Source organism: Aphelocoma coerulescens, chromosome 2 (genome assembly GCF_041296385.1).
Source record: "Aphelocoma coerulescens isolate FSJ_1873_10779 chromosome 2, UR_Acoe_1.0, whole genome shotgun sequence".
Classification (NCBI taxonomy): Eukaryota; Metazoa; Chordata; class Aves; order Passeriformes; family Corvidae; genus Aphelocoma; species Aphelocoma coerulescens.
Genome location: NC_091015.1, coordinates 123,442,338 through 123,495,507, shown reverse-complemented (window position 1 = coordinate 123,495,507; position 53,170 = coordinate 123,442,338). Strand labels below are relative to the sequence as shown.

General features: G+C 38.3%; 1 long non-coding RNA gene across 3 annotated transcripts; it reads right to left on the bottom strand.

Moving 5' to 3' along the window:
• Positions 1-17,786: 17,786 nt before the first annotated feature.
• Positions 17,787-31,613, bottom strand: LOC138105903 (uncharacterized). Of its 3 annotated transcripts, none has more exons than XR_011148782.1 (5): positions 31,343-31,613; positions 26,129-26,256; positions 24,132-24,285; positions 20,508-20,745; positions 17,787-18,296 (listed from the first exon to the last, which is right to left on the bottom strand). It is a non-coding gene; the product is annotated as an uncharacterized lncRNA (long non-coding RNA). The 3 variants fall into 3 exon arrangements; XR_011148781.1 differs by lacking the exon at positions 17,787-18,296 and having other exon boundaries at positions 18,449-20,745; positions 31,343-31,394; positions 31,522-31,610; XR_011148780.1 differs by lacking the exon at positions 17,787-18,296 and having other exon boundaries at positions 18,449-20,745.
• Positions 31,614-53,170: the final 21,557 nt, after the last annotated feature.

Here is a 53,170-nt window from a genome sequence, read left to right as displayed (position 1 = left end):
CTTAAATGTGACAACAAGCTGAATTCACCCTGTCTTACTCAACACACACACCAATAAATGTCTGTTTTGAAGCAGCTGAATCAGCTTGTGCCCAACAGCCAGGGTTTGTTCCAGTCTGCATGAGAGAACTGACATAAACCAGCTGAAGATCCAACTATAAAGGTGACTTAATGCTGCAAGTGTAGAACATGTATTTTCTTTTCTATTTACCTGTAATGTAAAAATATCCTCTGTAGCGTGTTTTCTGTTGTGAAGTTTTTTTATAAACCACAAGGTTTTCCCCAAGTTCCAGCTCAATCATAATTCCCCAAGAGAGATTTTTGCCTGTAAATTTCTGAGCAGGGTCATCTACCATTATATTTGGTATGTGAACTGTATCTTGATCTTGGTTTACAAACACAAAGAATTTTTTTTCCCTTGCAATTGTGTTTGCTTCTCCATGAGATATTTTTAATAAGGTTTTTGTATAGAAGATTTGCCTACATGCAAAGGAAAAGTTTAAAAGTTTTTTGAAAACTCCTCTCAGCCAAATCATATTGCTCACAAGCTATGATAGAGTTCTGCCTAGGCTAAGAGGCAAGGCGAGGGTGACTCACTTCTTGCCTCACCTTGGGAAATTGTTACATGGCTATATGCCTACATTTGTATGACTTTCTAGATTTTATATAATGATTTTTTCTTGGAAAATTCTGTAAGTCATGTCAAACTTCCCGGTCCAAACAGGTACTGGGTACATAGGGTCGGCTATGCGTACTGTGATAGAATTTCTTATATCCCTGTATGACAAACAGCACAGCAGGGATTCTTCTGATCAGTGAGATCTATGAGTGGAAATACAAATAATTAAAATAAAAACCTGGCTGGCTTGCAAGATATGGGAAGAAGGTATTGCTTTTTATTCATACTGCAGAACCACAGCAGAATGCTTGATGGCCCCTTTGTTAAGAAATGATGTTAGAAATTTCCACGGTTATGTCTAATTATGAAAAGATAACTCACAGAGCTGAAGATGTTTTTCTCTCTTTCTATGATAAAGGCATTACAGAGAGTCCATTACAGTTAATTTAAAACATCTTATTACTAACACTACGGGATTTTGGGTTCTAAACTGTTGCAGTGCTAGGTTTACCTTAGCAAGCTGCAGCTTTCCCTGAGAGCTCAGTAGGGCTGCTTAGGGCAGTGCGATCACTGTCGCCCTCCCGTAGTCCTTTTTGGGCAGCTCCGTGGTTTTGCTCCAGCAGCTATCAGCTTTACAACACAGTGATGGTGAAGGAGGCAAGAAGGGTCTCTCCATAAGGGCTTCAGAGGGCCTTTAATGGTTACATCCTGTTCTGCCGATCCCCAGAGGCAGAGACCTCACGATCCGGGCGCAGGGGGCTTTTGTCAGATCGCAGGGGAGGTACATGGGTGGAGTTGGGGTACAGGGACCAACAGGGAGAGCCCAAGGGAGTGGCCAGGACTAAGGGGAATGTGCGGGAGGAACAGATGGGATGAGAAAAGGAGTGGGTAAACAGATCGCCACACCAAACCTTTGTACCTGCTACAAATTGTACTGTGTTAGTGTCTTTTCTAATAGTTGCCATAAAAACTAAATTCTTTAATGCATTTATATGAGTCCTACACATATTTTTCTAAGCCACATCCTCACATTGTCCCTTTACCAGCCACCCAATCTTATGCCAGATTTCCTTGTGTTCTGTAAAGTCTCAGTTTACTGTTTCTGAAGTCGTAGCACCTGTGTATTATAGGTTGAGCCTAAAATTAGGCAATATGTCTCTTCTTTACTGCAATGAGAGGTTAAGCCTAGGGCAAAATTATGAGAAGATTTGGGTGTAGTCCAGCATGCCTGTTATCCTCCCATGTCTCATTGTGTAGTGATGCACAGGGAAGTGCTGCCTCAGGTGGTATCACCTCCATAGAAGAAAATCAAAGGCTAGAACTGACACCTGTCCATCAGGTGTAGCATAAATTTTGCACCACTTTTTAAGTGGACAGATAGTGATAGGACAATGCTTATAAACAGAAAGAGGAGAGATTTAGGTGTTAGAAAGAAACTATTTACTCAGAAGGTAGTAAGACACTACAAGTGTGGAAGTTGTGGATGTCCTGTCCCTGGAAGAACTCAAGACCAGGTTGGATGGTGATCTAGGTAATCTGACCTAGTGGATGCCATGGTGGGAAGTTTAAACTAGATAATCTTTTGGGTCCATTCCACCCCCAGCCATTCTCTGATTCAATGATTCTCTGATAATTGAACCAATCACAGGCTGATGATGCAATGAAATGGGGTAGTTGACCTATCTCACAGTGATAGGTCACATTCTCTCACTCGTAAGTCACATTCACTTATGAACAGTTCTCCTTGGTGTACATAGTTGATATGTGGCTTTTGTGAGTTAATGAAATGAAATAAAAAGACAAATGTACAGATCAGCTGTTCTCAAGAATGGCTTCTGGGGTAAAATGAACTCAGCATTGGAAACAACCTACCTGAGAGAGAAGTTTTTTCCTGATATAGTCACAGAATTCTAGTTGGTTATTGGGGCTCGAATTACAGAATTTTTGAATAGTTCAGGTTATACAAGATTAACCCCCTCCTTGCTCTAGAAACTGCATTGATGCCGTTCAAGAAGTTGACTGACTGACAGCTCCTTGAAAATATGTGGGCCAAGTGTCTTTTCATGGGAAGAATGTAAAGGCTGTGTCAGTCCCAAGGACTAATTGCAAACATAAATAAGCCATCTGCGAAATGCAACAATTTATTCCAATGTCAATTTCTTCTTAATGTGCTTCTAAAGGGCCGCAGTCTGGTTTAAATTTCACTCTTGAACACTGGCCACAGACACTGGAGGATTAAAAAATCCATGCATATGCATATCCAGAGATGGAGCCAGATCTTTGGCTGACACAAAGAAATTGAACTCTATGTAAATGAAGACAAATATTAAGTTCACTCCATCTTGTGGATTTGCTTCTTCATAATTTCTTAACTAGTCTAATTCTGTAAAAATTCCCCATTTCTCAATTCCAGGTCAAATGAGTTTTACTTTGGATTTCATGTGAAATCTAACAAGTTAGAGCTCTAAATTGTTATCACCTGTAAATAGGAAATTTCTCCTCTGACACTATTATTATAGTGGATGGTTTCCTAGACACATCCACAAATTCATAAACAGGTTCGAGCCTCATAAAAAAATCAGTTAAAAGCCACAATTCTCTTAAAACTTGTGGCATATATTACTTGGCAATCAACATATATTTCTTCTTGCAAAATAAAATTTGTGAGACTATTAAACTAAGGGAGAAAATAATACCATTTGGAGGAGCTCTGTATGCCTTACAAGAGTGCAATGCAAGTTTCTCCATTGCTCGTGCTCAGGGCCTCTTTCATCTCGCCGAACAAAGCAATGTCATCTCCCTTAATTAAAAGCCCACAATTTTTGCAACTTTGAATCTACAGCCAGGGCCTCACTAAGAAAAGTGGTGGATTTGCAGTTACCTGAGATAGTACCTCAGCTCTGTGCTCCCAGCTGCAGAGGGCAGCTCAGGCAGGTGGCACAATTAGCAACCGAAAAGTTCCTTCCTTATGTTTTTTTCTCCTGGCACGGAACTGAATACCACTCAAAATGGAATGGATTCTCTCCTGTCTCCCTTAGTTGAATATCATGCTTCTGTCAAGAATAAACTTGTGAAGCTTCCTCAAGAGCATGACTATTCTTGCTTCTGTCTTTAAAATATAGGTGCACTTCATAAACAGTGTTTAAAATTGTGTTTTAATGTTTGTGTAATAACTGTGTTTAAAAACACTTATAAACAGTGCTTGAAATTATGCCCAGCAGGTTAGTCTTCCTAAACATACTGATTCTTGCAATTTACTTTAGATTTTGCAAGGTTTATACTTATTGCATATCTGATACTTATTCTTGCATTTTACATATCTCAGTGATAATTTATAACAAAAAAAAAAAGGGTTGTTTGTTTGGTTTGGGTTTTTTTTCTTCTTTTTATAAAGGCCCATTGAAACTTTCTTCATAGAGTTTATTAGGACAAAAATTTGTGCATTATGAGTGTGCTTAAATTAATTAATTTGATTCGTCCTCAGAACTAATCCAATTTGCAGCTGTCTGATGAATGTGTGTGGCTACATTCGATCACCAACAGGAAAATTATGGAAGACAGTCTGCATCCAGGAAAAAAAGCAGTATTAGTCATGAATAACCCTTTGTCCTTGGTGATGTTTGGTAGCTGAGAGTGCCTGGGAGGGTGGCAGGGGGTGCCATGTGGCTGCCCCACCATCCAGAGGCCAACAGCCTGTACCACATCTGGGGCCAGGGTGTGGGGTGAGGCTGGAAGGCTTAAAACTGAGCTGTCTGCTGCACAACCCCTCCTCCACAGGGCACCTCAGAGAGCCTGAGAGCAGAGTTAGCCATAACCCTCACCAGTGAGCTGAGGAATACCCTGGTAAGGACCTTTGGTAAGACCCATGGAGATCACTGGACCTCTGGAGATGTAGAGGAGATGCCTCTCTGCTGAGGAGCTGCTACTCTGCCCACATGGCAGCCTTGAGGAGAAGCAGGAAGCTGCCCAAGCCAGCAAAGTGGAAGAGCCAGCTGGTGACCTGGACTTCTCCCTGTCCATGGTCTCAGTGCAAGTGATGTATTTTGTTACAGGTGTAAAATATCTGGGCCCAATCCCATCCTTCTTGCTCTGTGGTGATTGCATCATTATTGCCAATTACACTTTGCAGTTACTCATGGATTTTCATCTTATTGTTTTATGAACTGCAACTAATTAATCCTCTCATTCCTCTCAGCTCAACAGACGCTATTGAGAATCATCTGCATTTTTGTTTCAGTTGAAGAACCACAGCAGAGTTTTCAGGAGGCTTGTCAGTGTAATTAGAGGAGTCAAGGTGGTGGAAATTGGTCTCCCATCACTTGGAATCTGAGCACAGCTCTGGCTATGCATCTGTTATTTGGAGGAGTCACACCGTAAAATTAATAGCTGTGAGATGAAATGAGGATGAGTCTTGTTGTCTTTTGTTTGATGTGTCTCACTTTCTGAAGAGGGTCAGGGCCAACCTATTCCATTGACAGAGAGACACTGGCAGATACTGTCTGGCAGTCAGTTGTTGAGATTTAGTTCAGAGAGACTGGCAGAAGTCGTCCTGAGTGCTGAAACATTTTCCTTTTCAATTATCTTATTTCTCTGCTTCCTATCAGGCTTCATGCTGAGACAAAGCTGTTGCTGAATGCTAAATACCTGCTGCTAGAGGAAAACGGTATTTTTTTCTGCAAGCAGTTTTTCCAGTTCTACATGCATGAACACAGACAGCTATGGGCTGTGGTCATAGTCAGTGTACTCTCTGATGTACAGAGGTGTACAACAGAAATGACGATGCTGTTTAAAAATACTGCGTAAATCCACACCTTAAAAATACTTTGCTTTACATTCACTCTCCAATCCACGGTTCCCCCGTTGCAAATAACCACATTTGTCTTCTAAACATCTTTCTGTGTCAGGCCAACCCTAAACAGTCTCAATACCTGGGGACAAGGTTCCTGCAGTGTGTCCTGGCTGCACCTCCAAAGAGAGGCAGGGCCAAAGAGCTGAAGGAGCAGAGTGCTGCCTGCTCAGCAGATCAAATAAACAGCATTCCCAGCTAACCCAAATTTGACCAGGCCAAGGAAACCAACCTGTTAAACAAACCTTAAGGCAGAGTGATTTCCCAGAAGGTACACTTTTAGGGCCTTCTTATTTTTCACTCTGGTCCCTGCCCAGTTGAGCTGAAAGGGAGCTGATTTTGTTTTGCTTAACTGTCAGCTCCTTACTTAGACCATGTCCAGAGAAGGTCAGCAAAGCTGATGAAGGGTCTGGAGCAGAAGTCTTATGAGAAGTTGAGGGAGCTGGGGTTGTTTAGCCTGGGAAAAAGAAAGCTTAGGGGAGACCTTATCACTCTCCCTATAATTACCTGAAAGGAGGCTGTAGTGAGGTAGGGGTCGATCTATTTGCTCAGATAACAAGTTACAGGATGAGAGAAAATGGCCTCAAGTTGCACAGGAGAGGTTTAGATTTGGTATTAGGAAAAATTTCTTCTCTGAAAGGGTGATCAAGCACTGGAACAGGCTGCCCAAAGGAGTGGTGGAGTCACCATCCCTGGAGGCATTGAAAAGGCATGCAGATGTGGCACTTGGGGACATGGTTTAGTGGTGGACTTGGCAGTGCTGAGTTAACAGTTGGACTCAGTGATCTTAAAGCTCTTTTCTAACCTGATTCCATGATTGTCTCCATGGTCTTGCTTTTGCAACACACATTGTGCTGGCAGATTGGTCCAAATGCATTCACTGGTGCCAGCTTTCTGGTGTCAGTATTCATTGGATTCAGCTGAAAAAGTTAAAACCAGAACTGAAATAAAGGAAAGATGTTCTTACTGTACAGACTGTACTGTCTGACACAGGATAGACTCATTATGGCATATGTTATGAAACTGCTGTTTCCTTTTTTTGTAACATTGTGTATCTTTTAAATGTTTCCATAGTGAACAAAATTACCACCTCATTTTAAAAGATGTGTAGGCTATGATGTATGAGGGTGGTGACAGCTGTCTGGAAAGGTGATGCAAAATGCAGACCTGCTGAGTGATCTAAACTGCACTGACACAAAAAACTTCAACAAGACTGAAAAAAAGAAAACCATTTTCGTTATGGAGTCACAATTTACCTAGTCTTAAAAGGAAGAAAAACATGCTTTCCCCCAGGGAATCCTTTTGGAAATACAACTCACTTTTCAGGGTTAGATATGTGAAGACAATGTCCTTTTTTTCAGCATGGATAGAGGATTTAAAACCTCCATTCTGTTAGGTGGGCTGTCGTGTAAAAAGAAGGAATACATGACGTCTGCAAGGAGATCAACGGGAATTCTGTCTTGGCAAGGACAGCAGACTCTGCCCTAGCTGAGAACAAAACCCCTCTGCCCTCATGATCTGCTGCAAAAGCTAGATTCAACCCTTCTGTTTGTTGCATGACCAGTTCCCTTCCCCTGTAAGAAGAAATACTAACAGCGTGGAAAAGGAAAAAGAAATCAGTAATCAAATCCTTAAGTATTTTCTTAAAAGACAATTTCATAAAAAGCTGCGTACATATCGTTGTCAAAAGAAGAAAACCTAATTTTTAAAATTTTAAGGTTTTTCAGAAGTTAGAAAATTTTTCCTGTGATGTTTTTTGCAGTTTTACAAAGGAATGTTACATAAATAAACTCTGGAGATGTTTGCTTCTGTGTTCAGCAAGCACAACCCATGAGCCTGACGCCAGAGAGGAACTACAGTAATTCCATACACAGTATGGCTTGACCAATGCAGGGATGAAAACTCTCCAGTTATTTCTGCAGCGTGGGAGTGTATTTGCACCAGGGGGGCTCTTATTCTAAGTGGGGCAGCTGAAACCCAGCTGCTCTGAAAAGCCATTTTTTGCATACATCACTCTTGGGGAAACCTGGCAGGCTCCCTCTGCTGCAGTGTCCCCTGGGCCTTATTAAAAAGAAAAGAACAGGTAAGAGGGGAATCAAAGATTGTTAAAGGATTCAATTTTTTTTCCTTGCTTCAATCTTCACAAAAATTTAAGACAATAGGATAATTTAAATTAAGTAGTTGCAGAAGGGAGAGAAGTTCACAAGAGGCTAAAGAGCAGACTCAAGTGTATTTAGCTAATGGAGGTGTGCTACAATTCCTTGGCAAAGCAATATTAAAAAGCATTTTATAAGGGAATTTAAAGAAGCAGCCAAGGTAGTTTGTGAAACACTAGCACTTATCTGGAGACTTAATGAAGGACAGGGAAGGTCTTGGAAGACTGGAAAAGAATCAATGCTGTGCATTTTTAAAAGGCAGAAGGTCCATAACTTTTTGTTTTCTTTTTTTTTTCCTGAACTTTGATAACTGCAAAGGTTCTGCTCAAGTTACTCATTTTGATTTGCAAGATGATAAAATGGATTTATTAAGAACAGAGCATAATAAAATAGTCTAATTTCCTGACAGGTTGTCTGGCCTGGTGAATTAGAAAAATGTGAACCATGACCTAAGTTAGTAGAGTTTTTGGCAGTGTCTCCCAGGATATTCTCAAAAGAGGCATTCTTAAAAGCAGGCAACACATATAAAAAGATGGCCACCAAAACTTACCATCCTTGTATGAAAGAATACAGCTTTCAGAGAGAAATGGTAAATTTTTAGTCAGTCTGGGAAAGTATTTCAGATGTGGAAAGACCTGTCAGAATATTTTGACCTTTTGAGTGTATCAAGGTTGTATAAGCATTACAGGTGACAAGGTGTTGGGAAAGCTATTGGCCCTGCACTGAGTTTGTGATTACACTGAACAAAAAGTAAATTGGTATCATGCCATCTGCAGAAGATGTTCTTCCCCAGTCAAACTGCCTCAGTATCTTTAAAAAATATGTGCATTACAGTTTTAAAATATCACAGTTGAATCTAGAGGCCACTGATTAATTTCTGTGGTAAAACTTGTACTTCCCCCCCATCCTGCCCATGAAAGAAACACAGGTTCTTTCATATCCTCTAAAACTTAATGTGCCAAAGGGTCAGTGGCCATGAATATAATCTCCAGTCCAGGACATTTGTATAACAATCAGTCTGAACTGAGTTTTGACCTAATTGCTTTTGGCTAATTATGCTTTTTCTTTATGGTCAATGACCCCTTATAGCATGGTTTTAATGGACTGCTCTTCAAATGAAGATCTATTTTCTTATGGGTTTTCTGCTGTTTTTTTTTTTTTTTAAATCCAATCACTTTACTTTTAAATATATTTTTGACTTCATTGAAACAGTCTTTGTACCTCTTCAGCTTTCTGTTGGGTAGTTTGAAGCAGCTCATAGCTTGATACTTAACACTAAAATATAAGAGGATGTGGCAAGTTAGCCCTGGTTGGATGCCAGGTGCCCACCAAAGCCATTCTATCCCTCCCCTCCTCAGCTGGATAGGGGAGAGAAAACATAATGAAAGGCTCATGGGTGGAGATAAGGACAGGGAGAGATAACGCAGCAGTTACTGCCACAGAACACGGGCTCATCTTGGGAAAACTGACTGAATTTATCAGAGTACGATAATGAGACATAAAACCAAATCTTAAAGCACCTTCTCACCATCCCTCCCTCCTTCCCAGGCTTAACTTTACTCTTGATTTTTCTACCTACTCCAATGGCACAGGGGGACAGGGAACAGGGGCTGCAGTCAGTTCATCACATCTCTGCCACTCCTTCCTCCTCAGGGGGAGGACTCCTCACACTCTTCTGCTACAGCTTCTTGTCGGTTTTCCAGAATGCATTCCCAAAACCTGTAATTCTCAGTGAAATAAAATTGCTCATTTTTCCTGGAGTTGGGGACTAAAAAATTATGATGGCTTCACCTCCAAGGCAGTTCACTGGTTGGTTTACCTGGAAATAAAAGATCAGAAAGCTTCCAGCCTCAGCAGTTCATTACCCTGCCAAGTATATTGGCAGCAAAGAGGGTGAAGTACGAAAGGTGTCTGGAAAGCACTTTTTTGCTGGTAACCTGCCTGACTTTTAACCTTGAAGTTAATCAAAGTTGACAGCATTCCATAAGGTACTTTGACTTAAGAAATATACAGCTGTAGAATATCTAATTGGAATTTTTCAAAACAGTGGTAACTGCCAAGAAACATAGAAAATCTTCTCTTCTCCATTTGGTTTGTTGCACAATGCCTTTATCTGAGACTTCTGATGTACAAGCTGAAGTGAATAATCAGTTCATCTTAAAGCCCCATTGCACTTTTCCAGGAGTGAGAAATTGTAGGAGTCAGACTCTACTGGAAGCATAGTAAGCAGACAGAGTACACAGATGCTTCTCAAAGTTCCGAAAATGAGGTGTACAAGTGAGACTTTCATGGGCAAGAGAGTTATCAAACTAAATATAGGTGCATTTTTTTCCTTTAGCACGTCCCATGTGAATTTTAGAGAATTTGTAAAAGATGGGTGGCTAGGTCCTGCTTCTATACCAGAATTTTTAATGTGAGAAGAGCATGACCTACCATAGTACCACAGTGCCTGGTGTAAGGAAATAGGAGAGAATAAATTCTGTGGGGCAAGGCAGACTTTCTTTTATATGTATTGACCACAGATTAACAAAGTCAAAACATCTGAGTGCTGAAGAGAAAAGGTGTTGTCCAGATTAAATTAAGGCTGTTTATTTTATGAGAAAAGAAATTGTACTAAGCTGTCCTGAAACTCTCCTACAGTGAGGTTGAGTGACTTAGCAGAAACACATTTGAGGAAAAAAGGCAGCTCTTTTCCTGAATCTTTCTTAACTAATCAGAGTGCTTGCAAGTGAGCTGGAAGATTCCAGCAGGAGCTGGAAGCTTGGCTATAAAGGATTTTATTCAACTGTAGAAAGCTGAAAAAGACAAGAAAAGTGCAACAGACTCTCTTTCCCTTCCCTTTAATCTCACATTTTTTATGAGGCTGAGGGGTCAGAGCAAGGCCAGTTTGGCACAGTAAAATTTTCCAGACTCCATTTTTTCTGGTTTAGATAATAGATTAAAAAGGATGGTGGTGTTTTGTGCGAGAGCTTATTTTTCTCCTGTTTTTTCCTTTGTCTTTTTTTTTTTCATCAGATTCCCGAAGAGATTAAAAAAACCCCATTAAACCACTCCTCAAGATCTATTCTGCATAACAGACTCTGCATGTTAGCTCAGGTATAAAATAAAACCTTGAGCATACATGTGGAGTATTTGTCAAGCTTGCACAAACTCACTTTTGCTTTAATGAATGGCACTTTCCAGTTTTGACACGTGGTTATTCCGTTATGTGACTAAACTGTGCATGACCAGAGGCACACAATGATTTCAGTCTTTACCATTTCCTCACAAACTTTCTTCCCTTTTTAAATTAGATTTAAGGTAGCAACTTCCCAGACTGTCTTTCCCATGATTCTTTGATGACTGGGCTGCTAGTTTTTGCCCCAGAATAAATATATTCCTGATTTGAAATAACAGACCCCTTTCCTTAATATCAGCATGTGCCTGGGAGTAAGGGACATACTCTGATTTTACTGCTGTAGCATTTATCATGCTGTGTATCATGTAGAGGGGCACTGAGTTCTCAGAGTTAGAGCAAAACACTGCTCTCCCTTCACTACTTGTCAGTGTTGTCTGTCATTTACACCAAAGACAATCAAGGTCTTTTTATAATTCTCTTTAAAACTTGAAATTACTCAAAAATATTCAAAATAATTTTTAGGACAGAGCCCGCTGGGGAACTGCCTGGGAGACATCAGCCTCTAATCAAGTACAAGGCCTCACAGAGGCTCTGGAATATGATTCTGTAGTAATATAAAATAAGCTGTTCATATTTGCAAAATGGAGCAATTACGACTGATTTCCCCAGTGTCTTGTAGCCTGTAAACACAGTAACACATTTTGAGCTGATGAACAAATTCATAAAGATTTAAGTCTGAGAGTTGCTTCTGGAGGCAGGGACATCAACTATTATAACACCAATCTCTCTGAGGGTCTTGGAGGCTTCTCTAGCCTGCAGGAAATGAGCAGGGAGAGGAAGGGCTGCTGCCATGTAAGTGAGGTGTTGGTGTCTGAAACAGGGTGGGGGTGTCCTTTCACAACACAGGAATCCAACATCCCAGTTTTTGGATATTTAATGCATCACAAAACGTGGGGCAATAAGGTTTTTCCTTGTAGTACTAGTAGCAGAACCTGTAGTACACGTTCTGATGCAATGAATGCTCAGGTTTCACTGAGATGTCACTGCTCCTACCTGGAGGAAATTCTGGTAAAGTTGTGGGGAAGGTGCACTGAAATCTGTTCCAGGAGGAAAGAAGTCAGTGATTATGGTGGATACTCTTTCTGTCTCAGCAGAAGAAATACATAATATCCTTTTGTCTTAAATGTCTGTCTGCATTTCTTAGTAATTACTAAAAATTTGGCCCAATCTGCCTACTTTGCCTGGGGAATATTTAGTCAACTGCAGTTGTTTAATCTCCCAAGTGTTTCTTTCCTTCTAGTTTTACATTCAAATGATGCTACTCTTGCAGACAACATTGTCAGGAAGAGAAGAGCACCATTTAAGAGTGGCACTCCTGACTGCTATTTTGGGGCAGTGAACATGAGAAAATTGCATCTCTGCAGGCCTGGTTCATCTGCCTGAAGCTTGAGGTGTGAGCAGTCAGCAGTGAACTCCAGCTGACTACTGCATGGGCTGTTCTGCTGAGGATGGAAAGAGGATGGAAACCTGCGTGCCAACTTTAAAAAGTGATGTTTTCTCAAAGAAATCTGAGCAGTGGAACCCTGAGCCCAGCCCAGGTGCAATACTGTAGTACTAATACAATAAATAGGAAAATAATATAGAAACCCTAGGGCTGGGAAAGATAAGATTTTTTGCCTGTGTACAAAGATATATTTCTGAGAAAGAAAATGCATATGGGTGTTCAGATACCTGAAAGGATGATGGAAATGCTTTTCTGTCTCTTGGACTTGTGTTCACTCTTGCCTCAATGCATTTACATTTGAAATATCAAGTCAGAAGATTTTAATTTCAGCATTTTTAACGGGAAATTAATTTACTGATTCAGAACACCAGGGAGGAGAAAGGAAAAGATGAGTGAGAGAAGGTACACAGGATGGAGGTGTTGTTTGGTCCAGAACATCATGTGAAGTACCTTTCATGTGATGCTGATTTTGGTGCTGTGTGTTTGAAGAGTGGATGAAGTGTTTTAGATCTGTGTGTAACCACTATGTGTGACACAGCTGCTTCATGGTTTTGTCACTGTATTATACTAGGAAGCCAATTCTTAAGATGTGTTGGTGTTAATAATCATGCCTGCCAGAATTAACACACTGTGACTAAGCCTCCAACCAAACTCCTAGAGCAAGCACCCATGCATGTAATGACTTCCTACGCTACCACTCATCCTGAAATACAGAGTCTATCCCACCATCAATCAAGTGGAAGCTGGCAGAGATGATAGGCTGAGATGCTCTCTTTAAACTTGCAGAGACAAAACTGCAGTCTTTGTTTCAGATAAAGGAGACAGGATGACCCAATAGCACTTTGCTGCCAACCAAAAGTATTAATCTGTGCAAAAGCACACTTCAGGCAAGTCAAGTTAATCCTGTCAGAATGCCCCAGTGTTGCTACGGTCGTTACACAGAGCTCCTCATGGCCTATACTTTGACCAGTGGAAAATCTTGTAAGATTTTCCTTTGAGAGATGCTGTGCTGTCTTAGGCAGTGAACTTCCTGGCACATTCATCAAATATATACGTAATGACTGATGCAGAAAGACGGCAGGTGAAGAAAATGTGCTGCCTTACTTCATTTTACTACATGAAATTCAGATCAGAAAAAATAGTGGGTGTTTTTCCACACCAGTGAATGCTCTCTTGCACAGTTTCATGGAAAATGTTAGCTACAAAAGGTAACAGTCTAGTATTCCACCTTGAATACAATGAAAGTTTTAGAAAACTAGCAAGTCTCAAGTGCCAGAAACTCTATCAAGAATACCAGAGCACAGTAGGGGAGTATTTCCACTGAACTAAGTAATTGGAAATAAAATGTGTGTTTAGAATCATACCTAACACCTCTGATAATACCAAGAAAATTGTCCACTAGAGATATGATTAGAGATATGACAGAAAAATCAAGAGCCGCAATTTTTTGCTACCGAAGTTTTGAAATTAGATGGAATTTAATTACTCTGTCATGAAATAAAAGGTGATGAATTACGTATTCTGCTTAATTGTTGTGTTAAAAACGATTACAAGTCAGGAGAGATGCTTTCAGCTTTGTCCTGCAACAGTGATAACCTTTCTCATAAGCAATAACAAAACCTAGCTAGTCTCCTTGGTAATCATAACCTGTTTAGCAATGTTGTCAAGGTACTCTTGGCACACCTGTTTCAATATTTTGTGTTCAAATATTTTCAATCTTTTGTTTCAATATTTTGTTCAATATTTATGTGTTGACCTTTTTCTTCAAGGAATTTGAAATCTTATTTTTTGTTCTCAGTTACAGCAATATCTTTTAGAATATACAGTACTCACAAGGTGTTTGACAGGGGATGAACCTTTTGTTCTGTCCTTGCTTGGTCTTCACGTAAGATGTGGGAGATCCAACTGCTACAGGAATAGAGATCTGTAATAATAATGGATTCTTTGTTCTCTCCAGCATTATGAAGATTCATGGTAGATCCTTTTAAACTGAAGCTGTGTTACTGGAGTTGAGTGTCTGGGCTCAGTTCCAGCAGCTTAGACTCTAACTCCCTGCTAATGCTGCTCAGCAGATAAAGCTGGTTATTACTGTGCTCTGTTCTAGTGAGTGCCACCAGATTAAATACTCGGGAGAAACTCAGTAGCATCCCTGCAGCTTTGCTGACCTGAGAGGCTGCAGGCTGGTGTAAACCTGCTCTGCCTGCAGACTGCACCACGAGGGTGTCAGCCAGCTCTAAGCTGTAATGCCAGTGCTTGTGTCCCCTGGTGTTGAGCCTAAGCTGCCACCTCCCAGGCAAGGTCTATAATCTCAAGGTGCGCTGTGTTATCACCATGGGGTTGTTCATCCTAGAAAAAAGAAGGTTAAGGAGGGCAACTGCCACTGATCTAAGGAGGGATTATAGTGAAGACAGGCTCTTCTTGGAGTATACAATGAAAGGACAAGGATCAATGAGCACACATTGCAGCAAGGAACAAGGGTAACTCCTAGTGGATGTAAGGAAGAAAATTACTCACTGTGAAAGAGGCTCAGCACTGCAAGAGGTTGAGCAGAAGGTCCCTGGAATCTCTGTCCTTGGAAACATTCAAAGCTGGACTGGATGAGGTGTGAGCAACCTGATATAACTTAGAAACTGGTCCTTTTTGAAAGAGGAGGTTGAGCTCTAGGACCTCAGATGTCCCTTCCAATCTCAAGAGTTCAGTGGGAAGGGGGCACATCCTACACATCTCTTCCTCTGTCTCCCTCTGACACACTGATTCTTATGTAAAAATACATTTTCCAGCATAGCAGGATTTAATTTAGAGGTTGTTTTGTAATGGTAACTTCTTGTGGGTTGTTACAGTATGAATGCAAAACACCACCCTAATCCTCAGGAAAACAAATGTGCGAGGAAAAATGTTCTTGACCCTCCTGTCATGCCACAGAATATTCAAGGAACCACAAAATAGTCTGTCTTTGGTTGCCACCTGTAACCTGAGCTGACAGAAGCATGTCCAGTGCTCTGGTTCCTCAACCTCAAACTAATGTTGTAGCACAGACAGTTTATTGCAGAGCTCAGCCCACTCTTCCAGTGTCCCAATGTAGACATCCTTGCCTCCTGCTCTGGCTTGGGAGCAGAGGGAGTATCCACACACAGGAAGAAGACTGTCATTCCTGCATTTATAATATGGACTTCTCAATTCCCTCTTCACACTCAAGATGCACATTGACATCAAGTCAGAGCAGGAAGACACTTCTAACTTCACTTCAGCCATCACCCCAACTCTTGTCTGCTGGTGCATCCCCACTCCCTGCCTCCCCTTTTCAGTCTGCACTGTGATCTGAGAATTAGCTAGAGAAAAACCTAGAGAAATTAATTGAAGCAAAAAGCACTGGGACTGCAGGGAGACACTCTACTCCCTTGCCTAAGGATAAGTTCTTTAATGCAACTCAGATGCAACTCCTGACCCAAGCACCGTGTTCAGGAGAAGACACTTTGGAAGAAAACATGGCAAGGCATATCTACATCTATATCTATATCTATATCTATATCTATATCTATATCTATATCTATATCTATATCTATATCTATATCTATATCTATATCTAATCTATATCTATATCTAATCTATATCTATATATCTCTATGTATATCCACATGTATAAATATATATATATACATATACAGTTATTTCTGCTTTTCCAGTCTGTTTCTGTTTCTCCATCTCTAAGGCACTTCCTAAGACAGAGGATTAGAACATAGTTTTATATCAAACTTTCACAGCTCTTAATGGACTCTTCTTCCGTGCATTTGTCCAGTCCCTCTGGGACACTGCATCTGCAGAAGCAACATATTGTAGTAGGGAATCCTATAGGAAAAAAAAAATTTCCTTTGGTTTGTTTTAAACCCATTACCCAATAAAATGAGCTTCTGTGATAAACTTATATTTCAAAGAATTAGCTTGGTTGCAAAAACAGGTTCTGTGTCTCCTGTGCAGGGAGAGGTTTTGGTTTTCCTAAATGAGTTGCTGGACTTATTTAAGAAGGACAACCCTAAGTTTCTTATAAAAATGACAAAACCACTAAACATTTTCAGGACTCTTTCATATCAGCAGTTCCATGGCAGAGTTTTATGCAATGCATTTTCTTAACTTGCTGAGATTTTCACTGTTTCTTGTTACTCCCAGTGGTTTTTGGGATGAATAGAACAATTATGCCAGTCTCAAAACACTTAGACACATGAAAAATATTTGAATTCAGCAGTACTTGACTGAATAACTGAAAGTCTTAATTGAATTTCCATTGACAGAAGGTGGTATGAACTCTTTACTCTTTCCATTCCTTCAACAAATGAGGCACTAAAATGGAGATTATTTTTGTTCTTTTCATTTTGACCCTGTGTAGCTCAAGAATGACCATCTTCTAGGAAAAGTCCCAGAGAAATAATTTCTTTTTTTTTTTCTGCTTTCATGTCACAGTAGGAAAAAATGAATGGGGAAAAGATCTTTGTATATATCCTCTTACCCATGAAGTGCAGTTCTTGGTTCTCCAGAGCTGAATGCCTACTCTAACAGACTGAAATTACTACCATAACTCTTTAAAAATTCCACTGAGCTTTTCAGGACATGGGATCATGAAACAAATACTCATTTTCTTGTCTCTGTCTCCTTGTAGGGCTGCAATTCCTTCATGAATGAAGAACCAATGTGGGTACAATTTATGGCTGGCTATTAGGAGAACAATGCTTGTACACACTGTTTTCCTCCTGACTTTCAAACTTAATAAGAATGCTCATGTTATAACTCATCTCAGTGAAGTAATTATGTGTAATTGCATAATTACCCATTACAGCTTTTTGACTTACTGCGACTTAAATTAATTAAACTAATGTGATGCACAACCACAAGTTAATTTAAAGCAAGGAAACCCTAGAAGGATCCCCCTTGAGGGTATCTACACAAGCAGTAATACTGTGGCTGAACAAAAAGGGAAACGTGGATCCTGTATCTTTTCCTGTACCTAGAGCTTCTACACAGTTTACTTTTAACTGATGATGAGACACAGAATTAAATAATAAACTCTGTCATAATCCTAAACAAAACAAAATACAAGGCTCGGAAATGAAAATAATCTCTTGCTCAAGAACACCTGCCACACTCCACGTAGTAGGAAATAAAATTTCTTGCAGGCAAATAATCATACATTCGTTTATTATAAATATTTCTCAGTGGTGGCCAAAAGGAAACTTGGATTTAGGTCAGTGCCTGCTGGTATATTTTATTTTCCCCTAGTTTAAAATTCAGTATTTGAGTCTTGTGCTCAGTCAACTATTCTGATATGCAAATGACCTTAATGGATTGACTTTTTCCTCCTACAGTGAACTCCCAAATAATACGAAAAGGAATAAGATTCAGAATATGAACATCAATAAAGAAAACTGAAGGATTAACATAATGAATAACAAGCAGAATTCTGTCTTTAAATCTATAGTTTTGGAGACATTCATAATCCTACAATTATTTTACTGAAAAGAATATGCTATGTAGTTTTGACTCAGAAAAGCACTATTTATGTACTTACCATCTTCATTTGAAATTGGGTCTATGGATTTCTTCAAAGAAAAATATCAAAATCTACTCTTGCTGCAACAGATGAACAAAGCCTTCATTCTGTTTCCTCCCCCCCAGTCTTTGCATGCTGTTAAACTTTATTGCTATAAATAGAGGGTCTGGTTACTGTGATGCATTTTACTTGTAATAGGGATAAGCAGAGAAGTTCATGTCTGCTCTGTGCTCTGAAAATCTGAAAGAATTTCCTGTAGTAAACAGTGTTGCAAGCCTAAATACTTCTCTGTGAAGGAGAAAGTTTTCTAAGTTCCTGCAGACTTCTGGCCTCTGGAGCTGAGTCTGGTGTAGGTTGTCAGTTCATACATTGAGGAAACAGCCTGCCTGGGTAGAGGATTCTCCTTCTGAGAAAAGTGTGCAAGGAAACAGAAGGACTTGACTTCCTCAGGGGAGAAACTCCATGACCTCTAGCAATGTCTCCCACTCTTTACAAGCAGCAGCTCAAACAGTTCACTGAGAAAGTAAGAAAAGACAGAGATATCCTTGAGACTGAAGCTGCTTATGCAAACTGAGAGTTGCTTGGAGAAGATGCCAGCCACAAGATGGAGGAATCATCTACTCTTTTATTATTATTATTATGTATTATTTCATATTAATTTATGCTTTTTAATATCTTAAGACATCATTTTGTGGCATTAACTAATAACCACAGGAGGGTCTATTAGTCTAATAAAGTATTACAGTGTGTAATACTGCATGCAGCGCTTTTCTCCCAAGGTTTTACCCATTCTCCAAATTTTCTTTCACTCTCCTGAGGGCTAATTTGAGGCATTCTGCTACACTTGTGTGCCTCAGATGATATGGGGGTTTTAATGCTTCTTTTGGTGACACAAACCAACTGTTTTAATAGACTGCTTCAATCTGCTGTTTGACACTGAGAAGTTGTAAGGTGCATGTCAATGTCTTTTGTCAGTTCCCTAGCTAATGCTCTATAAATGAGATTTTTTATTAGCTAGGTGCTGATAGTGAAACCTGTGGGTTTTTTCAGCGTGTTTGAAAAATTAACAGAAATAGTTCTGAAAGCATCACAATTTAAGGCTGCTAAGATAGCAAAAAGAGGCAGCGCTCCTGACCTCTGAAAAAGACACCATCAGCAAATGAGAATAGCAAAATCATTCCACTTTGTGCAGCAAAAGAAACTGGTGGAACAAGAATCAAAGTGTTTCAATGAATTTGGATGAGGCAAATTTTTTTTATGATGAAGCATTTAGATATTACATGTGCTCTATAAGAGTTGCCCTTTGTAGATTATGAACAGAGAGATGATAATTTATATATATATATTTGTTACTTTGAGCTTCTACCAATGTCACACTTTGATAAGTTAACCAGAAATTTAATTTTTACTTGCCAGTAAAAATAGAGGCTCCTGTTGCACTGAGCAGAAAAGGTTGTTCTAGTTTAGTGCATGAGAATACAAAAAAATCACCTAGAGATCAGTGTTTTTCGTCTCAGATACAGGTTTTCCATTGTCAAAACAATTGAATTGTGTAGATATCTCAGTAAAATTCTAAAATTTATAAAATGCTATTTTATAAACTGCTATACATGCCTGGATTCAAATATCTTGAAGTGGATTTCAGACAACATCATAAAGGTTTTTTTTTTAAAAAATTATAGCTGGGCCTCAGTGAGATGTTTATCAATGGCATCTCCTACTTGAAAAGCTGTATTTCTGCAGAAATAAAAAAAATCTAAACCAAAGCTGCAGGTATGATGCATCAAATACTGCAATTTATCTTTTATCTTTTTTTTTTTTAATAACAGTGCTGACTTTTTCAGCTCAGGAAAGCTAGGTGTGAGGCCTTTAAATAGAAGGCTAGTTAAGTGATACACTGAGAAAATGTGATTATCAGCTTTAAAAAAATAGACACAATTTTGACTATGTTACAACTTTTTGGTTGTTAATTTGGTCTTTATAAATTAGCCAGTTTTTGTTAGACCCCTCATATTGAACAGATAGCTGAGATATTGTTAATATGCTTTTAAAGTCAAATATATGAGTCTCCAGATACAGATCCTAAACTGTTTTTTGACTTCTTTGCACTGAATGATTGCTGCCATGCAAACTGGGTTCACCCCAGTTTATGGTATGTGTGGGCCACTAGAGATACTTGAATGCCTTCTGTCCTAGCTTTTAAAATGAAGAATTCATATCAATCCTTCATGGTCTGCTGGGGCAGGGCTCAGGGACTAGTTATGTGATTGCTGGAAGATCTAACCACAGCCAGAGTACCTTGCAGTTACTGACTGCAGAGATCCACTCTGGTCTGCACTGCACTGTGTTTTCTCACAGCTGAAGGCTGGATCTGTGAATCAACTGACAAAGACTATCTTAAAAAGCTCCCCAAGAGCAAGATTTTGGCTGCTTCCGTGCTGGGAGCTTGTCTCTAACTAGAGGTTGAAAAGCCTGCTTCTATTGTGCAGATGAGCTCTTCATCGTGATACTGAGCAGACAGCTCAGAGAGTTCACAAAGGGAATCATGGTCTTTTTCTTCTCATCTGTGATAGAACAGAGGAAAGAACTACTTTAAACCCAGAAACTGCTTGAGGATAAAAAGAAGAGCTGCACGCAAAGGATGAGAGGGTTTCTCTGGTCAAAGCATTTCTTTTTCTGCAAAGCTTCTCATAGCTTGGGAGTAAAACACCATACAGGGTGCCAACCTGCTCTGGTACTGGTGTACAGTCATGCACATTATTGTTTGAATAGGTGACCATTGTAAGTTTGGAATAACAGTTTCCATCAACTTTGAGAAATTAGCTCTTCTGAAACAGCCCAGTGCTTCACACCATGTTACCAGCATGGATTCACTCAGCTTGGCCACACAGAACGCAATTACTGCTCCCTTCGCCAGCCTCCAGTCCAACCACTAATTCAGGGCAATTTACCTGTGTACACGTCCTGTGTTAGGAAAAGACAAGCAAATGTCAAAAGATAGAACACATTGAAGAGCTGTCCCAATGGCATATGTTTGTCCAAAATTATCACCCTCTTGCTGAGTGGTTGTTGTAAGCAAATTAATGCAGCCCAGAGAACAATTAATGTTCTCCTGAGAAAATACTGACACCCTAAACCACTGTATCACACCCAAACCTGAAATCAGAGCAACAAAATATGAGATTTTTTTGCAAAGCTCTCACACCAGGTTTTGCATCAGGAAGTTCTAGAGCTGGCACACCTACTTTTTATAGCTCCTCTTTTAACATTTTCTTGATAAAGCAGCCGTTTTGTTGGAGACATGAGAGACTTAGCTGGCTGTTACAGTACTCCAGTGCTGCTCAAGAACATAAATAGAAGCTGGATCACCTCTATTTGAAACCCATAAAGGTAACAAGCAGTCAAATATGTTGAAATTGAACTTGCCAACATCTTAAGCCAAGACCAAATATGTTAACATCATTAACAATATTTTCTTGCATAAATGCTATTGGCAGAGCATCTGCAAATCTAATGCAAACTTCTGCATAAAGTATTCAGGGCTGGATTTTTAAAACTTGAGCTTGCTATAAATTTTTGTGGGTTGTAGGGATAGCAACGGCAAAGCACTACAAAAATTATATCAAGCCCCGCCACTAACACTGGTTTTAATAGCAATCATGCAGTTCAACCCTTGATATGATAATAAAATATTTTGCACAGTTGTCTCATGATTTTGGTTATGCAGTGCATTTTCCAGACCACTGGGCAAAGGCCAGTATATTTTAAGTTATAGTTGCTCCTTTACATGCAGTTAAGTTTTAGCAATGCCCACTGAAATTAATTACCATTAAAGCATCAATTTATTCACATTAAAGCCCTTATTAGCAATGCATTCGCATATAAACAAGGAATCTCCTTCTTGTCATTAAATTTCATGTTACTGGTATCCTTTGATATTTTTCCTCAAACGATGTGGAACACATAGTCTTAATGGGACTATAATTAGCCATTGAATTTAGTTGTACAGACTGAGAATGAATATTTTCTACCAGTCTGGAACCCTCCATAGTTTGACCAACACAGAAATCTTTTTTGCTTGAGAAAACACAAACTACCAGCTTTTTAAAGGCACCTTATATATCTTTCTGTAAGGGACAGATTTACATCTCAAAGCACTTCATTATTCATGTGATGTTTAAGCATGAGAATCATTCTATTAAAGTCATTACCTAAATTAGCACTTGCTCAAGTGTTTGCCTGAATGTCATTTTAATTAGGAGAACATTACACGCAGGAGATAGGTGACAGACGTGGTTTGCCTTCCCACTAGCCTCTCATTTCTTCCTCATCTCTGCACTTAAGGACAGGGCTTTGAGTTGGCCCACGGATTTTTAAAAAATCTGACATTGCCTGTGTGAAATGAGGTTACTCTCCTGGCTGGCATCAGCTCTATTAGATAGGGAGATGATGTGAATAAACCTACTTCTTCTTTTTCACTTGTGGAACTCCTGAAATTTACAAATTTCTTGAAAACTAAATACTGGTAGGGGTTCCGGAGTAAATTCCTTTTAGAATTATCAGCTTTAAGTTTTACATGTACCTGAATATTCAGAATAATATTCTGGTCTCCTTAGAAATCGTAGGCTACTGGCTTCAAAAGGGCTAAGATCTCACCTGTACTACTAACAATCCTGTTCAAATAGAACTACTTCTGTGCTTCAATATTTAATATATTGAAAATAGGTTTCAGTAATAGCATATTAAAATTAAAATTAGTCTAACTTAGTTCTCTCTGTATAAGAAATTAATTTAAAGAATAAGAAAAGTGGGAGTATCCATTTTTTTATACATAATTTTATATCAGTGGGAATATTAAAAATAGCTTTTCTCATATTTGCAGATGCTCTGTGAGCACATGCTCCTTGTGAGAATCTATAGCAGGTATGGATATTTGTGGATACATTTTTCTCTGAGGTCCTACTCCTTAAGTTTTAATGTATTACCAAAAATACTTTTCCCCTTAAATTTGCCTTCAAGCTCCAGATGTCATGTGTGCCTATTGGCAAGCATTTCTTTTGTTATGCCCACCAACTGTAACAGGCTTATTTGTGGATTAGCTGTGTCTCAGCTGTAAAATTAATTCAGGAGCACAGCCTGCTGTTCCAAATGAAACTGTAACAGAAGGAAATGTTGTTTCCATGAGTTTATCTTTTAAAGATTTGTATAATTGGTTAATGCTGTTTTGTCTTTTTGTTTTTTGGAGACAATTAATCAATAATTTGTCATGTGTAACTTTTATTTTCTATTTTCAGTACATTGCAATATACAAACAGCAAAGTCAGATGATCGTGTCCTCTAGTATGCAAGGAACCAGAGAGCCCTAATTAACTGATCTTATTGTATAGCAGATTTAGCAATTAATTTTGAGTCACAGACCCATGAACCAGAGACTTCAGTTTTCAGCTTTCTGGATTTTTAAAAATTTAAATCAGTTTTTGCAGAATAAATGTATATTTTCACTTTTTTGCCACTCCCAGTAAAATAGAAGGCAGATGGCTCAGGGCCTAAAGCCCTGCTTTTGCACTCGGGTGCTGCTGGCTCGGTTCTTTGGCCAGTCTTTCTGCCTGAATGTGTGAAGACCCCACAAGATGTGGGGAGACAATTGAGACTTCCTTTAGGGTCGTTTTCTTAATGCACCAGATATAATTTTTTGGACACACCGAGCCTGTCCTCAGTTTTGTCAGGTATTGCTCTTAGCTGGAAAAAAATAACTCCCTGCCAAAAGCTGTGAGGAGCCTTTTGGCTGTAACTGGCTGTGTAGGCACCCAGAGCAAATTTTAGTGCAAAACCCAAGAGATGTGTTTAAAGCACTTTGGACTTAGGTATTTGAACAATTTGGTGCTCTGTGGGCACCGCCAAGCTGAAGCAATGTGCTGCAGCTGCAGTGTTGGTGGCCTGACCTGTCTGGGAGGAGATGCTGCAAGTCAGCCTGTATGCACGCAGGGTTTGCCTTCAGCCTGCTCAGCTGCACAGCACTACCTGGTGACAGAGAGCAAATGCTTTCCTCCAGCTGGAGCAGTGGAAAGCTAAGCTTTGAATGCAAACAGGACTGACTGTTGCCTGAGCCAATTTAGTGCCGAATTATAGCAGCTCGAGGCTTTAAATGGCTAAAGATTTCCACTGGGTAAATTACTTCCCACCTTTTCCTTCTGCCAGTGCTCAAGCCAGTTTCTTATGCAAGTTTCTAGGTCAATAGAAGACAAGTGCTTTGCAAAGGAAAGTAGGTGCCCTGTGAAGGTTCTTGCTATCTCTTTGTTACGACAGAGATCATTTTTACATACACAAAAAGCAAAATGTATGATACTTGCCTTTAGAGGCTGTCCAGGTGATAATTTAGTGGAAGTTAGCAACTTCATGGTAAAGCCAAAGCATGAGTTAAACTTCCTCCCTGTCCATCTTGCAACTTCCTCTTAGATGGCATTTTTTTCAATATCCTCGTGTTCAACCAGGGTATATTTAACACTGTGAGTTAATAAAATGAAGACATACTCTTATTCTAGTTCAGATTCCTCAAGTGAACCCCAGTCCCCTGGGCTGCAACAATTGTATAATAATCATTGACAACAGGGCTCAAGGTGATTTAACAACAGCACAGGGTACTCCAAGGTGAATTATTAGAACCAGACATCTTTTCAGGTGCTCATTAAGTATAAGTAAGAATAATTTTGGCAATTATACATGTAGCTCAAGAGAACTGGGTCTCACTTGCACAGGAGGAAGATGAAAAGTCCTAAAGCTTTCACACAAATGCATTCACACAAAATTTATGTAAAATAAACCAGTGAAAACTGATTTATACTCTACAGTCTCCCTCAAGCCCTGACCCAAGTCTTTAAACCACCTTTCACAAAAACAAACGCTTCCCTTTATCTGAGTGGCATTGACAAAATGGGAAATGGGAAACTCTTGCCTACAATAAAGGCCAATTTCTGTTCTCAGTATGAGGACTCTGGTGACACAGCTGTGTCTGCCAGGAGTAGAGAGAAATGCTACTTCTGTCTACAGCCCAGAATGGGTGGTGTTGGACTAAACACCAGACTTCAGTCAGCTGGCCAGTAAAATAATGCCATTGCCTTTGCCCATTGCACAATGCAAGGCATAGCTGCTTGCAGATCTTCAAGAGGTAGAAGAGCTAAATGGGTGAAAAATCTTCATTTCTCAGTAAATATTGCATCGTCCCAACACAACTGTGTGGTACAGCTAAACCACAGGCATCTCTGTAACAGGGGTGTAAAACAGCTCTAACCAGAGAAATCTGAACATGTTGGAGGATCTCATGTGTATGTCAGAATTTAATTTATGGCCTTAGTTTTGACTATATGTAGGTGGAAAGAAAAATACATTTTGTAGGCTTCTACAGTTATTAGATCAAGCCTTGAATTACACTAACAGAGTTCCTCTTCCACAAAAGAATGAAGCTTTTTTTCTGACAATCTGTCATGTATTTTTCTTGAAATAATTATAGTCTCCATAGTGATGAGTTTTGTAAGTTCAGCATGCAATATTTCTGACATACATTCTATAAATTGCTGAGATTGAAGTGTCCAGAGCCTAATGATTTTGCTGCCAACATTAAATTGACAAAGGGAGACAAATAAAAATGTAAAACTCTGCAACAATTCTGCAGTCTTTCATTGTAAAAATATGCAATCCATCTCTTTTATTCCTGTTTAGCTTCTGATAACTGCTGCTAGGAGGATAATTTAACTCCAGGATTTTTTTTCAGTAGGATTATGAAAGGTATGTAAAAGAGAAGCTATGACTTTAAAAAGTGATTTAAGACTTGTTGGATGACTTCAAACTGCATTAGGATGAGCCATTTGGGTTAGGACAAAAGCTGTGTGTTTCCTTACTGAAAGGCTGGGAGACAAAAGCATTTCACTGTATCTGAAGGGCTCGTTTTACTTTGCAGTTCTTGCATTCAGACTTTCTGTTCTGCCCTCTTTGCAAACAGCACAAGAAATACTTTTATGTAATGGAACCTCACTTGTGTAACACTTCCACTTACAACCCTTAAATATTTCAGTGGATCAACTACGACAATTTCATGCAGAACTGGGCATGGTCTATTCCTGGCCAGTCTGTTTTCTAGCATATGCAACAAAAATTGTAATGTGGGTTTTAAGATCAACCCCAGACCCACGTTTGACCTGCTCAAAGAACTCTTCCCGAAGGTATGGAGGCACCTCCTTCCAGAAGGGCTGAGTCCCACACCAAGAAGGAAAAGTTAAGAATGAATCTTCCAGAGGTGCAGCAGGATTATTATACATTACTGTCATGCTGTTTTAGAAACTGCAGCGCTTACCCCACATCTGCCAGAGGAAATCCACAGAAGCGGAAATAAAAGGAAACATCATACTCCATTTTTCGATCACTAGAATCAACTTCTAACACTGTGCAGGTAGTCTGGGAGAACTCTGTGTCCAACAATATCTTAAATAGAAATTATTGAAATCAAGAATTAGGTGCATGCATGAATTGCATTGCACCTCTCTGGTTTGAGACAAATCTACCAGTGATATCTACTAGTTAGGTGCTCTCAAAGGTATATTTGTACTAATTTCTATTATAAGTATAATGATTAAACCACAGGTTTTTAGTTTCCACATAAAATATGATTAGACTAGGAATTTGCCTTTCCTTCCTGCAAAAGTACTTGCCCCTTCCCTCTCCTTTATCTTGTATCAACAATACCCTGCCCACAACATAATTCTCATGGGAAAGGATTGGTTGCACAAATTAGGAACTGGATAGAAATGCAAAGCTTTTAGTTTGCTGACAGGTTTTTCACTAAAGAAAATGGTAAGTAACTTTCAGTGTAAACATTGTTCTGCAGCAAACTAATTTAATGGACCTTCTAGGTAGCTGTAAATCATCAGATGTCACACTGTAGGTTTGCAATGTGCTATAAAACATGTCTGCATATAGATACGATCTACCTAAATTGTCAATTAAAAAATTGCACTGATTCAAAGGTTCCATATAAACTTAATAAAACTTAATAATAAACTAAATAAAACTTAATGAAGCAGAAGCTTCTTTACCTTTATTATATATTATTTATTATATATATTAAAAATTAATTGCTTTGGTCTTCAATAGGCAAAAAATTATGTTCACTTGCGGCTCAATATGCAATATAATACCTTACAAATTAGTTGTATAGGCACAATTTTTCATGAGAATCTACCCATATCTTAACATTTTTGACACTCTTTTTGCCACAGTAGTCCATGAATTATCAGAAGGAAGATTTAATCTGTCATAAGATTGACCAGGAACAAAATATGAAGAGAGAAACAAGCTCTCAATGAGTGACTTTCTCACTGTGTTTAATTCAGTTCACCTTTGGTGCATGTAGCAAGCTGGATTTTTCTAAATTAAATTGAATTCTACAAATATTTTTTTATATTAAAGTTTTCTCTCACAGTATTTTCTTTTTAACTCCATGTTTTCTGGGGTGGATGTTCCCTTCTTTATCCGTATCAGATGGAGCCTTTACTACCCTCAGCTGTTCTTTGCTTTCCTGTGCAACTCCCTACCTCTTTACTGAAAGGCTTCTAAGAGCCCAGCCTAGGTTACCTCAATCAAAACCAGCTGGGTTTATAGAAACTTCTTTCATTGATTAGTTGATTTAAAGTAACTGACTTTGGTCATCATGAGATGGGAATTCACACACTTTCTTTTACTGGATGGGGGAGTAAGGGGTAATCTCCAGTAAAGGGCACTGAACAACCAAAGGTGGAAATTTCTTTAGCAAATACATCAACTCCTGATCTGTAAATCAGGGTATCCAGACACATGCAGGATCTTACAGTAATGTTTCAACATTGAATCAACATTCAGAATTGATCTAGCTGGAAAATAGCCATCTTATACCACTGGGACTTCAAAGGGAAGTGAAGGAGGATTGATAGGAAGAGAAAGAACATAAGAAAATAAAGGCAAAAGATTAGAGCAGGCTGACCTTGTCCCTGTCTTCATTCTCTTCAGTCTTGGATCTGGGTACACACTGAGCTCCTTCAGTAAGGTTCATGTTTTAGCCATCACACCCACATGAAAATACCAACAATCAGGGGGATCAAGAGATGAAAGGAAGCAGTGGAGGACAGTGAGTTAAAACTCCGGAATGCCTTGCTATTATCCCCCTGGCAGTGGCCAGTCTTCCTCTACTGCAGAATGGTGGCACAAAGGATCTTTAAGTCCTCAGACAGGCATATTTTGAAAAGAGATTGATTATAGGTTTCACCAAAAAATATTGTGTCAGAACATTGTTTCCTTGACTACTCATTCAAACAGCAAAGTGGTCACCAAAGCTGCATAATATTGCTCTTTCCTGGGTCAGCTGATATAATGAAATGAAAATGAATAATACATTTTCAGTATGAATTTTGGACAACATTCAAACATACTAGAATTAATGAAATCTTTGACATTTTTTGAACTCAGCAGTGGCTGATTATTTAATGAGTCTCAGATGACAAATTCAGTGTAATGCAAGAATTGCTGATGATGTTAATCATTTAGCTTCAACAATTTCTTAAATTTTTTTTGTGGTCAGAACATTTAAACAATTAATTAGTTGCAGCTGCAATGAATAGGAATTGCAATAAAGTAAGCATTCACCTTTAAATGGAAATTCAAGACACAGGTAGCATTTGTGGTAGAACACTGCCTAACTGCAAAGAAATTATTTGGTGTGTTAGAATGACATCTAGTGACTAGTTCAGGTCCTAATGCTGAGTTATAAAAATAGAAACAAAAAATTAATTTAATCTTCTGATTCTTTCTTTACTGCCCCCTAATGAAACACATAAATATAATGAACAGTAAATCTATCCAGAGACAGTAAAACTTGAAAGAAAATCAAGTTAAATTAGGGTTAAAGGCAAACAGTGCATTAGTGTAAGTGGGAAAAGCAATAAAAAGACTTCATGTTTCTTGGATTCTGGGAATTCAAAATTATGATTGCATCCCACTCTTCAATATGAATTTATTCTTCAGGAAATAATAATTTCCTTTTTGTATGGAACAAACCCAGTGAAAAATCAGTTAAAAGCCCTTTAAAATAGGTTCCTGATCAGAAATGTAAATTCACCTGCATTGTGAAAACAGTTGGACAGAAGCCCAAAACATCCCTTTGGAATGATAATCAGCAGCCCTCTTCCATTGAACATAGTCCAGCTACTGACTCACAGAGCATGGCACAACAGGGAAAGAGTTCAAAAGCTATCTTATGCTCATTTAATATTCACATATTTGATCAATCCTAACAAGATGCAAACATCTTTTTTTCCATGTCTAGTGCTACAACTACAACCTCTTCAGAATGGAAATTTGAGAGACAAATGAAATGGTAGTGAGATAAAAAAGTAATTTCTACTTTTTTTTTTTCTGCAAGTGGAGACTAAAAGTAATTTTTAACCTTATTGTTGGTTTATATTATTTTCATTAAGTATATAATTTCATATATACCTGAAAAAGATTGAACCGTGCTTTTCTCCCTGAAACCTGTGAGTATATTCATTAGATTAAGATTGTTTTCTAATCATTTTTCTTCCTCTGAATACACATCAGACCAGGGTTCCTAAATAAGGAGAATGCTTCCTTTATAGGATAGGACAGCTGTCAGAGCCAGAGTTCTCCTCTGACAGTAAGCTTCATTTTGAAAGGAAAGTTGACTCTCTAATTGCAGTGCTCAAAATAAACCGTGAGAATACAATGGACAACCCAACCATTACACATGTATCTGTCTCAGTCTGAAACAATAGTGGTGAGGTACAAATATCAGTCACACTATTCTAAAGGTTACTGTTAAATATTTTAGTGCTCGTGACACTAGAAAGGAAAGAATATGCGAGAGAGGTGGTGTTTTCTGATTCATAGAGTACTTGTACTCTGATTCATAGTGAAAATGTCTCGGGGTAAGTTTATAATGCATAGGAAAATATACTGAAGTTATAGAACACAATGAGGACTGGTTTTGTGTTCCCCAGATAGTTTATCATAATTTCAGCTAATATTATACTAACCTTCCAGCTTGGAAGCATTCAACCATACCACTCCACCTGATGTTGATGAATCAACAAAACTAAAGTTTAGTACTTTGCCCTGAAATTGGTAAACTCTACAGCATCTAGATTTTACATGGGATCTTTCTTAGTGGGTGAAATCTGTGTTCTTCTCTGGATCTCCCCAGCCTTTTGATAACGCATCATTGGTCTTGTCCTGTGATAAATTTCAACCTCTCTTTATTTGTTTAACATGTGGAGATATTAGCAGTTGCTGCTGTGGTTTTGGTACTGGCATTCCTGCAGCTTTGCCTCTGATGTAGGTCAGTGATCAAGACTATCCTTACTGTTCCCAGTACTTTCTAGTTAGGTTTACCTGGGAACACCTTGAGGAACCCAACCATATAAAAACCTCGGAGAAACATTCAGTTTTTGAACCCCATTTTGTGTCAAGATCCTACCTACTTGGCACTGGAAAGGTTTGGATAATTTAGGGCAGTCTCAGGAAAACTTGGCTGGACATCTAGTAACCTTCATAGTGCAAAATTAGTTATTTAGGGACTTTACATATTCTAGGGGTAGGCAGTAGGTAAATTGAGATTCTAAATTCTCATCATGTTTACACGCTGCAAGGGCTGCTGAAGCAATATAATGTTAAGTTCATTTGGCAGATCCAACCTCTATTGTTTCTATACCTCAAATTCCCATCTATAGAGGAGAGAGTTGTAAAATGTAAGGCTACCAAGGATAAATATATTGAATAACAGGATACACTTATATACAGCAAGGCTGGAGAGCCAATATGTGCTTCAGAGAGAGGGCATTCTGCACAGTCAGTGCACACAAAACTTTTCTTCACCCTTATTAATTTCCTAATTGACAGCATTGAACACTGCAGTATATGAGAGACAAAGAATTTACAAATGAATAGGCAGGAACAGAGAAAATGAGATGTGAACTGGAAGCCTGAAAAGAATATACTGTTATTGTCTGTATTTTAATGTTTGGTTTTATGCACTTTATGTGAGCATTTCTTACAAGGGAACCAGTCAGAGAAAAGGTCAGAAAATGTCAGATAGTAAGGGTCTGATCTGACAGGCTTTCAGAGGAAAAATAGTGTTCTGTGTTAAAGGTGTGGGCAGAAAACCCCTTAAAATTTCAGTGAAAACATCCTGTGTAAGTTTCTGTTCTGCAAACTTAAAGCTGAACTTAATGGAAACTGTTTCCCATGGGACATTAAAACCTGGTGATAAGAACACTGACGAAATCAAGAGTTTTTGTAAAGCTTTTTAAAATACCTACTACACACTGCTTACCAAACATTTTGTTCTACAAAAGCCCAACACGTCTACACAAATTCTAAAATGCATTTTCAGCTGGGTATTTGCATGCACTGGTTGGCTTCTGCAGGGGTTTTATTTGGATAATAAACACGAAGAAATTACTAGAGTAAGGTTATGAAAACACAGAGGCAAAAGAACACCACAACATTTTGCTCATTTACCCACCTAATTGCATGACAGGCTGGTCCTTCAGCTCACTGCAGTGCCCAGTACTGTGCTGATAACCAACCCAACAATATATCACACTCCATTTTACAGTAAGAAATGTTTTAAATAAAAATTGCACTTGGATATATGTGCAATTGGTATAATGTCTTTTGAGGAATTAATCTCTGGCTAGTTACCATGTATGGAAACTGCACTGGCAAAAAGTGGCCTGTGTTGTTACTGTGTCTGGAAGAATTCCATGAAGTTTTCTGGTTCCTCAGCTAATCCGTTTCTGCAACGTAAGCAGGAGCATAGAAAGAAGCCCGACTTTTACCCAATTTAAATCACATGAGAATGGCATCAAAATGAGATGAGGAAACACCTGTGACACAGAACACACGTGGGAATGAGCCAAGGCCCCTTCGAGTGCAAACCTTTCCTACAATACATCGGCTGCATGTACTCCTGCCCTTAACTCAGAGCACGGACCTGTCTGTCCCCAGAGGCAGGATTGCTCAGGGAGATCACCCACCTGCTGCGCCCTGCGAGGTGAGAGCAGCAGGAGGGCTGCAGCCCTGTGCAGCGCTGCAGCAACACGGGATGAGGTGCAGGCGTGGGCAGGGAGGAATCTAGGAATACAGACAGCACCAAAGCTTTCTTGAAGCTTGTGAAGCCTGACAAGCCTTCAGCAGCCAGAGAGAACTGATTCTTTATTTCAGCCATGATCCCTTCTTTAGAAAGAATGCTGAAGTTAATCACAGAATTATAGGATTATTTAGGTTGGAAAAGACCTCTAGGATGATTGAGTCCAACCATTAATCCAGCACTGCCAAGTGCACCCCTAAACCATGTCTCCAAGTGCCACGTCCACATGTCTTCTAAATACCTACTCCAACATTTCCCTGTTCCAATGCTTGACCACACTTTCAGTGAAGAAATATCTAGTTCTAAACCTTCCTTGGTGCAACTTGAGGCCATTCCCTCTCACTCTATTGCTTGCTACTTGGGACAAGAGGCTGAGCCCCTCTCACTACAGACTCCTTTCAGGTACTTACAGGGAGTGATAATGCACATTATAAAAAAGGATTCTGACAGTAGTTACTGGAAAACATGCAAATGGGACTTATAATAGAAGAGAATCTGTATTTATCTGTTTTGATTTTATGTTTGTTTGTTTTCCTCAGACAGATACAAATTACTGAGTTACTGAGATCTGAAGAGAGTAGAATATATCCAGAAAGTTCATGTTAATAAATCCTGAGTTGACAGCCTAGTGCTGGCATACTGTGTGGGTCTCTGCTCTCTGCAGTGCCTTGCTGAAATCAGCTAGACTGTGTGTGGGTGTATAAAGCTAAAATTAGGGGGTTTTGACTGCCGCAAAAAGCAAAGTGAGTGAGTGGGTTTGTCCAAATTGCCTGCAGATAATTCATTCTGAGAATTTACTTCCTTTAACCAAAGCCACTTACCAAAGGGGTAAGTGTAATATTTAACTGGAAATTTTTCTTACAGTTCATGTAAAGCACTGTTTCATTGTATATTTTGGTCTTCTTACATTGCTAGCTTTTTTTAATAAGCTGAAAGGAAATTAATGACCTGAACCATTTTTATTCTCTGACCATAGAAAACACTTATTGCAAGAATATTGCAGTAAAGTAAAATATTGCTAATATCCTGGACTTATATATATTAAGAAGATTTTCATATTGTTCATATTTTATAGGAGAACAAGATCAGTTCCATACCACCACAGCACTACAAAGCTATTCTGCTTTACAGGCAGGCAAGCTACCTAACTGCAGCTGTCTTAAATCACGACTTTATGTTTTCTTAACTCAGGTGGGAGCCGTTTGAAAACTTTCACAAAAAGTGAAATAATATAATAATCATCACATGCTAGGCTGTACTTCATGTTCAGCATCTCAAAGAGTTGGAGGCAAGAAATATGTGACTTTTTAGTTCCCATGTCAAGTTAATTGAATTGAATGTTCTTAGAAAACATCTGTCTTCATTAATTTCAGCCAGGAGACACAGGTTTGTCAATTACCTACAGGTATACTCTAATCAGAACCACACTGAGTTGCTTCCTGAGATTCTCCTTGTTTTCAGTTCTTGATCCATGCGCAAAAGTGGTTTTAGACAGATTTTCTGTGACTGTAATTCAGGGTTTCTCAGTGTGTTTATGCCTGTAGGTACAACAAATACATTAGAAGAAGTATAATTTCTGTCCTCTTTTTTTCTCCTTTAATTTGTCTAGGTATGTTGTGGCATTTCTTAGCTGATATACAGATGTAGTAGAACCTGTCACTCTCCATGAAGTGTGTTCATCCCCTCATATCTGATTTTTAAGTCAGATTGGTTTTATTGAAAAATAGTGGGGTCCAAAGTGACCGGGAACTGAATGCGTTTTATTTCCATATACTGACTAGGAGCACTCCTTGTGCAAGGTTGCATCATTTAGATATAATCAAGATCTGTAAGCCAGCTACTTAAAGGGAATCACTGGTGCTGGCAGCTTTCCTTAAATCTGATAATGGAATTAGCTCTTGTACTGCCTTTGATGGGTGATGGATACTAAACGAGCAAACTTCAGCTGGGAAATACTGATTCTCTTGTGTACTATGGATGTAAGGGAGGTAAGGCTAGATTCCCTTGCTTTGGTAAGTGGAGTGAGCTGTTCTAAGTGTCATATTCCCATTTCCCATGGCAAAGAGAAATGTACTTTTAGTAAAGCAAGCAACACCTTGCACTACTGCTGGTATCTCATATCTACCCTGCTATGTCAGATGAAATTGGAAGATGTTTCCCTGCAGAGCATGAGCAGGAGCACATCTCAGCTCACTCTCTGCTCTAATGGAGAGGGAATGAAGGGAGGATGTATTCTTCTTTCCTTTGGAATTGGAAGTAATTCCATAGAAATTAATGGAGCTTCCCAGCACAAGATGAATGTGAAAGAACCTGGCTTAGATGTTATAAATTAAGCATAAGTGAAATTCAGAGAGAGGGGTTTGTGCCATAAGAAGCCATATAAAAATAAAATGTATTCTACTTGACTGGCTGAGAACAAAAGTGATTCAAAGTATTAATGAATACTGCAGACCAAGAAATAACTTCTGCTTCAGTGCCTCTTTCTTTCCTCTTCTTCTGCTGTTTTCACACTGGTTGAGGTTATTGAGAAAGCTAACTCATGATATGCAAGTGATTAGGAGAGTCCTTTCAGACACAAATTATAATATCTGTAACCTGGAAGGAAAGAACGTACTAAACACTTATTTAAAATAAGCTCCAAATTATGAGTCTAATTTGTTAAAAAGAAACCACAACATTCTAATTAAAAACGTAGATCTTTTTGCTTTGGAAAATTTCAAGGGTAATTTCAGGTGATGCTGAAAGTCTGAACGTTGTTATGGTGTTTGCCAGACATTGTACTTCACTAATAACCAGCACTCAGCCTGATGGGAATAGGGAAACATAAAAGACTGTGAATCAGTGCTTCTAAAAATAGCCCTGGCTACCCCTTTCCTCCTCAAAAGAAATATAAAACCTTGAAAAAGATGAGGCTAGAACAAGGTGAAGTAGCTGAATGGAGAAAAGCAGCTTTTGCAAAAACACCCCACTTTTCTAGAAAGTGGTCTTTTCTGCCTGCCTCACTTGCATGCAGTAAAATAAGTGTTCTGTGCTGATTTAATTGCTGGAGTAGTGTTGAGATGATAAGAGAAGTCATATAAACCTAGAAAGATGCAGAAAAACACAGAAAATCAGATATCTTGTTTAGCTGGAATTGATTTTTATAGAATTTTTTTTCTGAAGTGAACTGCTGCTAAGAGAAAGCACTGAGGAACAACTCATGTTCCAGTTGGGTATCTGTAGTTGAAGTTCATTTTTTGTCTCATACACTAATATTGAGGGTTGGTTACTATGGGATATACTGCTCCTGAGTGAATGTTCAAGCTCAGGGGACACTGAAGTTTTAAGTCCCCTAAAAACTGATGGGCATATATAATTTTGCTTAAGAGTTTGCAATGCGTGACTGTTGTAAAACACATCTTATAAAATTTGTCAGTTAAAAAACTTTATTTTCTATTTTATTTCAAGGCTACAGTTGATTAGCCTTTGATGTGAATTAATTTTCTTCTTTCTAATATGTGAGGGTGTGTTTGTCCATGTACCAATCAACTTGTGCAATAATTCCACCTCATTCCATGTGAGGCCTAATTGCTCACTGGCTGCCGACTGAAGAGAGGAGGAAGATTGTGCAAGCAGGGTAACAGAACCTGGTTCCCTTCCCAAAGTCAGCTGAAATGGACTTTGCTTCAGAAGTTAAATATATCCACTTCACTTGGAGGGAGTTATTATTACTTCTCCACAGCTCTTCTTGTTGATTTGCACTTGGAAAATACAAAAGAGTAGGAATGTATCTTTTTATGGAACCTAATTTTATATCTGTTTCAGTAATTTGAAAATACCCTCAAGCAAGCATGTTAAAAAACCCCTAATTTTCCTAATGCCCCAGCTGTGTAACCAGTGCATCATCTTTTGCTATGTGCAATACCTTTGCAAAAGTGTTTTGAATTAGTGGCTGACAAGTTCCTTTATAAGTAATGTTCAATCTTCTAAGCAGGCAGACTAATTTTTTTGTTCTGCCTGAATTTGCAGAAAGGGTAACCAAATTAAGTACACATGACTGGGAAATGATATTGCTGGTCTTCTCAGGGTTTCCATGGATGATTAGAGAAGAGTTATCTGATCCCTTTCATAGCTGGAAAATGCTAGAAATGCTAGTGTTATATTTTCATTGCAGGGTCAATCTGAATAACTGGTTAAACTGAGTGAAAAAGAGGTTTATGACTTCAGTGATCTTCTGAACTATTCAGAGATTCACCCATCCTTTTGCCTGGGGCGATACTGGGGACCCTGAACCTGAAGGAGTTTATGGATTTTTGGAGGACTGTTGGCTCTGCACAAGTTTACACCTTCAAAACAAGCAACACTCTAAACTTTGAACCTGGAAACCCAGGTAGTCTAAACCAGAAGCCTTTCAGTGCCCATAGCCAAGTTTTGGACAACATGCAAGCAACATGCCAGATTAACTTTCTAGACAAGAAAGGTATTAGTACATTTGGCACCATGCCTTAAAACCACAGAGGGATTTTCTCAATTACTAGAATTGTTCTACGCCACTGGAACATTAATTGCACATTCCACTCTCACATAATAACCAGTGTTTTTGCTGTTCATTACCTTGGCCATCAAAGTTTCTGTGCCATTTTGAAATCTCCTCTATTATGCCTGTTGTGTTACACATTTCAGGAGTGCTGGGGCTCAGGTTAAGCACTGCACCCTCACTACCTTTCAACAGCTTCATCTAACAACAGAAATCTGAAAAAAAATGTTGCACCTAATGGAACCAGTGATTTTTTCCATGTCTAGTCCCAATGCCACAGGTGAATTTTTTTCACAGGAATTCACCTGCTAATGAACAAGTTCAGAGCTTTTTGTCACACTTTCCACATTTGGCCATACACCTTACATACTTTTAAATTAAAAGTTTGCCTGTGTCCTCTTTGAAGCTGAGATAAACTCATCCTTGCCAAACTCAAGCACGCAGCAACTTTTCCAGAAATAAATGGTCTCGCCTGTCAGAAAAATATAACAATTACCTGAAAAGTAGAGAATTCATTTGTAGTACTACTGATTTCACATTTAAAGAGTTCACACACAGCATGGAACATATTTGTTTTGGAACAATCAAATCCAGAAACAAAATTATTTGTATTTTGGGAATTTCCTCCAATCTGTTGTTTCAGGAAAAAAGGAGCAAACCCCATTTATTTATAAATGGGATTGTACAAAAGCATTGAGAACAATATACTTCGTCAGTAGATAGAAGTTTTTTAAGGCATCAGAAAGGAAGAATGAACTTATATGTGGGCTATTTTTTGAATATTTCATATACTTCTGATCTGCTCTGCCTTTTCTCTTTGTAAAACAGAAATGACATTCCTTTGGTTTTCAGCTGTTTACAGAGGTGTTTTCTTCATTACGTGATTTTGCTGAACAATTTTTGGGAGATTTTCCTCCCTCTGAATGGTGCAGAAAAGGGTTTTTTTGAAAATGTCAAAAGATAGACAAGAGAAAGTACAGTACAGTATTTTATCACTCTTTTCTGAAGGGAAAAGATAAGACTGAATATTTGGGACTTAATTAACTTCCTTTTGACACTGGAGGGCATCAATAAGGTCCTTCATATAACACAAAAAAATCTTCAAGGCAAATTCTCTTTCCTGCATTGCATATGAAAATGACTATTGCAATGAGAATTCAATTTCCTTTTGATAATAACACAATAAATAGGATAACCCCGAAAAATTGGTCTTTTACTTCCTTAACACTATGAAGTACAAAAAGCCAGACTTGTAGATTTGGGGCTAACCTAGGGAATTTAATCACTTGCTTACTACTCAGAGTATGCATTATCTTCTGTTACTTACTTGATTTTTGCTGAAAACAAAGATACATGTCAGTGGATGTATAAGCACATTTTAATGCAATGACAGCCAAGTGCCAAGTAAGGTAAGAGTTCTAAAAGTTGCATAAGGATCCATGGAGTCAAAATTAGCAACGTGATTCTAATAAATACTTATAAGGTGTAATTTTTCAGTCAGCCTACAAGGAAACCTGCATCGTTCTTTTCCAATTAAATTCAAATGACATCCTTTCCTACCGTCTTAAAAATTGACAATATTTCAAAGGACTCGAACCTTCCAAACCATGTATTTGAGATTTTAAAAGAAAAAATCTGGCCTATATCTTATTAAATAAAATAAGAAAAAATACAATCCTACAATTTTAAGTGATGATGTATCCATTATCTCTTAATAATTTTGCTTGGGAGTATTTTTTTTTTTATGGATTATAATAAGGACAGACTACAAAAGGATATTTAACATACAGTTAAAGTAGATGGCCCAAACTTTCAGGTCAGTTTTCTGTTATTGGAATTAATAGTCAATTTTTAGGTTGGTTTATTACTAAGAATGTCACCTTTCTAGTTAATTTTAAAGACTGGAATTTCTGTTCTAGCAAGTGTAAGTAAAATGAGTTACCTAGGTTAGAATGGGTCATTGATATGTGGAATCAAAATGACATTTTGTGTTGAGTCTTTAACAACTGGGGCTCACTGCAAATAACTGCCATAGAGTGCTTTAAGTGTGTCTTTTATGCTTTAGTCCTTAAAATATGAGTTTATGCTTAAACCTTGTAGTTTATTAAAGAGTGTGTTGAGGTTGTGAATAGAGGCCTGTGACAATGAACTCAATGTTCTTTCACAGGATCTCTGTGACATGAAATTGAAATGCAACAAAATACACGTGGCAAATAAAACACCCTTTTAGAAATGGTTCTGCAGTATGGGAATAGGTGGGAAATGCCATCTGAAAGCAAACAATGGAGATGTTAGGATCAGAAGAATATGCTGTGAAAGAAAATCCTCATTCTGTTGATAGGACTGGCTCTACAATGAACTTCAGTCAATGTGCAGCCATTGCCAACTATTACACACAAAATTTATTTTGAGCAATTTTAGTCTCCTTTCATCCTTACCTTGCTCTTTCAGAAGGGTCTGATGTTCTCCAGCCATTTATTAGGAAAGTAAAAATTTCAGATGTAAAAATCCTAAACTCTGAAGATATTATTAAATTCCTAATGTTTTAATAAGCTGTCTGGCTTTGCAGTGTGTAGAAAGATGGAGAGAGAAAAAACCTCAAAACATTTCTTGAAGACTACTTACTCATTCTAAGTTAGATATTTAAAATAATTAAAGATTCTAAAGGGAGAAACATGAAACTTCATTTCCCTGTTCATGGAAGAGGCAAATAACATACGTATGATTTGCATTTATGCAAGCTGAATGAAAATAATCTTTAATTTCAATACTTCTCTCTCTCTGTCTGTCTTTCCTGTTGACCTACATGGCACAAGGTAATGGAGACAGACTGCTGGTTTCACATTGATTATTCACTACTAAATAATTTCTAGCTTTTAGCATCCTGGAGAAATGAGGTACTTCTCTCTCCTTCTACTCTATTTTCAGCTCTCCAGTAAAAAAAAGGGATTTATATTCTATACTTTTGCTGGTTGTGTACTATTTATACAATATCTCAATTTAAGAACACAGTCTCTTTCCATAGATTGGAAGCTGGATATCATATTTGTCTTGATACTTTGCAGAAAAATGCTCTTTTTATCTCTGCTGGAAAATACAGCAGTATATTAACAAGGTGCTATTTTAGAATCCACCCTCCTTTTGCTGCACAATACCTTTTTTTTCTTCTTTCTTCCTAATATGTGTATTCTCTATCCCAGGTTTTGTTCTTTCTCACTGGGAAGCATTCTGTAATAAAGATTATTAATTTTGCTCCTTCCCTCTTTATTTTTAAAGGTCATTCCCTTCTATTCAGATTTTATGACATTTTATCGTTTTACAAACGGAGGCAACAGCAAATGTTGACCCTTGCTAAAGAGTGAATTTCTGTTTGTCTTCTATAACCTGCTAAATAGGCTGATTGATCTTCGTGTTACTGGAACTCTGACACTGCACAGCAGCCAAGACATTCTCGACAGTGGTTTCTGGTTTCCTGTCAGCAAAGCTAATGCCATATGTCTAGGAAATGTCCCAAAAAGCAATGTTTGCAGAATATAATTCAACACTTATATAATTTAGGTAATGACAGCTAAACAGCATCCTATAAAACATATATATATATATATTCTATATATATTCTATATATATAGAAATATAAGGTAATGCCATGCCCATGTGTGTTATAGCAATGCCATGATATCCATTTTGCAGGCCAGAATCTGCTGGCCTGCAAAAGGACCCAGTGAAGGCTAAATTACCCATTCAAGGATTAACTAATTTCCCTATAATTAGTGTCTGAGGAACAGATTTAAAGCTTTGTTGAATCATGAAGGTATGGCAGTTGTAATTCAAACTTTGATGTGCAGTTTCACAGCACTTCAAGTTTGCTTGTTGGGAACAAAAGTCCAGATTTCATTGTTTTTTATCAGAAATGAAATCACAGTTGAATTCTGGCTGGGATCTATTGTAATAAAATAAAAAGAAAAACCTTGGTTTATTTTTTACTTTTTGGTGGGATGGTGGTGAAATCATTAAAGGGAAGCCCTTAAGCCCTTCTTAGTTCTGCAAATTTTTATGAATAAGAATTGAAGAATAATTTTTAGAAGTGGTAGGCTCTCTGAGTTCACTGCCACAGATAAGTTTGCATTTCTGGCAGGAAAAGTTGATTGGGTAGTAGGATTTAAAAAGAAAAACATAATAATCCGAGATCAATATGTTTGTTTCTTCTGCTCTCATGTGTGCCTTTTTAATGACTGGAATATAACTCTGTCAGAGAACAAAAAACTGAATCTGAGAGACTGAGATGGTTGTAGACATTTCAACTATTATCTGAGACCTCAAGTCTGTCCACTATAAGGGCAATGGACTAAATGAACACTATCACCTAACTGCTCTTGCAGCAACAAAAATTTTTTCCAGGAAAAAGAAAATTCAGAAAGGAAAAGCACCCACAGGAAAAAATCTGCTCTCTTTCTACTTCCCACCACTGAAATGTCGGAAGCCATCTGTCCTTTTCTTGCCTGGACAGGCCATCTGGAGCAGAATAGATGAGACTTAAATGACCAGCAAGGCCAACATACTCACTTTATACCTGTGTAAGGAAATCTGAATGCATTACAAGTGCAACTTGAGAGCTGATAACTCCAAAAATTATTAAAAAAACCCTCCCTTATCGTCAGTTTATTTCAGTGACGAACTTTTCATTTCCCCATTACTGTAACACAATCCTGTTTCAAAAGAGGGAGAGATAGCAGTATACAGAAGTATTTATAGTAATAGATATCTGAAGAAAGGTTTGGAAGCATGGTCATGACTAATGAACAAGCAGGATAGGGAGAGAAAGGGTAAAGGTGAGGAAGGTCTTTTCTTGTCTGTGGTTGCGATGCTGGTAGAGCAACCACCTTACAGCGCACTACTCTAACCAGAGATCCTAAGCACAAACAAGAATGTACTATCAAAAGAGTCATAAGACCCTCCTGAATTAAAAATCAGGCATTGAAAAACTATTATTTTTTAAATTTAATTTTTAATTTCAATAATTTAACTATTTAATGCCACTGTATCACTGGTATTTCTGTATCAGTATGGGAAGTTCCTCTGTTATTTTAAGGAGGTTTGGAAAACTAACCACAGTTTTGTCTGAAAAGTCATTGTACTTGTTCAGGATCAGGCAAAAGATGATTGCATCTGCAGCAGCTTAGCAGAACAGATACCTAGATGCTGTAGATATCTGCATCCTATTGCTGTGTGTATCCTTTACAAAGGTGATTTAGCAGACCTGCAAATCTATAGGAAAGGAGAGACAGAGTGTCCAGAAATTGTGTTAACAGGAGAGGCAGGTCTAAACATCTTTTTTTTTTCATAAGAGACAAAAGAAGAGAATTGGAAGTGGAGAGGGACAAAGTCTTTTGTGACAGGGTTTTGGAGGTTTTTTACTGTTGCTCCCCATTCTTTAGAAAAAACAGATGCCACTTTTCTTTCTGTGCATCACTCTGACATGCAGACTGGGGTATACCAATAGACTCGAAAGAAGGAGCAGACTTTCGACACAGACGTGACCCAAGAGTAAGAGGAAAACCACGAATTTGAGCTCTGGCACCCCAAACAATTTCTGAACAATAAAATGCACTGACATTGCTGGGATTTTTTTTCAGCTGCACAGAACATTGAGCAAGAGCAGGCAATGACAATCCTGTGCCTTGATTTAGACTTCTTATGCAACCATACTGAGCATTTTCCATTTGCTGGGTCTAAGAATGCACTTAGAATATACTCAGTCAGGGTAAGTCCTCCTAACGTCCAGCCAGTTGCAAAATCATGTGGATTGCAAGTCTGAGCCTTAGCCACAGCTTCCCTTTTAAAGCTATTCTTTCACAAGCAACCTCATCTTTTGAATTGATTACTTACACAGTTTTGTTGAGTCTGCTGAACATAATTGTTCAATCTGAACTGTGATCTTTAACCTCTATTTATATCCAGTACAACTATAATAATTATAACCTTGGGTAATATGGGTTATTAGTTGCTAATCCTTTCAAATAAAAGTATTTACAAATGAGCATAGGACTGATCTAATCACAGAAGCCACAACATGGCTGATGGATTCCAAGAGCATAAATAATGCAGGGTAAAAATTCTCTGAGTTACTTAGGACTGCCTCAAAATGTAGGACTTCATCCTTACTTTTCAGCTTCTGGGTACATGTTGTCTGATAACTTCCACTGAAATTTGAGCTCTCCATATTCCAGATCCATGTGGCACAATAGATTGATGATGTAGCTCCTCTTTGTGGAAAGATCTTCTCTACTATGCCCAAGCCAGTAAATATTTCATAAGTTTTTTTTCAGAGCTAAAATATTATTTTACTGTATTCCATTAACCGAGTGTTTATTTGCTTGATTATCTTGCTGTGGCTGTTTATTCTACAAAGTGTTGAAATGCCCCAAATGGTCTGGATTCACCTAGCTCACTGTGCTGTCCCAGACAGAGAAGCTATGTCAAGAAAGAGGGTGGATGCATTTCCTTCTGCATGACTCAATTTCTGTGGTCAGCAGGTTGGGGATTACTAGAACCACAAATTCAGACCAAACCATTGAGTCCATCAGTAATTATTAAATGTATCTCCTCTGGCTCTGACTAATTTTTCTCAAAATTTAATTTTTCAGTGCATGAAAATGTACTTCTTTTTGTATGCATTAAACCTGCAGTCTGATCATTTGTTTGGAGGATTCCCAGTTTCTGCATTTGGAGGGAAAAAAAAAGGAGGAATAATCACACACTAATTGCCTTCTCCTAGCTGTTAGTTTCCAAAATGAAGTATTCTGACACCTTCAGTTTCCTTTGTACAAAAGCCACCCACAGATCTGCCTATCTTTATTTCACTTCTTCTTGTACTTTTTAAAAATAATATATTTTGGAGGTGCAATTATCAGAACTGCAACCATGAATTTATTCATTAAAAAGGGGGAGTCTTTTTATAAAACACATAAAAAATATATTTCTGAGTTAATTCCTGATCTATCAGTGAAACTTGTGTGCATGCAAACAACATAAATTCACTGCAGGACTGCAACAGAATATTTTCTGGATATTTTAATCTCCCCCTTTCTGCAAATTCCCCATGTCCCTAGGATAATGAGAACAGACCTGGAAATTGGATAGTTTAGTGTTGACTCTTAAAGCATTTGGGTCATTTAAACTCTTTCTAGACTTAGCTGAGCATAAGGAGCTCTAAAATCGTCAGCTAAGAATTTTGAACTAAGCCAAACCAAATGCAGGAATAACTAAAATGATCATATGATTTTCAGGAAATTAAAGCAAGAAAGTATTTTCTGTTGAACCACAAACAATATAAATTAATAATTTTGGGTTTTGTTACAGGACTATATATTTTCAAATCCTTTATTTGTTCACCTAGTTTTTTATGAACCTCCATATTTACTAAAAAGACAATCTAGGAAAAACAAAGATGAAACAAAGAAAACAGAGAGGACTAGAAATTTAAGTCACAGTCCATGTAGATGTTGGGTAATTGTGTCAGTATTGGTCGGTCACTTTGTGCACAGTTTCTCCAATATGAAGTTTGTCATGTGAATTTTTCTTTGCTTTCCACAGAAGTTGAGTTGCAATATTTTTTCCCTTTGTTACCTTTATTGTTGTTTTATTTCAGTGACAAACTTTGGAAACTTTGTTTAGGTAAACAGCTGGGATCTATGGGGAGGGTACCCAGTTGTAAAAAAGGGCAGCTGTAGAAATCCTCATGACAAACAGAGAAAGAAAATGCTAACTCCAAAGTAAATAAAATAACCAATTTATCCCCAGTACAATAGAAAAAAGACAGAACAGAAGGATGTTAGCCTTTTAGTGCAGTGCACAGTAACTTGATAGGTAATCTTGCCCTCCTAGGCTGTCAAGTCCTATTCCCTACCATCACTAAAACTCAGATTTCTCTTCTAATACGTGTTAGAAAATAGATGCTAAGTAAGCTAGAGAGAACACTTACTTTCATATATAGAAGGTATTATGAACAAAAAAACCTCTCCCTAACACAAAACTTATTTTCCAGATTGCCTGCATCTGACTTTATGTGCCTTTGGTTACGTGTCACTAATCCTCAATTTAAATATAATTTCACACTCATTCATCGATCTGTTGATTCTCTCCAAAAGCATTCTGAAGCAGAACCTATTTCCCTTGCTTTTTTTTCATTGTCTCTTCATTTCAGTTTGCATTAAATACTTGCCATGTATTCTGTCAAAAAATCTTGGGGGAAAAATTAGACCCTTGGCAGAAAATGTTCAGATCCAAGATACTGTTGGTGCTTCAGTGGTTTTATTTTTGTTTGTTTGCTTGTTTTCATATTTATTCCTAAATAAATTTAAACATTTAAGACCTTAGTGGTTTTGTTATATTGAGAACACAAAAAATAATTTCATAACCACAGCTCATAAGAATTCAATATTTATTACTGGTTTTGCCACAAGCACATGGAAAAATTAATCTTAACAAGTTTTCACATGTGAAAAACTCTCTGAGCAACAATACACAATTAGAGCACCTAATTAGATTTTGGCAGACTGATTTCCACAGTAGTTTAAAGTTGTTCTTATTAAGTATATGGAGCTCCATGAACTTAATTTTTGTCATTTTGCTTCAGATCAAGATAAATTATCAGCCTTGAGAAGTAAATTAAAAGACTCACGTTTTTGCAAGATGCAGACATATGAGCATGTGTCTACATCCCTACAATTGAATCAGCAGATGCTGAATGGAGGACAGACATAAATTCCTGATGTAGGGATTATTTTCATTTTTTCCTTTATACAGACCATAGGACTTGGGTTCTCTTCCATGACTGGGACCTATAGGTACTGATACCAACTGTAAGTAATGCGAATATCCTAATGGCTGCCCTAGAATTTTGTATCCTAATGGATATCCTAAGGCTGCCCTAGAATTTTGTAGGATACTTGTTCTTTGTTGTCTTTGGGATAGGAAGTGAACTAGCAGGAAAAATCAACCTCTTGAGCTTCGAAGGCCCTCAGATAGTGCTACAAACAGTCTCAGATTGCTGTAGGTTATGCCAAAGGCTATTTTTGCCTTTTTCAGCCTTAATTTTTGTAACTGATGCTGTGGCCTGGAGACTGGAAAGGTCTTGTGGCACAATGCACCAGATCACCACTAATATACAAACACACTTAGAAACACACTGCAAGGAAAGCTACCCACTGAAGGAAGGAGTTTTAGCTAACCCTAAGAGAGGTAGCCTAAAACTGTGATTCAAAATCTACTTTAAATCTAACATTTAATATGATTTTAAAAAATTCAACAAAACAAAACAAAAACTAAACAGAAAAATCCGACAACCCTTCAAGTTTTGAATTCTTTATATGTTGTCTGGAAAATTCACTGGAGTTTGTAAATATTTCTAGTTCTAGAATTTCAGTCTGGGTGTTTTTGGTATCTGGCATAATATGTATAACACTCTTCCATGCCAGAGCATCTTACTACCCCAAGGAGTAACTGCAACACTCTTATAATATTTGATGGTTTTTTTGCCAAACGTATATTTACTGTCAGTTCTTGAAATTCTGAGAGACTGGCAAGTGCTTGGTCAGGACAGAATCTTTAGAATTTCACTTGTTCTAAGAAATCAGCTGCATCAGCAATATTTGGGAAGGTGCTCATGCCCATGATTGAGAAAACAGATAATATTAAAGGCCACGACTTCTCTTTCAAAATAGAGGTAAATTCAATTATGAATGGTCTTGCTCTTTTTCTCTCAAGGACCAAGAGATGTGGAGAATTTGGAGGATTTTTGCTTTCCCTTTTTTTTGGGTTTTGTTTGGTTGGTTTTGGTTTCTTTCCTACACAGAGAAATTTTTCCTAGGTTTGGGAAAACTCATCTTAGGAAAACCACTTTATATAGAATTTTTTTTAAACTGAACAAATTAATGTTTACTTAAAGGATAGCCAAATAAATGTAAATTTTGTAGTGAGAAGTATAAGCAACAACAATTATGGCAGCATCACTATCTCAACACAACTGTCACTACATGACCCTCTGCATAAATGGGGTTGTATTAATGAAAATACACTTAATAATTTTTAGCACTCCCTTTTTTCACAGCAAAAGCAGAGAAGTAGCAAGATGATTCATTAGGAAAATTTTAGATTATTATTTAGGTTTGCAATACACTGAAGAGTTTTTCTGAGGACAGAAGCATTGCTTCAGCTCTTAAGGAGGTTCAAATTATTTAAACACTATCTTACAAGCTAAACAAAGCTGCTACTGAGAACTGAACAAAACAGTGGAATTCCAACAACTGTAACCTTTGCCAAAGTTATCTGTGACTTATGCAACTTAAATGAGGCTGTGACAGAAAGCTTAATCAGAAAACATCTGTCTTCTAAGATGTAAGATTCTTCTTTCTCTGAAGTCTGTTTAACAAACTCTGATTGCTTTTTCCTAATTGCAGTAGAACTAGTGGGACCAGATTGTTTCTATTTATATATGTAAAGGAATTGCATCTCTGAGGATAAGATTTTAACCACAAAAGACAAAGCAAAGCAAAAGTCCTCAAGCCTTCCAGAAAATCTTCTATCAATTTATTCCACCACTGAAGTGATTACCAGCCAAACTGCATGATTTAGTTTTGTGCTCTGGATTTTAAGACTTGAATGACATTTTTAGAAGTGAGGTTAGGGAAGGAGTCCAAGAGTGTAAGGTTATCCTGCAGTCGTCTCTTAGTATTTCTTAGTCACTCTCCTTTTCCAAAAACACTCTAAGGAACAGATATTAATCCAAATGCAGGAAATAGAGGTTTCAGAGTAGTTCTGATGTAAGTTATTCAGGCCATTTAAATTCTGATTTCTGTAATAATAGTATTTGATATTAGTTAATGATGATTATGTCTCCCTCTGCATTTATTTTTCACCTGCACAAGTTACAGTGAAATAACCACCATGGTTCCCAAAACTACTTTTGTATCAATCCTTCTTCACACTGCACTTACACAGCAATAAAAATAATTTTTACTGGCACACTATCCTTGCTACGTAGATTTCAAACAACTGTGTATGTACCATTTTAAAGGAATATGAACAGGATCTAATGCAAGATACTGTCTTTTCCACATAAGATGCTTATGATAGTATGGCATAGCAAATAGTTCTATTCATGACACAGAAAAAATTACAAATTGCCTAATCTCAAGATTATAATCATAGAACCATAGAATCATAGGTAATTCTGAGGTCAGAGGGACTCACAGGGATCATCGAAGTCCAGCTTCTGGCCCTGCACATGACAGCCCCAAGAATCACACCATGTGCCTGAGAGTGAAATAGGTTTCAGGCCTGAAGTTGTCGTACAAAAAACCCCCCAAACTTTCTCAAAATACTTCCAATCTGACATTCTATTTAATAATGGGATTATAATGGATGTAATGAGGTTAGGTCATATGACCCAAAACTTAAGTATGTTGTTATATTTCTCATTATTTATTGGTGTTTTATGTGTTTGTACTACACACTGAGGAACACTAACTTTCCCTGATCACCCTGACAAAATTTGATTTAATCTTTAATCATAATTAATCTTAATGTTTAAAAACCTTACACAGACCATGCATTTTCTTGGAATTGTTGGGCATGTTCTCATGCCTCTTATCCTGAGCTTTTTAACTCCAGGCATTTTAACTCCTCGTTGACCTTACAAGAAGGGCTACTTAAAAGTTATTGTGCAGGATCCTGGAATGCTGCTGCCCTGTATAACAAAGCGTGACTAATAAAAATCACGCTGCTAAATCCAAATAAATGAGAAACCAAAGGTATTTACGAAAAATACCAACAAAGTAATTGCTACATGTAGGATTAATAATGAAACCCTGTTATGCTCATTTATCAATTTTTATTACTACCATTAAGGAAAACAGAACAGGCAAGGAGGAAAGCTGAATCAGTAATGGCAAAAGATTTAAGCAAAACCACAGGGAATATTTCATGTAGTTCTCTGTAGTGAGGAGAAAGCTGATCACAAAATTTTGCCTGTGGCTCCAAGGGGGTTGCTTGGATCTAAGGGAGGTTTGTGCCTTTGACTGCAGTTCACTGGGCTTGTTTTGGGGGACAGGTGGTGTGAGTAGGAAAGAGCTCTTGTAAAAAAAAGTCAAAGAATCATTCTGCTTTCCTGGGCTGTCATTTACAGCCTAAATAAGGCAGTTGGGCTGGCTTAGCTAAAAGTGAAGACAAAGTGACAGTCAGCAACCAGAGAGCAAATAGACATGACTTGACAGTACTAGAATATAAAGATAGGATGTAAGGAAGACAGAACGATGTTGGTACTAATGGTTAAACTTGCAGTAAAAAAGAAGACAATACAAAAGTTTCAAGATTGAAAAGGTACTTTAGTACTTTATTGTTGATAAAAAGTGTTTTAAACAGATAAATGACAAACATTGTGACAAAATCTAGCTGCCTTTCTGCCAAAGCTACACAGACCATGGAGGCAGCCAGGTGAAATTTGGCAATGTGTGTAGGAATATTGACTGAAGGAGAGACAAACTCGAGATAGATCATTATGGAAGATAAAAAACAGCTAGCTAAACAAGAGTTTACTACAGCTGATTCAAAGACTGGGTACGAGCAATAAGAATTAACAGGAATGTGTGGCAGTAGATTACCTGGGGAACACAATGTGAGATTTTAATTTAGTATTGCAGACTGCCAAACTGGATATTACATAGGCAGCACATTCATGTGTGTATTCTTTTAACAACCAGCTCTAAGAAATGATCTAAGCAACATACCACTCTCTACCTCCTTGGATAGTGGAACCTCTGACACAGCTTCAGTGATGCTTGTATCAGGTTCAGTTCTTACACTTGGTGATGACAGTAGTTCAAGATACTTTTGCTCCCTCAAGGTGTTCTGGCACTCCTTCCTGCCTGTTGTCTTACAGCACCCTATATCCACAATTATAAAGCCACAATGTTTGAGGTGTTACTCTTGCGAATGGATTCCAGAAGGGACCAGATGAAAAATCATTAAACCTCTCTCTCCTCCCCTATCAAAAAAAAGTTGCTGTTACTTTTCTCCAGCAGATCAGTGTCTTGGTTAACAGGACATCGTCATGCACAATTGTGCTTGTGCAGGATGGGAAACGTGTTAATTTCACACATGCACTTTCTATGGCAGCACTTGTTGGACTTCATGAAACATATGAACTTTTGGAATGACTGACAGATGTGTTTTTTATAGTAGCTTAGGTGGTTTTGCAGCTGTTGCTCTGATGAGATCTTGTTTGATTTTGTGTTTGCTGATCCATCGAAGACTCACTTTTGGATGCTTAGATTGAAAAAAAGAATTCTCATCTTCTTCCAGAATAACCTATAATTGTTTAAGAACTTTCTGAAGAAATTCCATTGCAGGAGGAAACACAGCAGAGCAATGCATATCCAATGGAATTTCTTCTCACAATAATAATGAAGTGCAACATTGTTGCTCATTCAAAGAAGGGATCTACATATCGTGCAGTAATCTTTTTACTGAAGAAAGTAATATTTAAAGAAGAGGCTTCAAGTATTATCATCAGGTCAGATATCTGCATGAAGTCATCTACCACAGCTGTGAGTTATGCTGCTGCTCTTGCAGTGTCCTACTGCTGGAGATTCAATTAAACATGACACATCTATCTTCCAAAATTCCCCTTTTTTATGCTTCCACAAACATTTCTATATATACAAGTTAATATATTATTCCATACGTTGTCTCATGCTCATCACGGTAGTCACTTAAACTCTTACAAAAGTGCACCTAACAGTCCAAGTGATTAAACCAAAATTAATGTTGAACTGGAGACATGGCATCTGCCTTTACTTATGCAGAGACAGGCCTGGGTAGGGCACCACTTAATGCTCCTCCACACAAAACTTAAGGCCAGTCTTAAGATTTCTTGTACCATGGATCTCACTCCTGTGTCTGACAAGATTCTGTGAGTTGTCATTGCATTGATCTTTCAATATCCTTCCCTATGTTTACAGCATAGAAACAGTTCTAAAACTGTATCAAAAACTCTAATAAAAATGGAATGTGGGAGAATCAGGTGCCAATTAATACTCAGTTATTCCAGTTAGCACAGTAAATCAATAGCTTTAATACATAAAAATAAAGTAGCAATAACGCTGCATCACATATAAAATAAATTTTACTTTAATGTGATATATCAACAAGACATAGAGTACATTTTTCCTTAATAAACCCAAGTTTATGTCCTATATTACTGTCAGCTAAAGCTTTAACTTTAAATCATATATGTAAATAACAGTTCATTGTTGTATTTCTATAACTAGTTTTGCACTCTGCTCGATAAAATAAATGACATATATCACGTTACATAGCTGTTACTGGCAATTCAGAAACAATTTTGTGACAAAATATATCACACAGTCTATCCCTCTATCTGATGCTGTAGTGGTTTAACCCCACCCAACCACCAAGCCCCACACAGCTGCTCTCCCATCCTCCCCCCAGCAGGATCGGGGGGAGAATCGGAAGAGTAGAAGCCAGAAAATTCCTGGGCTGAGATAGACAGTTTAGTAGGGAAAGCAAACACCATGCACACAAGCAAAGCAAAAAAAAAAGAATTTATTCACTGCTTCCCATGGGCAGGCAGGTGTTCAGTCATCTCCAGGACAGCAGGGCTCCATCATGTAAAGGTTACTCGGGAAGACAAACACTGTCACCCCAAATGTCCCTCACTTCCTCCTTCTTCCCTTAACTTTCTATACTGGGAATGATGTCATGTGGTCTGACATATCCCTTTGGTCAACTGGGGTCACCTGTCCCAGCTGTCTCCTCCCAAGCTCCCATGTCCCCTCACCGTGGTAGCAGTATGAAAAGTAGAAAAGGCCTTGGCTCTGTGTAAACCCTGCTCAGCAATAACAAACACATCTCTATATTATCAACCCTGTGTTTAGCACAAATCCAAAACACAGCCCCATACCAGCTACTGTGAAGAAAATTGACTCTACCCCGGCCAAAACCAGCACAGATACCCATTGCAATAACATCCATCAAAATATACCTGACAAGTCTCTGTTTCAGAGCTGAAGGAATAGAATTTCTCTCTCTTCTATGAAAACCCTTACTCAGAAATCCTTGTCTATGCTCTGCATCAAAGTGATCATCAGGGAAGCTCATGATGTGGCTATAGATTGTCATCGTGTGTACTGTTTTTCACTGCACAAAGAAATTTTCAGCATCCAGCAAGATTTTGACTAAGTAAACATTTGATTTTGTTATTACTATCAGTTATTTGCATCACTACTTCACTGATTAACCAATCATTTTGCATTTCTAGCCCTGACGTTTACATGTCAACTGACTCGAGCTTTTTACATTTGTGGTACAAAAGTACTGATATGTTAGCCTGCAGTGTTTGGAAGCAGTTTGCCTGTGACTGAAGGAAGTGATATGGTTACCCCATTGGTTTAAAGGATAAACTCTACTTGACCATGAGCCGTGCTGGGTGAACAAAATAATTTGTCTCTGTTATTACTGAAACAAGACAAAGAGCATGTAGTGACAGGACAAGGGGGAATGGCCTCAAACTGAAAGAGAGCAGGTTTAGATTAGATATTAGAAAAAAGTCATTTGAGTGTGGTGAGGCACTGGAAGAGGTTGTGCACTGAAGTTGTGAATGCTCCACCCCTGGAAGTGTTCAAGGCCAGGCTGGATGGGGCTCTGAGCAACCGGGTCTGGTGAAAGGCGTCTCTGCCCATGCCAGGGCGGTTGAAACAAGATGGTCTTTAAGGTCCCTTCCAATCAAAACCATTCTATGGTTCTTTCATGATTACTGAAACAAGATGAAGCTATTAGTAATATCTATTGCATAAAAACCATAGTGCAAGTATAGCAACTGAGACAAAATTGTATTGTGGGGAGTGGGGCAATTCTATGTCTCCATTCTTTTTGCCCTGTGTCTGACTGAACTCCACACACATCAACAACACAGACCTGGATTCTTGTGCAAACGGATACCGCTGCCACATCAAGTGTGCCCAGGCATGATCTGGCCTGCTGCCAACCCCTTGGCACACATTGCTGTGACAGCATTCTCCAGTGGAACAGAGCGATTACTGGCTTAACCCTATCACCCAGCAACTTGCGGCAGCCAAGTTCATTGCCAAAGCAAGAAAGAGCAGCGAATTGATGTGGAGCTAAAGCTGCCAGCTTTTAAAAAATACCTTTTCAAACAACGGCCTTGGGAGTGAACTGGTAATGGGAGTGTGTAGATCACCATATCTGAATTCAGCAAATCCTAAAGCACAAGTGCAGCCAAACCTTCAGGCAATGCTTCCTATTCTGCTCTATGGAGAACTGCTGGGTAACAGAAAGACAGAATCACATAATTGTTAGTGTTTGAAGGGATCTTCTTCCAAGGCAGGGTCGCCTAGAGCAGGTTACACAGGAATATATCCAGGTGGGTTTTGAACAAGTCTCTGGAGAGGGAGACTCCATGACCTCCCCGGGCACCTGTTACAGTGCTGGGCCACCCTCAGTGTAAAGAGGTTCCTCCTATTTACATGTTGAGGTGAAACTTGTGTTTTAGTTTATGGCCATTACTCCTTGTCCTGTCGCTGGGCACCACTGGGAAGAGTCTGGTACCATTCTATTGAGAGCCACCTTTGAGATGTTTGTATGCACTA